Source organism: Dermacentor silvarum, chromosome 6, assembly GCF_013339745.2.
Source record: "Dermacentor silvarum isolate Dsil-2018 chromosome 6, BIME_Dsil_1.4, whole genome shotgun sequence".
Lineage (NCBI taxonomy): Eukaryota > Metazoa > Arthropoda > Arachnida > Ixodida > Ixodidae > Dermacentor > Dermacentor silvarum.
The window spans coordinates 73,924,549-73,996,637 of NC_051159.1; the positions used below are offsets into that span (position 1 = coordinate 73,924,549).

The 72,089-nt window shown below is 46.7% G+C and overlaps 2 protein-coding genes across 3 annotated transcripts in view; both read right to left on the minus strand.

Annotated features, from left to right (window-relative positions):
- Positions 1–255: 255 nt before the first annotated feature.
- Positions 256–30,329, minus strand: LOC119455591 (CRISP/Allergen/PR-1-like). 2 transcript variants are annotated; one of them, XM_049668890.1, is made up of 7 exons: positions 30,142–30,329; positions 23,602–23,800; positions 22,582–22,666; positions 16,455–16,609; positions 10,224–10,318; positions 4,598–4,719; positions 256–349 (listed from the first exon to the last, which is right to left on the minus strand). In XM_049668890.1, the coding sequence occupies exons 1-7, from the start codon at positions 30,252–30,254 to the stop codon at positions 339–341; spliced, it is 780 nt and encodes a 259-aa protein (XP_049524847.1). In that variant the 5' UTR covers positions 30,255–30,329; the 3' UTR covers positions 256–338. The 2 variants fall into 2 exon arrangements, with proteins under 2 accessions (XP_049524847.1, XP_049524848.1); XM_049668891.1 differs by lacking the exon at positions 30,142–30,329 and adding an exon at positions 26,857–27,015.
- Positions 30,330–69,343: 39,014 nt separating this feature from the next.
- The window catches only part of LOC125946315 (uncharacterized), a 17,036-nt gene continuing 14,290 nt past the window's right edge, over positions 69,344–72,089 (minus strand). The window contains exons 2-4 of the mRNA XM_049669041.1: positions 70,706–70,942; positions 69,496–69,723; positions 69,344–69,352 (exon numbers count right to left, since the gene is read on the minus strand). Coding sequence (XP_049524998.1) covers positions 69,344–69,352; positions 69,496–69,723; positions 70,706–70,942 — 474 coding nt within the window. The remainder of the gene's footprint in view (positions 69,353–69,495; positions 69,724–70,705; positions 70,943–72,089) is intronic.

Genomic DNA, 72,089 nt, shown 5'->3' on the forward strand with positions numbered 1-72,089 from the left:
CTGCAATAGCTTTCGCCCACCTATCTATCTTTTTCATCCATTTCCCTAATCATTGGGAGTAACCTGGTATTCCAACATCTCCAGCTCTCAATAAAAACTTTCTCTCCATCGGGTGGCCCGCTTAGCCTGTAAAAGGTAAAAAAAAAAAAAAAAAAAAAAACAACGTTAAGCTTTCGCTTTTTGCATTAGGCTGTCCAATGCCTGACTATGCCCTGAATTGTAAACCTCATTATGAGGCTTACTCTCATATGTCCCTTATCTTATCACAGCAAATGTGTTTTATTATTCAGTTTCAATTCCTTTAATCAAAGGCAGCATGCACCAGCTTCGCCATCCTCCTACTTGGGAGCTGAAAGAAAGAGAGAGAGAGAAAAAAAAGGTAAAAAGGTACGAAATATCACATCATTTCTCCAGCACATTCAAGAATTATACACTTAAGTCCTAGATTTTTTCAAACTTGCATGGAGGATACTTGCGCTCAGCACGATAAGCATAGTCGCTAAAGCGTTACGCTGATCAGATCGAGGTCGCGGATTCTATCTCAGCCGCGGCGGCCGCAGTTCAATAAGGACGGCATGAAAACAAAATGCTCGTTTTTTTATATTTAGGTGCCCGTTAAAGAACCACAGGTGGTCAAGACTCAAAAGTAATCCGGCTATCCCCCACCACTGCGTACCTCTCATAATCAGTTCGTGGTTACGGCTCGTAATACCTCAATTGTTTTATGCACTATATAACCAGTAACGCGAATACATTGCGATCTATACCTAATGATGTGTCTACATTTTCACTTGCTGTGGTGGCTGACTGCTTTCTTAGAGCCAAACAGTTACGGCGTCCAAGCAAGTATCCCCTCCTCAGCAATTTTCGTTTTCTGGCAATGCGCACTGATATGATTCGATTACGCTGATGTCTATGGGCTATGAATGTAGTAACAAGGGGACAAGAATAAACTGTAGCACATAAGAATAGCGCATAAGGCATTTGAATAAACTTATGGAATACCAACATGTCAAACTGTCACTCTCGTAAACCTTCACAGACTCGACTTCAAAAGTTCAAGACTACGCCGATAGGCTAGTTTGTTGCTTCACTATGCCTGCTTTAGACGCACGCTGCCAGATTACTTGAACGACGACGCAAGGGGAGCACGTGATTCACAAAATACAAGAACTTTTTGCGAAGTCTTGCAAAATTGCGGTATCTGCTTGTTCGCGGCGCTATCGGATCTAGGACAACATCGTTGAAACTTGGCGTGTGCGTAGCGTTCTAATTTGCCAAGAGATATAGTGCTATCACGATAGCATAGCACTGTCGAACGTCTTAGTTCGTGACGCACCTGTGATTTTATCAGTTTCTTTACAGTTGCCTATAGATATTTTATTTTTTACCAGAAAAGCTGCACTGACAGCATTCCAAAACGGTAAGAAACAACTTCTAAAAATTGTATAAAATAAAAACGTGTGCTTCTTAAAACCTGTAGAGTGCGCTTGCAAGGTTTACATTCTGCTTATTGATGACTGAATACACATTTATGGTAGAGTGAAACAAGAAGCGAAGAAAACAAAGCTGAAATTTGGCGCCTCTGCCCAGAAGCTTTCAATTGAAGTGCGTATGTGTAGCAGCGAGCAGTCTGTTTTCAAGAATGTCGACTTGTAATTTTTAGCGCAGCATTATGCACTCGATCAGTTGCAAAATTTAGGTTTCATTAGTGATACGGAGACTTCAGATATTCCTTCCATCGGCACTGGCTTAACGGCATGTCAGTGACCGGGAACGTATATGAAACAGCCACTCAACACATCAGAAGAGAAACGTGTGGAATTCCCCATGCAAGACAACCTACCACAGCGGTCACCGAGATTACACTATCGTGGATTTACGCTTATCCAGTTCCTGCTGTGAGCCACCACGGCAAGAATTTCCGTTAGAAACATGAGATGGGGCAAAAAAAAGTTGTTTCGCCATATTTACACTATCCACGAAAGCAGTCTTGCTCATTTTTTTTTACTGGTATAAGAAACATCCTATAGCCTGCTATACCATTCGAGCACAGTTCCCCGCTACAGCATCTGCGTCAATTTTGCGGCACTCTGACGTCATGTCGCAACATTTGCATGTACTTCATCATCCCAATCAGCTTCCTATTAAGTGCTATAGATTTAGTGAAATATTGTGCCTAATCCAACGAAATCAGGTGAGAACCGAATTTGACGATGTGCCGCAAATCACATAAAACCGGCATTTTTATAACAAGCGCAAGTAATTAAAGATAATGTAGTAGCAAATGCTAGTTTCTTCTATCATGGTTCGGGAAAAAGTAGCGGAACTCAGCTTCTTATATTGTTTTCCATTTGACCCAAGGTCCTGTAAGATTGTAATTTTTTTTCCATTCGGAGTATTTGCCGCTAGGCGTTTATAATACAAAAAGGAAGAAAAAGGGGCACCAATAAACGCATCGAACCCTGAGTGATACAGGCACTGCGGCAATGAGGTTGCGCATTTGTTGTCCGTTATCCAACGGGTATAGTCCTTGGGACATTAGCTTGAGTAATTTGCTTGTCTATGCTACAGTTCGTAATGCGAAGTAAAGCTGTCGGTTGATTTTGTTCGCGTACAATAACAGCAAAAGAAAACAATCATTGTCGCGGCCTGGCCATTCCCCGATCGCAGCCTACAACGTCTATACAGCAGGGAGTCCTGTAAATAGCACTACTGCGCTGCTTGCAGAACTGTGACCTCTTCTATGTGCTCGCAACCTTGCATGCAAAGCACTCTTGAGCGGCAACACGTTTTCCTCACTACGGAGCATTCAACGGGAGACCACACTGTAATGAGCGCACTGTTTGCTTTGTCGTCGGCGGGCTTGCTTGTCTCGCCCCTACAACACACCTACGCGCAGATAATCTGCCAGACAGCAGTGCAAGAGTCGCGGCGAAGATAGGAAATCCCGGTGACGTTTGCCAGGGATGACTAGATCTTGCAGCACAGCTGGGACCTATTACTAAGTGCAGGACATGCGTCACAGTTATCATGAATGTGATATTGAAAATGTCCGCAATGTATTTTTTTCTGTCGCATCTCTTTCGCTAATATCAGAGGCGCCTTGCAACACATATTGGCGGAATAGTCCTCATCACTAGTTTGGGTTGTTTCTCTATAGCTCATTACAAGTTCGTACAAGATGTAAAGAGAAGCGTGCGATCGAACGAACAGGCTCATGTAGTGGAATACAGGTGGTGCACAAGGAAATTACAGAGCACATTCATTTCATTCATATTTGCTTTTCTCTTACGAGCTATAGTTCAGGTCGTCCTAAGCACACACTACTTGTTGGTCGACCTGGCAGTCATCTCGACACCGTTATTCTTACTATCATTAACGAGGAAAGTATCACATAACACACAAAAAGAAGCAAATAAATGCAATTTCTTCAGTCATGTGTTGACTTATAAAGCTAGCAACTATCACCGAGGTGTGTCAGTGTCGGGGTCTGTGCTTCTTTCCTTTCGTTGTTCCTCGTTTTAGTCGCGTTGTGCATTAAATTTCTTAAGCCTATCAACTGAACAACATCTTGCAGTTACATGTACAGTGCGCTCACACGTGCACTCAACCGCAAAAGTTGACGCACCACGGGATTACGCAAGAAACGTTTACGCACCACCAAAAACACAGAAAAAAAAGACACGAAATTTTCGAGCCGTTTTTGAGCATAGCCAGTAAAACCATGCAAAACTGTTATTCGCATATATTATGCGTGAAGGCTGTAAATACGGATACCAGGCTCAGTTCCGAGGCTGCATCAGTTCTTTCCCCGGTACCGCGGTTCGTAAAAAATGTCGCAGTTTCGCCCGAAAGGCGAAGCATCGATTGCGATAGCAAATTAGTAGAGAGCTATTCGGGGTAGGCATAGTAGTTTTATTGGCTGCATAAACTTGGACACATTGGCTTACTAACTTAATTAACAATCGTGGTGTCACCGCGCACAAGCAAACATGAATAGATCACACTGAATGACAGCAGCCAACGACTGTCAAAACGCTGGCAGCAAGCGCAGGTTCGCGCGGTCTATCGCTTCAACGGAAACTGATCGGCGAATGCATAGCGCATAGAAGGGTCAGAGCCGTGTGGAGATAAGAGACGGTGCGGACGACCGGGGATGCCGGCAAAGGAGAAGTTGTTGGCGAAGGAGAAGCTGCCCCCCTTCTTCCCGCTTTGCTGCTTTCGCGTGGGAGATTGAGTGGCAAGATACGCCTCTGGTGCCGGAGCACAGCGCCGCCCCGCCTCCCTCCCATAGCCACACGGTCTTTTGCGCGATGGTCACCTTTGCTTTCCGCCGAGCGTTCGCCCTCCGTGATAGCGCGGGGGGGGGGGGGGGTTCGCCCTCCGTGATAGCGCGCGTCCCCCGCGCGCTTTCGCTCGCGCTTACGGCGCGCGGCGACGATTTTATCGCCCTTGGAATCTATACGGAACCTCACGGCGACGGCGGCGACGGCGGCGACGACGGCGACGCCGACGGCAGAAATCCGGTTGAAGTGTCCATATAATTGCTATCGCAATAAAAAAAAGTTTGATTGTACATACGGTGGCCACTCACCGCATAGGCCCTCGTAGGCAGGTTGTGTCTTGTGCGGGCAGAGGTGCGAGCAACAGGTGTCCTTGGGACAACGGCTGCACGGCGCACCGCTCATGTACACGTGGCCTCCCATCTCGTTACCCCTGCGTCGTCGCGCGGCCAAGAAGGTTTTCAAATAAGGTTAATTACTCAAGCGTACGCTTCCTTTAGGACAGTCCTGGCACTACAAGTTCCAGGGAACAAACACGTTAGTTCTCGTTCACCCTAACCGGCTGCTCACTCCATAGAACGGTTAGGACGCTAAGGACACATTCAGCTTGGCCGACGCGCTGCGCAGTCTTCGCTGTTGTGACCTATGCGTCCTATGTGACATAGGACGCATATCCTATGCGTCATCGTGACATATGTTTTAGTATTTCTATTTGATTCTGTTTCTTAATATTCTGTTTCTTTTTTTTTGTATAGTTGGCTGTATTTATTAGCCCCTCCCTTCTGTAATGCTTCATTGTAAGCCCTGAGGGTACTATAAATAAATATAAAAAATTATGGGGTTTTACGTCCCAAAACCACGATCGGATTATGAGGCACGCCGTAGTGGGGGACTCCGGAAATTTCGACCACCTGGGGTTCTTTAACGTGCACCTAAATGTAAGCGCACGGGTGTTTTCGCATTTCGCCCCCATCGACATGCGGCGAATAACGTTAATGGGTTATATACTTCACCACCAGTGGCGTAGCCAGAAATTTTGTTCGGGGGGGGGGGGCTCAGGTTGCAGCGCGGCCTCCTAGGACCTTATAGAATTTGTCGAGGGTCAAATACATGAATAACAACTGCATTGCCAATGCCATTGTATATTAGATGCTGCAAGCGAATTATTGAACGCTATACGCACTGTCAAGTAAAAGATGTATTTTTTCATAAAAGAATATATTCGTATGTCCCAAAAATTGTGGCAGAAATAACTGATACATATGCTGCTGCGTTTTTTTTTTGTCTATTTAATAAGTAAACAAAATATCACACGAACTTTAGAACTATACCAGTTCGAAGCCAGCAAAGCAGGGCATGCAGCTGATATGAAAAACGTAAAGGCCATGAAATGAATAAGTTCAGGACAAATATTTTGATGAATCTTTGTCATTCAAGAACCTTGTTTACATTTTTGCACATATGCAACGGCCAGGAAAAAAACCTCAATGACGCTGTCCCTCGTTGCAATAGATTGCGTAGGAGCAGCTGTTACCGGTCATGTATTGTAATTACACCGTGATTATACTCGCAACAGTGAGTACACATAAAAAGCAGGTGTTCTGCAAAATATACATTAGCAATGCGAAGATAGAATAGAATATACACATACGAAGACACAACTCGTTAAAGGGCAAAAATGAGCCGCTGGAAACAAAGTTCACTGCTTGTATACACAAAACCTCGCAACAAGATAATTAAATATACGTCTAAGTCTCCAATAAAACTACGTAAACGTCACTGTATATAATGCGTCAAACAAGAAAAATAAACATTTTGCACAGTCACAGATAGTAAACTTTGCGCATGGAAAGACCGATGATCTAGGCTGGAACAAAACTATGATCGCAGAAATCGTGATATGTACTCGGGCCATGCGGTGGTCGCGACAGCGCCATATGGGTAGAATAAAAGAGGACTAATGCAAAAATCAGTACGAAAATGTGTAATTTAACTGCCTGCACAGCGGCAACAATTATTCTGCACCCAAAATTAAAGGAAGGTATTGCTTCGTTTCAAAAAAGAAATAGCAGCAGGTAGCTACAAAAGAAAGAAAGGGACAAACGGAAACCACAGATGATGCGGCAAGTTGAACTACCCAATATCCGAGTGTGTTTTTGGCAAACGCCGCGTGGGCCGGGCTTTCAATGAGCGAGGTCGGTCAAAATTGGTTATTGATGTCCTCGTAATTTTCGTATTTGCATGATAATTTTGATCATGATGCTAACTGCTAGAATAAACGGCTAAAATTTCTGCGGTTTTAAAAGCTAATGAATAGTCATACGTTTTCACAATTACGAGCTTATTTACCTGAAGGAACAGAGCTTTTTAGCTGCATTGATTTTTTGCTGCTTCGCTATCTACAGGACAAACTTCTCTCGGCCGGGAAGTTGAGCGAAGCAGTCAATGACTTCGGACACGTTGATGCCGACGTCTCTGTGGGTGTATAGAAGCACCAGCCTAACCATGCGTTCCATAGACATTGTAGAGCGCAAGTAGTTTTTTAGTAAACTCTTGTTAAAAAATATTCTCTCTGCGCTGGCAGTGATCACTGGAAGGGTGACTAGAATCTGCAGCAGTTTGTACACATTTGCATAGAACCTGCAGTCGCAATGAGAGAGGGCATCTATTCCGGTGCTAAAACCTAAAACACTCCCTCGATGTCGTTGGCATCCTTGTTTAGGTACCTTGCACAAACAGTAGGCTATTCGATTCCAGCGATGTCCGTCGTTTTGTGAGGAAGTATGGAGAAGCAGCCTGCTTTTGCAACTAGGCTTCCTTTGTTAATTTCAGCACAAATTTCTATAATTTGGTTTTGTGCATCTGGGCTTAAATACGAGGCATTACTGGGGCAACTTTCCAAATGGTTCCTCAGATATGTATCTCCAGAATCAGCGCGCATGCGAAGAAGCGCTCTGAAAATACCTGTATTTTCAGCGGGGGCTATGCTTAAATCCATAGGGCCACTGTCCCTGTGGTCACGGAGAGGCAGACCCTGTCGCCCGCAAAAAGAGTTTCCTCAAGAATAGGCTATTTACTTTCTTCTGTTTTCTCATATTTTACTTTGCCTGCCCTGGTCCAGCTGATCGATCACATTGAGCCCGCTTCCTGAAAATGTTTGGAGAAAATTATCAGCTGCCAGCTCACAGTCACTGTGATATTTAGTATTTTCGTGTGTGGGGAAGATTGCGAGCGCGTGCTTTCATTTCTGGAACGGCTAGGACGCGAGGGCTCTAGTGCACGCATGTTGGCCCAAGTTTATAAGATCATTAGCCCCATAAAGTCCTAGAATTGAAAATCTTTTAAAGCACGCCTTTGGAAATGTCAGTGCACCTTTCGCGTCAAAAGTTTATAAGAACTTTATACCTATAAAGTTTCGTAATTGAAATCCATGCGCACCATAGATTCCGCGGCCGCTGCGAGATGCCGCAACGCGCCCGCTCGCTATCGAAAAGCCCTTGAAAAATTGTGCTCGCATGGGGCTTCTTGCGTTACGCGACTCCAGGTGCAAGGGCGTTGCCACGAAATCCAGCCGTAGTTCGCAATGTTCGTGCGGAAATGTCTTTTCTATCGTGAAAAAGACATTGTAGACAGAATCCAGAATGATTCCCGGCGTCGGTGGTAGTTTTGGTCGGCGGTGCATGCCGGCACGAAAACATTTCAGGGGGGGGGGGGGGGGGGCTGAAGCCCCCCCCCCCCCCCTTCCCTGGCTACGCCACTGTTCACCACAGCACAGGTAGTGGTCATGCAGTTTGGGGCGAGCAGTTAACTCTCACAAACGTGACCCACACACATTAGCGTTTCATACTGCATAAACTTTGCACTAATTTGCAACCTTTGCAAACGTCCATGTTCCTAGGTTCAATGAAACAAGGGCATATAGTTGCCGGTCATTCCTCACGTAAAGAAGCTCATTGAACAAATGAACGTTGGACGCGTCTTATAAGCCTGCCAAACCGATATAATGCCTCAAACAACCCTGTCTGGTGCATGTACTTGAGTGCTGTATAGACGTCAGACTCTGGAGTTTTGCAAGACGCGTAGCACCACCTGCCGGTGCGAAGAGGTGATAATTGAGTAGTGCAAAGTCCGACTCCCTCGCTAAGTTGTCTAAGCAGCTAGCGAGTGCGAAACAACGATTTAACTTAATTTTGGTTCATATTGCTTATGTTTCGTGCATTTAACACCCAGAATGAGAGCTATGAATTTCTCCGCTAGTCGGACGCGCCGCCGAACTGCCATAAAATTCTTGTTGACGATGGCGAGCACGACGGCAACCGCGACAGCTCCGCGCGCTATGAAGAAACGCCGCAATCGACGTCACTGTTGCATTGTAAATTGCCATGAACGTGAAGGACTGAATAACAACGTTCAGTTTTACCGATTTCCATGCCGGTCGTATGAAGGAGAAAGGCGAGAGCGCTGGATACGGGCCGTTCGCGTGTTGGGTAAGCGAATTACTCGCATTCTCCACAACACAGCCGCTCACATGAGAAAGTGTGATAATGTTGGTCTGATGTAATTGTGTTGCGTAGCCCTGACGAGGGACTATGGCAACCAAGCGAAAACTAAAGAATCTGCAGCCGTCACTTCGTTGGCAACAGAATAAACAAAGTTGTGAACCATCCTGCGTATGTGCCATCGATATTTCTACCTGTTTACACACGTCCGCCTCCCGCTTGACTCAGCAAGTGGAACGGACAGATTTGGCAGGTCAGTTTAACCAAACCTTTTGGTTCATTTATGATTCCAAAATCGTGTTCTAGGGCATTGTGGTATCGCGAGCTCATTTCTAGTTTCGGCTTTTCCGATACAAGCACGTTTCGCAATGCACTGAGCCCTCTTGACTGCATTTTTTGTTTGTTTTAATCTGAGCAATAAAGTTGCTGTGGGAGCACTGGATGAGTAATTGCGAAGTAACGCACGTGTGTAGAAAAAAAATTTCGCGTTTATTTACATTCATTTGTGCGCGTGTGTTGTTTTAAGCGTCTGCTAAAAATGCAAGGGTACTGAGCGGTGCTGTAGCTCCCGCGAGACAGGAATATGCTTCGCGCAGGCACTGTAAGAAGCTTACTTTCGTTATGTTCGCAGGCTGTTTGCTGCCTTGGGAAAATGAAATCTCCATTTGCAGTAAATACAAACGGAAGACAACCGTGAAGAAAACATTCGAAGATGCGCGATAACACCCTCGAACGCCCAGGAAGCGAGAGCTGAAGCGAGAACGCAACTGAAAAGGCGAAGGTCGCCAGGGCCGTTCGCCCCTGATAAAGCGAGCTTTGTACCACTGACCGTAAGCTACATAGTTAACTGACTTCATCATATATATACTTCATCGCTTTGACATTATGTACGTACCCAAATTTAACACATTTAGGCGCTATAGAACGGACATCGGAGTGCTTGCCTCGAACTCGACGTCGTACGATGCTCGCTGTACTTGCGAGTTGCAGCGCGCCGAAATAACACCTGAAACTTCTTTTACATTGTACACGTACTTCGCTCTGCTCCCTTTCCGAAGCGTGGATGGGCGGAAGAAGCTTTCTAGTTCCTTGATTTTTAGGAAACCGTGCCTTTACAAAGCCGAAAGACGGGGCTCTATTGTGGCCTATGCAGCTTCGCTTGCGGACAGCTCTCTTTGCACTACTCAGTTTGCGCCAAGGCTGCGATGGGGGCGCTGGTGGCGGGTTTTTCCGCAGCACCGCCTGGGCAGAGTCTGAAGTCTATGTTTAGGAGACGAATGAGTGCAACCATTAACCTGCCATAGCAAATTCGCGCTTCCTAGATACTGTGTTAATACGTAGTGTGCTAATCACGTCATTAATCACGACCTCACGGTTACAGCTCCTTACAGTGCATTCATTGTGCTCTCAGTCGAATAAAAAGAAGAACCCGACGTACGCTGGCATGTAGTTGCAGAGATACATGCTGTTGCCGGTCTTGTAGGTGCAGTCCTTCCAGGCGCAACCGACCTTGTTTGATTTGCTCCACAGAATCTGCACATTACACACACCACAGTTCGATTGTGCACGCGAAATCCGACATGCTGCATTACGGGCGCTCCTGGGCGAAAACAAATCGAATGTTTGTATCACAAAATAAAGGCCATTTCATTCACTCTGACATTTATTGTCAGGTTTAGTGGCTAAACCAACCGTATACGCACAGGCACACACAGACAAAAGCTCGCACGAAAAGAAGATGGGCCAGCACCCCAGAAACCCTGCAGGTATAATGGGGTTATCAAAATGTGTCACTACGCGCATGCTTTCTTTCGAAGCTTTTCAGATATGCGAGTCACCTATATAATCAATTTCTTGTGTATTACTACCCTGCGCAATTCATTGCTTCATTGAAAACTCTAGATTTCTTGAATGGGGGTCTTTGGCTAGATTTGACCTTTGAGCCATTACAAGCACACATCACCATCATCTGGTACATAATAACCTTATTGTAGGAAGGGTTTGAGAGAGCGAGACGAATCAGATAAATCAACGAGGAATAAGAGAAACTCTTACTTATATATTTCAATTTTTAAAGAATATCATCAATGCCTTCCACAGCTGCATTGTTCATTGTTTTATTGTATCGAGTACTTATTACAGCCAAGCTGTTTATGGCTAGGCTTCCGTGCATTTTTGTTGCGCGTGTCCAAAAATAGGGGCCCATCTTGGTGAGAGCGCAGAAAGGGTCCAAGCGCAATGGCACATACACCTATGGACTATGGGTAGTGGGCTCCGGGACCTGTAATGCGCCCTTGAACTACCCTTCTCACACCTTTGACCCAAACTGGTCCCAGGAACAAGGGTAAAAACAGTTACTACGATCGAATATTAGCCCAAAAGGCCGACCCGCGTCTGCTATGTCTACGTGCACACCGCCTTTTTGTTTTTTCGGCGTTCCAACCGCTTTCCAGCCGCTCTCCTGGGGCGGTGGCACCATCGCGCGTGTATATATGCTATGGTTCTTCGTAGGCGCGTTGGATGCTCCTCGGGAGTCCGGTCTATACGTAGCCTCCCCATTGTGTGTCACCTCTGGTCGTGTGCTAAACAGCTTCACTGGTCATCCACCTTCCCATAGTGTAATGGGTCACGTTCTTACGCCAAATCGCATATTGTTTTTTTTTAACACGAAAGTGTTTTATGCCGGGGTCCACCAAGACTTCACTGACGTATTTCCGTCACGGAAATACGTCATAGAACATAATACAAAGAAAGAAACCAGAAGAAAAAGTTCCACAAACATGCAAAATTTGGAAATCGAACCCACGACCTCTCGGTCCGCGACAATAGATCGCCGAGCGTTTAACCCATTGCGCCACAAACGCATTTGCAGAGAGCTACACAGACGCGCCTTATATATCGAACACTCCTCCGTGTACCCGCGCTCTTGCTCGGGGCGGTGCCGCCGCCTACGAGCCGAAAAGAGAAGTACTGCATTATGACACTAACGCGCACCGACAGTGAACGCTTCGGTGGTCTCAGCACTACGACGCCTCGATGCCAGCATTCGAAGGGACGCTGGCATCAAGAAGCACTACCAACGCCACATAGGTGGCGTTCACCGTACTCAGCACAGCGGAGCGTGGCCTCCGCAATTAGCTCTGAAAATGTTTCTGAAGTTGATCGCGGAGGCTGCAATTACGACGCGCTGTACGCGCTGATTTGACTCGGTGACGATTCAGTTACGTGCTTTGTCTTGCGCGTTGTATTAGTGTGTCAGTTACGTGCTTCGTCTTTCGCGTTGTGCTAGCGTGTGCAGCGTAGTGCAGCTTCCATATGCACGACGGTTGCTCATGGTCATCGACGTTGGTAGTCGTGATGGAGGAGACGTGCCACCAGGCGTCAGCGTGGGTGCATCAACGCCTAAGGGCGCTTTAGCCACAAAACACCAATAGACATTATATATCAATGTGCAATAAACATTACACTACTTCTGTGAAGACACGTTTCACTTTCGTGTTCTATACCGATTCCTATATAAGAGGGATCAACCACATTTTTCATAGTTCTGAGTCTAAAATGCGACGCACTATTCTTCAGTCATGAACGCAGGCAGGGCCTAACGTCGCTCCATCTTCCGCGGCTCCGTCTGCTAATTATAAAATGGAGTAAACTACCAATAATACTTCAGAAAAGGCCTGGCATAGACATGCTTAACGCGACAGATGATGCGCAGGCCGCTGCTCGAGCCAGCCGCATTTGCATCAATGACACGCACTCATGCGCGCTTGTGTCTCAAGGCCAAACGCTGCACCGAAGCGTTAGCCTATGTAGCCGGGACGACCGTCTATCTCAAGGCCCGTAGCGGAAGGGCGGGAGGCGTGCCCGGTGAAAGCAGGAAGTCGCCCGAATAGCGGACAACGAGAACGCACGCGCACGCTCGAATAGATCAAAGCCAGACCAAACGTGTGTGTTTGCGCTTAGCTTGAGGGTAAACTCACGAGCAAGAGTTTGTAAAGCATAGCGTAAGCAAAACGTTTATTTTCATCCAACACAGCTCCGCCGTGCGGACTTGCCTCAATACACTGCATTGGTAGAACACGCCCAGGTAGGCTCTACTGCACTTTATTTCGACCGGAATACCCACGCTGTCCAGGCACCAGTGGTCCCCGAACTTTTGCTCGAGACTACAAAAACGGTGTTGGAACCAGAGAATGGTACCTGGTGCTCCTTGTCGCCCGAGAATATCGAGAACGTGTTAGTATATAGGAACACTATAGTCGATAAGCAAGTCTAAACTCTATTGCAGAGCTCCAAGGACGCTTACACAACCCACTAGAGTGTATTGCGCGCACATAGTACATCGCTGCTAGCATGTATACCGACAACGTCAAGAGGAAGCAATGTCATAATGTTGTGTGCGTTCATGATCAACTAAGCGGAAGTTGCGTGCCAATAAGTTAGGCAGCATACTTGACAATTGGGTAGACAGCGATTTTGCATGTCACGCCGAATTAATTACGCGTTAGCAACCGCACGGAATCCGTTGAGGGCTTATTTTTGATGTGGGCGTCACCTGGAATAAGCGTTTACACTTGACGCCGCTCGATGACCGCACGGTTAAGTCAAACTAAAATGCCTACATATGGTCATCGATTAAGTGTTTTGCATACGACAACAGTGTGGACGTCGCACGAGTTCAAATGGAGCTGCATGCAGACGCCCGGTGACGGCCGCGTCGAAAGTACGCGCAAAGTGCGCTCTGTATATGGTTGCAGCCAATAAAGTTACTTGCGTTTTTATTGCATAGGAACCTTAAAAACATATTGTTGGCTTATCGCGACATCGTTTAAAAGCTAATTTTGGAGCAGGATCGCTGTTTGCGGTCCGGTATCTTTCGATAAAACACTTGGCACATCGTTGTTAGCTTGGTTTGTCCGAATTTTCAGTTGATCACAAGGGGCGAAAACAGTTAGAAAGAAGCCAGATTAGCCAGTTAAAACACTCATTAGCGGGCGATGGGTGACAAAGACTTTCAGCATTTCTCTAAATGGTGAAGCGGCAGCCAATTAAGGGGACAGTAAAAATCAAAAGAGAAAAATACATTGTGATTTATTAATCAATTGAGCTTCTACAATACCGAAAAAAGCCACTCTCACCGTGAGAGAAGACAAGTGACCAAGCCGCACTGAAGTGACGGCATGGACATTAACGCCATCTAATCGGGCCTAGTTAGTTGCTTTCGGTTAAAATGCTCTATAATGTATTCTAAAGGAGCCAAAGAGTGATGTTAGCAAGCTTTCCGGATATTTACTGTTACTGCTCTATTACGACGGAAGTATGATAAAATGCACTGAAATCCGTCATCTCACGCTGATGTACTTACACTGGGGTTTCGCAGCAAAAAGAAAAAAAAAAGAATAGAAAGAAAAAAATGTGGTTGATCCCTCTTATATAGGAATCGGTATAGAACACGAAAGTGAAACGTGTCTTCACAGAAGTAGTGTAATGTTTATTGCACATTGATATATAATGTCTATTGGTGTTTTGTGGCTAAAGCGCCCTTAGGCGTTGATGCACCCACGCTGACGCCTGGTGGCACGTCTCCTCCATCACGACTACCAACGTCGATGACCATGAGCAACCGTCGTGCATATGGAAGCTGCACTACGCTGCACACGCTAGCACAACGCGAAAGACGAAGCACGTAACTGACACACTAATACAACGCGCAAGACAAAGCACGTAACTGAATCGTCACCGAGTCAAATCAGCGCGTACAGCGCGTCGTAATTGCAGCCTCCGCGATCAACTTCAGAAACATTTTCAGAGCTAATTGCGGAGGCCACGCTCCGCTGTGCTGAGTACGGTGAACGCCACCTATGTGGCGTTGGTAGTGCTTCTTGATGCCAGCGTCCCTTCGAATGCTGGCATCGAGGCGTCGTAGTGCTGAGACCACCGAAGCGTTCACTGTCGGTGCGCGTTAGTGTCATAATGCAGTACTTCTATTTTCTGCTCGTAAGCGGCGGCACCGCCCCGAGCAAGAGCGCGGGTACACGGAGGAGTGTTCGATATATAAGGCGCATCTGTGTAGCTCTCTGCAAATGCGTTTGTGGCGCAATGGGTTAAACGCTCGGCGATCTATCGTCGCGGACCGAGAGGTCGTGGGTTCAATTTACAAATTTTGCATGTTTGTGGAACTTTTTCTTCTGGTTTCTTTCTTTGTATTATGTTCTATGACGTATTTCTGTGACGGAAATACGTCATAGAACATAATACAAAGACCATAACATAATACAAGAACATAATACACTGACGTATTTCCGTGACGGAAATACGTCAGTGAAGTCTTGGTGGACCCCGGCATAAAACACTTTCGTGTTAAAAAAGTTATTTCAAAACTCTATTTCGTTAATTCTTCGCTGAGAGGTTTATCACTACAACAATCAACTGAAAAGGTGAAGGACAAACAATTTTTTAACACGAAAGTGTTTTATGCCGGGGTCCACCAAGACTTCACTGACGTATTTCCGTCACGGAAATACGTCAGTGTATTATGTTCTTGTATTATGTTATGGTCTTTGTATTATGTTCTATGACGTATTTCCGTCACAGAAATACGTCATAGAACATAATACAAAGAAAGAAACCAGAAGAAAAAGTTCCACAAACATGCAAAATTTGTAAATTGAACCCACGACCTCTCGGTCCGCGACGATAGATCGCCGAGCGTTTAACCCATTGCGCCACAAACGCATTTGCAGAGAGCTACACAGACGCGCCTTATATATCTAACACTCCTCCGTGTACCCGCGCTCTTGCTCGGGGCGGTGCCGCCGCCTACGAGCAGAAAAGAGAAGTACTGCATTATGACACTAACGCGCACCGACAGTGAACGCTTCGGTGGTCTCAGCACTACGACGCCTCGATGCCAGCATTCGAAGGGACGCTGGCATCAAGAAGCACTACCAACGCCACCTAGGTGGCGTTCACCGTACTCAGCACAGCGGAGCGTGGCCTCCGCAATTAGCTCTGAAAATGTTTCTGAAGTTGATCGCGGAGGCTGCAATTACGACGCTCTGTACGCGCTGATTTGACTCGGTGACGATTCAGTTACGTGCTTTGTCTTGCGCGTTGTATTAGTGTGTCAGTTACGTGCTTCGTCTTTCGCGTTGTGCTAGCGTGTGCAGCGTAGTGCAGCTTCCATATGCACGACGGTTGCTCATGGTCATCGACGTTGGTAGTCGTGATGGAGGAGACGTGCCACCAGGCGTCAGCGTGGGTGCATCAACGCCTAAGGGCGCTTTAGCCACAAAACACCAATAGACATTATATATCAATGTGCAATAAACATTACACTACTTCTGTGAAGACACGTTTCACTTTCGTGTTCTATACCGATTCCTATATAAGAGGGATCAACCACATGTTTTTTTTTATCGGTCTAAACATATAGTGTTTCTGTTTAGTGTCCATTTAAGCCTCCACACAAAGGTGTTTGAACATGCCCATAGTTTGAAGCGTAGTTTCGGAAGAGGCACGTTTCACGAACTCTGGTAGAATTAAAACGACTTAGGCAATAAACGTGTCGGTGGGAGAACTCGTGCCACATTTTACCTTGAGTGAAGTTTGTGGGGAACACCACATCAGCCGCACCACACCACTCTTAAGCGACAGGTGGCACAGTTACCTGGCTGAGCACAGAGACCTTGATGCGCACGGGGCTTCCCGGCTCGCTGGGCGCCACGAAGTCGATGGGTGCCTCGCCCCAAAAGTTCACCGCGCGGGTCCAATTGGCGGGACCAGCCATGGCGTACAAGTTCTGTCCCGGCCGGTTGTCGAGACCTGAAAGTGTGCGGACGGGCATGCCACCAGCGCTACTTCATTCCTGCGGCGTAATTCACCGACAAAATGGCTGAGTTTACTTGGGTGGACCGATCTCGCAACAAATTCCGGCAAAGAAAGAGCAAGCAACAATCAGAAAACGGTATGCCTTTTATATCATCTTTCGAAGGCGTTGTCACAAGCGGATAAAAACATTAACAATTACCAAAATTAAGGAATAAACGCTACGTGAACTTTTGCTGGACATCTGATGCAAGGAACAAGCATCTGCAGTTTCTCAGACTAACGGGGCGGACATGACTACAAGTGAAGAGTATTCACATGAAGTGGCGACGCTAACGGAGCGTTCAATTTCCGTAGCGTACTATGGTTCACGAGGTTGAGAGCACCGCAGCGGCAGTTTAAGAGTGTTAAGAGGGAGAAGTACAATAAAGTGCATTGAAATTGATTTCTTTACTATTGTCATTAGCGATAACGGCAATGAGCATGATAAATCGCACTTTGTGAGCATAAAACTTATAGGATTCCCCAGACCTCTGACTGAACGACATAACGCGAAGGTCGAAAGGCGGGCTTCTTCTGAATGAAAACCGAAGGGATGACAGTTTAGGCGCGCGCATTTGCTAACGAGCAAACGTGATCGCCAATGACGGCTCGAAAAATGATCTTGAGGGATTATCCAAACCTCGACAACAACTCCATTTGGGCGAGTTGGTTCGTCTTGAAGGTATAGACCACAATCTGTAGCGCCATTTGGTGGCAGCCAGCGTTGGAAAGAGCTGTGGTAACTGGCGAACCAGTTAGAAGGATACCACTCAGCCCGGTATAATTACCGTCAGAAACTCGCAGCTCCTGCGTGGGCCGTGCCGAAAGAAGGTGGCTGGGTTCGAGATTACACGCGCTTGCTTTAAACACAGGTTCGAGAGTAAAAGATTCTGCTCCATATTGAACGCAACGCGATTAGTCGAGGACAACTAGATACGCAACAGTACTGTCGGCGACTTCCAATTAGGAAAACCACCAGCCATTTAGCCATGTCGAAAAACAGGCATGCGCACAGGTAACATATAGGTATTTGTTTATTTATTTATTTTTATTTATTTTCGTACTCTCAATCGCCCGAAGGCTTTACAGAGAGGAGGGACAAGAACAAATGTAAGTATTAATGGCGGACTTGAAATTCTTGAAGTATTAATGGCGGACTTGAAATTCTTGGAGTCAGAGATGGCGGTGATGGAGGCAGGGAGTTGGTTCCAGTCTTCCGAGGTTCTTGGTATAAGTGCGTCAGAATAGATTTTAACACGAAAGTGTTTTATGCCGGGGTCCACCAAGACTTCACTGACGTATTTCCGTCACGGAAATACGTCATAGAACATAATACAAAGAAAGAAACCAGAAGAAAAAGTTCCACAAACATGCAAAATTTGGAAATCGAACCCACGACCTCTCGGTCCGCGACGATAGATCGCCGAGCGTTTAACCCATTGCGCCACAAACGCATTTGCAGAGAGCTACACAGACGCGCCTTATATATCTAACACTCCTCCATGTACCCGCGCTCTTGCTCGGGGCGGTGCCGCCGCCTACGAGCAGAAAAGAGAAGTACTGCATTATGACACTAACGCGCACCGACAGTGAACGCTTCGGTGGTCTCAGCACTACGACGCCTCGATGCCAGCATTCGAAGGGACGCTGGCATCAAGAAGCACTACCAACGCCACATAGGTGGCGTTCACCGTACTCAGCACAGCGGAGCGTGGCCTCCGCAATTAGCTCTGAAAATGTTTCTGAAGTTGATCGCGGAGGCTGCAATTACGACGCGCTGTACGCGCTGATTTGACTCGGTGACGATTCAGTTACGTGCTTTGTCTTGCGCGTTGTATTAGTGTGTCAGTTACGTGCTTCGTCTTTCGCGTTGTGCTAGCGTGTGCAGCGTAGTGCAGCTTCCATATGCACGACGGTTGCTCATGGTCATCGACGTTGGTAGTCGTGATGGAGGAGACGTGCCACCAGGCGTCAGCGTGGGTGCATCAACGCCTAAGGGCGCTTTAGCCACAAAACACCAATAGACATTATATATCAATGTGCAATAAACATTACACTACTTCTGTGAAGACACGTTTCACTTTCGTGTTCTATACCGATTCCTATATAAGAGGGATCAACCACATGTTTTTTTGTGTGACAAAGGGGTACACCAACTTTCTGGGAATGATCAATGCGAGATGACACGTATGATGGCCGATGTAGTAATTCTTCCTTAAGTGTGAGGTCGAAGTAAAATATTTTATGGAAGAGGCACAGTCGAGAACACTGTCGGCGCAGAGCGAGGTCTGGTAGGTCAAGAGTTAGTTTCATTGCGGAGAGGCTAGAATAACGACTATAGTTAGAAATTATAAACTGGGCGCTGCGATTCTGGATAAGCTCTAAAAAAATGTGGTTGATCCCTCTTATATAGGAATCGGTATAGAACACGAAAGTGAAACGTGTCTTCACAGAAGTAGTGTAATGTTTATTGCACATTGATATATAATGTCTATTGGTGTTTTGTGGCTAAAGCGCCCTTAGGCGTTGATGCACCCACGCTGACGCCTGGTGGCACGTCTCCTCCATCACGACTACCAACGTCGATGACCATGAGCAACCGTCGTGCATATGGAAGCTGCACTACGCTGCACACGCTAGCACAACGCGAAAGACGAAGCACGTAACTGACACACTAATACAACGCGCAAGACAAAGCACGTAACTGAATCGTCACCGAGTCAAATCAGCGCGTACAGCGCGTCGTAATTGCAGCCTCCGCGATCAACTTCAGAAACATTTTCAGAGCTAATTGCGGAGGCCACGCTCCGCTGTGCTGAGTACGGTGAACGCCACCTAGGTGGCGTTGGTAGTGCTTCTTGATGCCAGCGTCCCTTCGAATGCTGGCATCGAGGCGTCGTAGTGCTGAGACCACCGAAGCGTTCACTGTCGGTGCGCGTTAGTGTCATAATGCAGTACTTCTCTTTTCTGCTCGTAGGCGGCGGCACCGCCCCGAGCAAGAGCGCGGGTACACGGAGGAGTGTTAGATATATAAGGCGCGTCTGTGTAGCTCTCTGCAAATGCGTTTGTGGCGCAATGGGTTAAACGCTCGGCGATCTGTCGTCGCGGACCGAGAGGTCGTGGGTTCGATTTCCAAATTTTGCATGTTTGTGGAACTTTTTCTTCTGGTTTCTTTCTTTGTATTATGTTCTATGACGTATTTCCGTGACGGAAATACGTCAGTGAAGTCTTGGTGGACCCCGGCATAAAACACTTTCGTGTTAAAAAGTTTGTTAGTGTTACCTGGCCAGGATCCCAAATTGAGCAGGCATACTCAAGTTTGGGTCTGACCAAGGTCTTGTAAAGTGTGAGTTTTACTGTAGTATTGGCGCGTGAGAAGTTGCGACGCAAAAAAACCTAGCATGCGGTTAGCGTTGTTGATAATATAGTTCACATGCAAAGTCCATGATAGATTCTGGGCTATAATGACGCCGAGATATTTGTAAGAAGTCACGGCGGTTAGGGGTGTGTTATTAAGAGTGTAATCAGCGGGATTAGTTGAGTAAGGCACTCGAGACACGCGCATGCTTTTACACTTGTTAATATTAAGTTTCATTAGCCAATCAGAACACCAGCGGGAAATACTATCAAGGTCAGTCTGTAATGCAAGTACGGTCACAGGAGTTAGAAATTATGCGATATATTACACAATCATCAGCAAACAGTTTTATAGTAGAAGAAACTTGGGTAGGAAGATCATTGATGTATATGAGAAAGAGTAGTGGTCCTAGAACCGACCCCTGAGGTACCCCCGATGTTACTGAGGCGAAAGAAGAATCATGACCGTTAGCCGAAACATATTGAAAGCGGTTAGAAAGAAAACATTTAATCCAACCTAGGACATAGGCATCGAGGTTCAAACTGTCAAGTTTAAGAAAGAGTAGCTGATGTGAGACGGAATCAAATGCCTTAGCGAAACCTAGAAAAATACAGTCACCCGCCGTGGTTGCTCAGTGGCTATGGTGTTGGGCTGCTGAGCACGAGGTCGCGGGATCGAATCCCGGCCACGGCGGCCGCATTTCGATGGGGGCGAAATGCGAAAACACCCGTGTACTTAGATTTAGGTGCACGTTAAAGAAACCCAGGTGGTCTAAATTTCCAGAGTCCCCCACTACGGCGTGCCTCATGATCAGAACTGGTTTTGGCACGTAAAACCTCATAATTTAATTTAATTTAAGAAAAATACAGTCGACAATGAAAGCATTATCAACAGCGCGAAATAAGTCGTTTGTAAATAACAGAAGTTGCGTTTCACAGGAAAGATATTTTCTAAAACCATGCTGACAAGTAGAAAACAATGAGTTAGATTCAAGAAAACATACCACATGTGAATAGATGACGTGTTCCATGAGCTTGCAAGGTATACTGGTCAATGATATCGGTCTGTAGTTCAGTGGAGAGTGAGAAACACCTGATTTGTGCAAAGGAACCACCCTCCCCACCTTCCAAGCACTTGGTATGGTGCAAAATTGCAATGACTGTGAGAAAATCTCGCAAAGAATCAATGATGAATACACTGATGTACATTTCAAAAACTTCGAATTAATACCGTCAAGGCCAGCACTGCTAGAGAACTTTAGGGTTTCAATTAAACGAGAAATACCAATTGAATCAAACACAATAGGATACATAGGGGGAAAACCCGAGTCGGGATAATCAGGATATACAACAGGATTATTATGCGAAAAAAAGGAAATAAATGCATCATTTAATAGATCACAACAGTCCTTGTTATCTACAGGAACGCCACCAGTATCACAAAGCTCAATCAAGGTTTCATTTTCGCTATTGACTGCGCACCAAAATTTTCGAGGATTGTGACGTAGAAGTGTCGGCAGTGTGCTACAATAAAAATCATCCTTGGCGCGTGCTATAGCCTGTTTGAGTAAGGCACAGGTACAGGTGTTTACTCAGAAATTATTCTTTTTTTTTCGTATAGGCAAAATGACGCCGTGCTCGCACACTTATCTATATGGCTCTTCCTATACAACACCCTTCTACAACTTCTATATCTTCTTGTTGGAATCCGGTGCTACTACTGAACAGCTGAGCGCATGCACATTTATTACAGTGAACGGCTAAATGGCTACTGCGCCCATTTCTTACATTGCTGAGGTGCTGTCGTGCTCTGTCATTAAAACATTGCCAAGTGTGTCCAATGTGTACATCCTTCCACAGCTTAAAGTATTTGATAAATGATGTCGTAGCTGCTCGTGGTGAATTCAGCTTCGTGATTAGTAGAACATTACGGGCGCTTGCGATCTTTCATTACCCTGCGAAGTTATGAAAATTTGCAAGCAATCGAAAACACAAAGTTGACTTGATGTAGCAGCACGAAAAAAAAAAAAAACGAAAAAAAACCTACATACCTATGCACGTTATACCGAACGTTCACAGGATTTGCCATAATCTTAAGAAAGTCAGTCCGACTCTGTTCGCAACGATGAAGAGCCGCCTAGAGATTTGAGCCAGCGTAAGGCTAAGGAAGCTTAACGTTCGACTGCTCCCCGAGCAATCGGAGGAGCCACGTGACCAGAATTCTGTAGAATCTTGGTCGCGCTCCTATCTACAAGGTGATCGCATCTCCGGGCACTCTGAGCTGGAGCTAGGCTTTCTGAAAGAACCAAGCTAACGTCTTCCGAGCTCTCAATTTCTAGCAGCCGGATTTACAAGCTAGCTAGAGCGCTCGAAAGCGGCCAGTTGAATGTATACCATTAGCGTTGCGCTGTATATAGTGTCTTGTCTCTTGAGCTGAAAGCAAAGAGGAAATAGAGCCTCAAGCAAAATTTGAACGTCAAGGTTCTCCTCGGATTTTCGCGCACTGGTGGAAACTAAAAAATTAAAATAAAAAGGGGGGATGCAAACAGGCAAGTTTTGAGTCAGCTCACCGATGTTGCAGCCTATACAGCCAGGCTCAAACACGCAGTTCGATAAGTGGGTCTGGGCGAGCTCCTCCAACTGTAGACTGTAGCTCTGCATGCAACACAGGATATATATGCTTACGGCGTGTCCACAATGCGGATGAGGACAAATGCAGGCATAACATGAACATGGTTCAGGTATAACAGCTAGTAAGAATTTCAAGAAAAGTTATGACCACTGATTAAGCACAACTTAACACACACGTAGGAAGACACCACGGTCCTACCTCTATTGCAGGAACCTATATTCTTCTCATTCGTTTCGAATTGGTGTTTTTTAGATATACCTTTTTTTCCTTCCTTCTACTTTGCCTTGTTTTTGCCCGCTGTAACTACCCTCATACAACACGTAAATTTGGGTAGGCACATAATTACATATTGCTATACGAAGCAGTTGATCAAATGTACAAGGACTTGAGTTCATTTACTATTTACGAAAAGACTTCGTCTATGTCAGTTCAAGCAATATAGACACTTCATAGGAATTGTCTAGAAGTTGTATGCAGCAATACAGGAACATGTATGTAGGCTTTATTAGGCTGGCTAAATACGAGTATACAGAAGTATACGAGTAAATGCAGAAGCACCGGTTAACAAATTATGACCATGTTTACGTTGGCTATATAAGAAGCTTCATACAGGTGGGACCACTCTACAAAACTGTTAGCAGCCACTAGCAATGACACGCATGTGGAAGACATAAAACTTCCAGCGCTTGTGCGTGCCCATCTTATTCGTGATTCGTCTGTGCTGCGCCGCAGTAACTTCAATAAAGCAAGCGCCATGCGCAGTGACGCTCCCTTGGCCTTTGGCTGAGCTTTTCCTTGTTGGTCCATTCTTGATCGAAGCAGAGCACAAAGCATTGGCGGTAGCGTAACTAATCGCTCGTTACCATAGCAGGGCTCTTCCTGTATAGGTAAAGACCAAGAGTGGAGCTCTGCTGCAACAACAATGGCTAGTTGACGAGCACGTATAAGAAATGCTCACCATCTGCAGCATGTCGGACGCGGCCGGCCATTTCTTCTCTTTGCCCATGGCCACCGAATTTCGTATCTGGTTGTGCAGCCGGACGATGGTTGCGCGCTCCTCATCGCTCAGCGCTGCGCACCGGATGCTGCAGAACAGCAGAAGCATGGCGGCTTGCGCGAGCAGTACAAAGCGGAGCGGCACGATCGTTGAGCGGCGCCTGCGACATACAATAAAACGCCCGCATACGCGACAGAATCTGTAAGGATAAGGTGACACGCACACGCACGCACGCACGCACGCACGCACACGCACACACACACACACACACACACACACACACACACACACACACACACACACACACACACCACACACACACACACACACACACACACAACACACACACACCACACACACACCACACACACACACACACACACACACACACACACACACACACACACACACACACACACACACACACACACACACACACACACACACACACACACACCACACACACACACACACACACACACACACACACACACACACACACACACACACACACACACACACACACACACACACACCACACACACACACACACACACACACACACACCACACACACACACACCACACACACACACACACACACACACACACACACACACACACACACACACACACACACACACACACACCACACACACACACACACACACACACACACACACACACACACACACACACACACACACACACACACACACACACACACACACACACACACACACACACACACACACACACACACACACACACACACACACACACACACACACACACACACACACACACACACACACACACACACACACACACACACACACACACACACACACACACACACACACACACACACACACACACACACACACACACACCAAACGTACCTTGTCTCGCAGCTCGCTCTTTGAATGCATCGGATGGATCGCGGCAGCAATAACGCTACTAGGTGATTGCTGCGGCGAGGAGTTGCTTGACAAACACACATTCATTCTCGCACGACAGAAATTCACAGGAAGATGGAGACTTGGAGTAATGTCGAAACGTTGGCTCCAGCGACATTCCCTTTTCTACCACTATTAATTATACTCATTCTTTTGCATTTGAGTACAGACACCGAGAGCCCCTAGTTCCGCATTTTCGTCCAGGATACGCGACGGAGTGCTATGGAAGCACAGCGACCACTTGAGACGACGTGCGGTGCTGTCATCCACTTTCTTGAGTCGACGTGGAGCGTCAAGTGGCGGAACTTTCTGGAATGTGGGGGTCACTGTTCCACTCTTACACTCTACCGAGTGGGGGACAGCACCAAGCCTCGACTGAAAAAGACGTTGCGCTTCTGTAAGCTCTTTGGTGACTCTTACATAAATTTATGGACTTGAGTGGCACATCTTCGCTTTACCACAATAAAGTAGTCGACGAGAGTATCTAGTTAGGAAATGTTCGTTCAGGAGTCACCATGGAATGTCAATGGAAGCGTTTGGTCATTGCTTCAATCGAGCAGCAGCGCTGTCAGCAGCGCTCGTCTTTGGTAAGCAGTAAAGTGTCAAGGGGAAGGACGTTCCAGAATACGAGGCAATGCAAGGCGAAACTTTCGGACTGACAAAGAAAGTTTGACCGAAGCTAAGGACACAGCACAACTGGCAATGTCAAAAATAAAATGATAGGCGTAGCTTTAAGAGATTACAAAGCGGTAGTGTGAATCCGAAACCAAACCTGGGCGCACGATATTTGAGTTCCGAATCAGAGGAAGAATAAGGTAGGGTCGCAAGAGACATGCAATGCGTAGAACAGGTAACCGATTGTACCTCAGATAACAATGGGTGCGAGGTAATACGAACCATAGTTGGAAGTAACCGATAATAAAACCAAATCATGAGGTTAGGAAATTTGCAGCCATAAGGAGCTTTGACTGATGCGGAATAGGGGGAACTTGATATCTCAGGAGATACCTTTGTACTGCATTGGATTTGAAGAAATTGTGATTGGGAATAAGCTCAAATTAAAGAAGGAGTTGTCCGCTTATTTTGGCATTAACTGAACGAGGCTGGATTGGGCTGAACAAGTGTTGGGTAATGCTGTGAAAACCTGGCTGACGTTATTCGACTTAGCCACTTTGCAAGCTACTCTTGTAGATTTGGTTGAGTAAGTTTTACGGGTAACTAGATTACTAGAATTGCTATTTCCATGGCAATCACGTAAAGTACGTGAATTTTTCGAACGTTTTGCATGGACCTGTTGAGAAATCTCTCCAGTTCCTTGTAAAATCTTTTGCGGTTATGTTGTGCTGTGTGAAGCTTAATCTTTACTGATAATTCAATTTAACAAGAATTTTCAGCGCAGAAACAAATTGCATCGCTTTCTAATAGACGTGTCGCCAAATTGAGATAGGGGTTTCTTAAGTGACAACCAAAATGCTTATATTCATTTACTCTAGGCATTATTTTGTCTAGATTGAAGCTCTGACGTTTAGGCATTAGGTGACAGTGTCGTATACGACGGGCCGTGTCGAGACCACAAATTTAACTTCCTCCACACAGATAAAAAAATGAGAGACTGTCGCTTGCTCATGCATTCTGCTAGCGGCATACCTGTTTCGTTTGGTTCTTATAATCAGCTACGTATCTCCCTCTAACTGAGAGCACGCGACATACATAGGGTCCCAGAAGTCATTGTTGCGAGCAGAAAATAATAGTTCATTGGTGCGATACGAAAAGAAAAAGCAAGGATGTTGCAGTGCCCAATTCCGCAGAAAGAGAAAAAAACAAAAGGCTGCTCCAGGAAGTGGCCGTCTATTTAACGAAAAATTTCTCCGCAGAATAACTCACATGATAAACCAAAATGCCCTGGAAAATTCGATGCTGTATGAAAAGCAGGGCGTAGTATCCGCATTATATATTAACATAACACCAATTTACAAGGCGAGTCTAGATTACAGTTGCGCATGATTACAGTTCCCAAAAGTGTGACCCCCCCAATTTGTAAGCACCATAAATTTCAAACCATTTCACTTGCATTTCTTGACCCGAACGCCGTATGGTCTAACGTGCAGAATCACTGACTTTGTTCTGCACAGTAACCAAACGTTGTTTGACTGCACTATGAACGCGAAGCGGGCACACGATCCTCAAGCAGCTCCATTAACTCCTCCCCCCTATCTGTGTGGTGGATGCGCAAAATTAGACACAGGTACTTGGCTTACATGGTTTGAAAGCTGGAAGCAAGCAGGCTGCCTGAGCTAAGCATCGTGCTTCGGGATCTCAACGACGTCGGTGGTTTCCGGGTCGAAGATCGGAGGAAGTGGTGTGGGCACAGCTTTCGTGAGCGCCTCCAGCTTTGCACAGGGCCAGAATTTGTCACTTGAATAAACAACGGTATGCTGGAGCGCTGATCATTGCGGTGGGAGCGCTTCGGGCTGCGCGTCACCGCTACGTTCTTGTGAGAAGGAGACGAAGAAGAAGAAGAAAAGGATGATGATTATGAGCCTTAAACGTGGCATGTACCCACAATAGGAGAAAGAGGTCACAAATCAGGTAGTTGTATAGAAAACGAAGCTCGCCAATCGCCGAAGCACGTGAAATACGGCGCGAAAGAATAGAGGAAGGAATGAAATAGATTAGGAGGCAGTGTCATGTGACGATCTTGAAGCCTCGTCATAAAAAAATATAAAGGAAAGGCCCAAGTGACAGGCAGGAGGTCATTTCTAACCAACGATCGCACGCTAGATGTGGGGGTGGGTAGAGTTGAGAGGCAGGTGGCAAGGACCGGTCATGACGAAGGTGTCACTAAAAGATATACCATGAACCAAACAGTAACTTGAAAGGTCCGGCAACCAAAATGGGCCTATTTGCCCAGAGTAAGCGCGCAGGTGGGCACCAAAAGAAAGGACAGCCGACGTCAGAGGAGGCTGGTTTGCAGAGGCCAGCTGCTTGACGTCCTGCTTTCTCCTATAGGCCGGTAGTTTGTAGCGATGGCTTTCCGATGCTAATGCCTCTTCTAGCTTTTCGCGCTTGGTCAGTGGTCAGAGAGACGGTCCGCTCCCGTCATCAACGGGATCAGCCGGCCGTGAGCGGTGGATGATAAGCCTAGTATAGAATAAAGCATAACGCATCGCTACAAAATACCGGTTTTAGTCTTTCCGCCCTTCAAGCCACGAAAACTTTAGCAGCTGCAGCTTCAAGCACGGTCGCAAGTGACGCTGCGGTCATGATTCGCTTGGCGCCAAGCGAAGGTCCCAAGGGAGCTGCCCATAGTAATTCGTTGCTTGTCGCGTTCGGTGTGCGAGGTTTCTAATGTTTACACCTTTTAATGCGGCAATTTAACTAATGGTAATAAATAACACGCTTACGGGTTTTTTTCGTCTTCAAGTTCTTGCCACTATAACTACAATTCACGACATATGTCGCGGGAAGGGAGCAGCAACAACAGTCAGTCGTGACCTGCGCGTTTTGGTGTGCGGCTTTCTTTCGATCATGATGGCGCCTGGTGCTTCGGCATAGCGCTTTAGGAAGGCGCCCCCGTGCTTCTTGCGGTGCGCCGAGAGTTCTATGCAAGATTGCCCGAGCTAGGCGCACCCAAGCTCGAGACTGCAGAACGGTAGTCAGTGAGCAAAGATGGCGAAAAGCACGCGATAATAGCAGGTAATTAAATGGCCGGAAAATGCCATGTATGCGTCAACCCGAGCGCATCCGGCATGCACCACTTCCCCATTGTAAACAAGGGCTTTTCCGACGTTGTAATGCTCAGCATCTTCAACGCAGCACGACTGCGTGACTTTCGCATTATACGCAGACTTTATGAAAGCTGCTTTCCGCATCTTGCCAACTGTGGGTGGTTCCTTTAAAAAACTTCTGGCATTTCACCATGCTGAAGGAAAGTTCTAAATCATATATAAACCGGTTAAGCGACAAAGAAGAAACCTCGCCTATTTTATTAATTTGATTTCCCGTATTCGAGGCATTATTGTCCATTCTCAGTGTTTACATTGTTGCGTTAATGCAAACATTGGTTAACGTTATCCACAAACTAAGATTTTCACGACCACGGCATACCACGCGAACAAAGATACAGGCGGAAAATGTGGCACTTTTTCAACGAAAGGTGGTGCGTGGTATACCAATAGCCTTAGGGTGTAGTGCGCCCCGACACAAGACAAATACAGTGACACAGATATACACGGCCCACGTCACTGTTAGTATAGCGTATTAACAAGCACAGAGTGCAACCATAGTAATACGCGAGGCCTTGAGATGGTGCAAAAAAAAAGAAACACTCGCATTAACAACTTGTTGCCTGCTTACTAAATTACGGTATTGACTGATCGGCAGTCAATAAGCCAAGTGTATCGATAGTGCTGCTGTAGCAGTATAGACTGTTTGCCTCTGAGCCGCACATACACCCTACGCCGTCGACGGCCAAGAAGAGTCCGCCGAACACCCCACAATACTCGCAACGTCAGGCGAGAGAGCTATACCGAGCGAGGCAAAAGTTGCATAAGGTGCTGAGAAGCTGCTGTAGGCCGCTATAGCACGACAAAAAAGAGCTCTTTCTGTCAGCATTATAGTGCATCCTTGGCTTCGACAGCGCTGCATCGTTTTAGTAATATTGATTTCATTCAGCTGCAAAACTGATATGCATAAACAGCAAAGAAAGAAACTGTAAAAGGGCCGAAGCTCTGGACCCTTAGTTGTTCGCCATCGAGTGCCGAGATTTTGAGCAATTTTTTTTTTTTTTTCATTGCAAGAACGGGAAGTCACTGCAGGGACTCGGACTTTTGACGCTTCTGCGATATGTGGATTCGATTAATCGTAGAAGCTTTCGTAAAAGGTAAATTTATGCTTTTTTGCTTGTCATTATTTTTCGGTTAGGCATCCGTTCACAATCCGATTCGAACAAGCTTGAATAGTAATGTTCCTCTCTCCTGCTTAGCTGAAAGTGAACCGTATTACCGTAAGTATACAATATCCGAAACGATAAAGAATTTTGGTTCGGAACCTGCTCTGTGTAGGTCTCCTCCACTGAAGTTTTTTAACGATTTAAGAAAACATGCGCAATGCATTGTGTGCATGTGGCTCAAGCATTTTCGGCTACACGTCATGATGAAACTGGGAAAATTAATGAAACAGTAGAGATTATTTCATACTTGTGCAGAGGTTTATGCCACTAATTTGCACACGCATATCAGAATTGATTCACCTGGCCTTCTCGCACAAGCAGTCTCCATTGCACTAAGTACCATCATCGGTCGGTTAAAGAGCTGATAGTTCTTGCGCAGATAATAGTTCCGTTTGAACACGCGTATGTATAGAAATAATTTTGTACCTTTAGTGCCTGTTGTTCATTTCATTTCTTTGTTATTTGACAATCACTCTCTATCCAATAGCAGTCAACCTGAGACTATGTCAAGTATACATACACATACATCACATAAAATATATGTGTTTTTCGCTTGAGGGACGCCTACAACGTAGTGAAGAGCTGTTCGTACCTGGTGATGTCTGCTTGTTCCATAGCGCTCGCGGTGAACTTCGTCATTCCTTTTTGGCTCCTGTACTGTCCACAAATAAAACGAAATGGCTCGCTCTCGTAGAGTACAACCATACTTTCAAATTCGTTTGACGTGTTTCCTTACATTTGCTGTGGCAGGAGAACCTCCTGTTCTCTGGATGATGAAATAAAGAAGCTTCATTTTGTGATTCTGCTTCTTTTGTTTCTTCATATAGCATTCACGGCCAGGTGTTTATATTTGAGTGTCTTCATTCACCGTCCAAAACACTAGCCCACACCTGCTTATATCTGACCGCATGAGTCATACACTACTAGAGAATCTACAAGGGTCCAAGTCCACTTCACAAAAAAAAAGAGAAAGAAAAGAAAAAAAAATGGTTTGATTCAATCTTTTTATTGTTCTGAAAAAGTAGCGATCAAGGTGTCGCTTACTTAATTATAATATAAAGGGGAAACACAATACTGCTATGTGATTGATATCTGATGTTTATTTCATTTCATCTGCATTTGGAATAAATAGGACAATAGGATTTGCGTCTGACAACAGTAGGGCGTATGACAGCTGTCTTTTTTTGCGCATACTTTTTGCGCATACATTTTTTTTTGTGTTTGATTGCTGTCAAATTGAGACGGCCGAGGGTCCACGTTTGTAGCAGACGACACGCTCTACGGGTGCAGCGCTGCCGGTTCTGCGGCGCCGTCGCCGCCGGTCTCCGCCGCTCAGCGCATGCGCACATGGAAGCAAGCTGTTGAGTGTTTTCCACGCGCCTCGACAGATGGCGCTACGCGATGTATAATTTGCATTGCACGGTTTGTCCCGAGCGAATGCGTTGCGCGGCGGCGGAGTCGGCGCTCCTGTTTATCTTACTCCGCGGGCTAGACTAAGCACTACCAAGTCACCCGCAGCATTTTGCGTAATTATTTAATTACTGATCAATTATCGATTAGATATTGATTGGCTATTGATTGGCTATCGCAAGGTATTGGCCACCTATGTGGGCTAGGCTAAGCACTACCAAGTCATCCCCATCATTTTTCGGAATTCATTGATTATTAACAGATTTTCGATTAGCTATTGATTGGCTATCGATTGGCTATCGCAAGGTATTGGCTACGTATTTGGCCTAGGTTAAGCACTACCAAGTCATCCCCAGCATTTTCCGGAATTTATTGATTATTGATCGATTATCGATTAGCTATTGATTGGCTATAGATTGGCTATCGATGAATGACTAAGCTTAAGTAGTCGCAACCATGCTTGGCTATAGACTTAGCCAGGCTCAGGTTCGCTAGTTCACAGGGGTATGTGCCATTGCCCAAATTTGGTATCGTTTTCGTATTGTTGGGACAGCTTGCAAGGGCGTGGACACGTATGCTCCACGGGCACAATACAAATAAGGCGCGCCGCAATAAACTGGGCTGCACACGGCTCGGAGCTCTCCTGGCCTAGCCTTATCTACATTCCACGTTTGCATACACCATATGGCCACCGGGCAAGCACGTTAAGAACGTGAACGTAAAACAGAGAACAAAAAAATCGGGAAAAAAGTGTGTCGGAGTTAATGAAATTAGATTCTTGGGGTTTTCTAGCCAAAACCACGATATGATTATGAGGCACGCCGTAGTGGGGGAACTCCGGATTAATTTTGACCACTTGGGGCTCGTTAACGCGCACCCAATGCACAGTACACGTCCGTTAATGCATTTCGCTCCCATCGAAATGCGGCCGCCGCAGCCGGGATTCGATCCCGCGCCCTCGGGCTTTGCAGCGCAACTCCAAAGCCACTATACACGCCACCACGGCGAATTTACGTCAGAGTTCTTGACACGCGTTTGATTGTTGACAAGCACGGTTGTAGTTAGTACTATGGAAGCTCGGCATTGTGGATTACTGATGCTCTATATATCTCGTGTGTGGTTTTCGGTGACAGAAAATCGTGCTAGCACATCTGGCTTCTATTCGAGGCTGTACAATTCAATCACGCCTTCTGCACGAGTGTACGTATTTGGTCTTTTTATTTTCATTTGAAACTTGTTAGGCAAGGTTGTACAATAATTGCGATAGACGAATCTAAACTGAACAGAGATGCCATAGACAACTCTGACCGCAATAAAAGAAAATATTCTAATTCATTCAGGGATTAAGATAGGATGGGGCGGTCGAAATTCGAAGGGACGGAATGTCGTGACAGCGAGACGATGTCGTGTTCGCATCCTAGGGCAAATTGCAGGCGGGCCTTTCGAGTCGGCAGCCGTACGCGTCGGTGAAGGTAGCGAGCCTTCGCAATGCAGCTGTCTCGCAGCTGCCTTGGATGCCGAGGCCCCGCTTCCGGCAATCCTGCGTCAGATAGACAGCGTCTCGCAAAGACCGCCCTGCACTGGCGCTTCAAGAAATAAACATTAAAATTTATTAGAGGAGTATTGATTTACTTAGGCCTGGAAAATGGGCGGTATTCACTCAGACTGGCTTACATAAGAACAATTTTTTTTTTTTGCCAGCACTCTGAGGCACGAATCAAACTCTTTATCGAATAATCTTGTGCCCCGAAAAAGAAAAACAAGTAGCACTCAGAAAACAACGTTAGCGGTGAGCACGATCGCCGAAATCCGATCTCCAGGTCGATTACGTCGGCCGCCTATGCATGACTCACCGTACATTGCCACGTAATCGCTTGCGCTCGCTTTCCACCTTGTACACCAACATTTGGGTCACGCACAGAATGTGATGAGACAGGATTCTTTCCCTATAGAATTGGTGACAGCATTCGGTAAACTTCCGACAAATACTGACAACACTCCGGAAGGTCCGTCACATATTAGGCGCGCCTTGCGCCGAGCGATAACACGGTAACAGTGGTTAACTGGCGGAAAACGTTGACTGGAAAATAATACACAATGTGCCCTTTTAGTATATTATAAGCTGGATGCTCCGGCGCATCCGTGTGAACGTTTTTGTTGGAATAAACGTGTCATTGTTAAAGGCGATCATCCATGCCTTGTAATCTTCGCGTTTATTTTTCTTTGTTGCTTTAGCTTTGTGGTGTAACGATTTGGTAAATCTTCTGCCAAGATTTAAGTTGCACTTCTTAATTAATGTTTTACCGCGGACTTTCTTTCCTAAATTATGCGATAAAACACTTTGCTGCTCCACATAAATTTTTGTCAGACTTTTGGGGGAAATTAGTGGAATGCCAATGCGTTCAGCCGCGTGCAGATATATCGGTGCATTTTTATAATCACAATACTTACAAAGCGGTTGAGTCTTGACAAACAGTTGACAAATTCCCCAACCATACAATGCTGCAGAAATCAAACCTAAATGTTATGGAATAAAGTTTGATGATTATTGTGGTTTATTGGCGCAAGGGCCAGATGTGGCCAAAGAGCGCCAAGACGATGGTAATGGCTTGTTAGTGATATATGAATAGTCAATTATATGAACATTAGATGTGGCATGGCTATAAAGGGGCCTAAAAACAATCGCTGTAAAGTGCGTAAAATCTATACGTAATAAGATTATGGCAATGACTAATTATGTGTATACTATGAACATGAACAAAGCATTGCGAAGGAATGATACGACTTACAAAATATTAAAGATGCAAGAATTGGCCAGAAGCACAAGTGCCTAAACAGAGCCCTTGAAAATCAAGGGCATGGAGGCATGTGCTGTAAAAAAAACTATCACAGCAACATCCTCTGGAGAGAGGATGCGCTACGAACTTATTGGACTAATAACATGTAGCACAACATCATTCAAGAATGCGAGGACTGCTTTGGTGTTAAAAAGCGGTTCTTTGTCAAGAAACATAGCGGGATGTACAGGGACACCATAGCGATATGCTAGAGGAAAGTGTTTCTTTCTATTTCGGCTTCCCGACTCTCCAGGAGGATGTGGAGGACGGTGAGCCTCTCGCCACATATACCCCAGGTTGGAGGTTCATTACCATTCAATAGAAAATTGTGGGTGCCGTACGTGTGTCCTATCCTGAGACGACAGAATAGGATATCAGTTCGCCGGGTTTTCGTTACGGAGGGCCAGTAACCTAACTGTGGCTTAATCAAATGAAGCTTATTACTTGTTTCTGCGTCCCACAAGCGTTGCCAGTGGCTTCGCAGTTTCTTTCGCAAGAAAGGTTTCAAATCTGTTGCAGGAACAGCGGCTGTAGGGTTAAAAGCGGGTGATGTGACTGATGTGGCCATTTGGTCGGCAAGAACATTGCCCTCGATGCCTCTATGCCCAGGCACCCAGCATATAATGACATGCTGGTTAGTTGCGTATGCTCTACAAAGAACAGAATAGAGCTCAATGAGAACAAGGTTTTTCTGTTTACATGGTGACTTCAAGACTTTTACGACGCTTTGGGAGTCTGTAAATATAATAGTTTTCGGGAAGTTTTGATTTCTTAATATGCGTTACAGCTGACAATATTGCTTAGGCCTCAGCCGTAACGATACTTGTTTCTGGGTGGAGTATGCCGGATTCCAAGAAGGACGGACCGACGGCTGCATAAGATACTCTGGCATGTGATTTAGAAGCGTCTGTGTAAAATTTTGTGCACGACTACTTGGACTGTAATTCTCGGAAATGCAGTCGGATTTCGACCTCTGAAGCGTGCTTTGTAACCTCTACAAATGATATATCACATGCTACTACCTGCCACTCCCAAGGTGGTAACAGCTTGGCTGAAGGCATTAAGCGATGTTCGAGAAGTGGGATATCTATTTCTTCGCTAAGCTCCCTGACATGCAGTGAGAAATGCTGTCTTACAGAGGGACGATTACGAAAAAGTGTAGCACACGTCATATCGTTAACGGTATTAAAACACGGATGCTGATGATTAGAGTGTACTTTAAGGAAATATGTGAGGCTGGTGTATGTTCTCTGCAGATGGAGTGACCACTCATTTTATTCGACATATAAACTTTCAATGGGGCTTGTTCTGAAAGCGCCAATGGCCAGGCGGATACCTAGATGGTGGACGGGATCCAGCATCTTCAGCGCTCTAGGGGCGGCAGAGTGATATACCGCGCTACCATAGTCCAATCGTGATGAAATGAGACTCTTGTAAAGATTCATTACGCACTTCCTGTCGCTACCCCAGGATGTGTGAGATAAAATGTTCAGTAAGTTCATTGTTTTAGACATTTCACCTTGAGATATTTTATATGCGGAATGAAAGTAAGTTTATAATCAAGTATGATGCTTAGGAATCTGTGCTCTTTGTTCACAGGTATTTGTTGTCCATACATTTCGATAGTGGTATCTGCAACAAGCCCTTTCTTTCTGGTGAAAAGAACACAAGAACTTTTGTGGGGGTTCACTTTGAATCCGTTTTCGTCTGCCCACTTGGACACTTTGTTCAAGCCCTGTTGTACTTGTCTCTCACACACTGTGAGGTTGCAGGATTTGAAACCTATTTGTATGTCGTCTACGTAGATGGAATAAAAAATAGCTGGTGGTAATGAAGCACGAAGCGTGTTCATCTTCACGATAAACAGTGTGCAGCTAAGCACACCTCCTTGGGGTACACCAGTTTCCTGTATGAATTGACGTGACAGTACGTTGCCGATTTTCGCACGAAAGGTACGTTTAGACAAATAGCTTTCTATTATGCTTAGCATATTTCCACGGATGCCCACTCCCGACAAGTCTCGCAAAATTCCGTAACGCCAAGTTGTGTCGTACGCCTTTTCCATATCAAGGAATATCGACAAGAAAAACTGTTTGTGTACATATGCGTCACGGATATGTCCTTCATTGCGCACAAGATGCAGTTGTAGACCGCCCTTCTGTGAAGCCACACTGATAGGAATCAAGCATATTGTTCAGTTCAAGGAAATGTATAAGTCGGCGATTAATCATTTTGTTCAAAAAGCTTACACAGGCAACTTGTGAGAGCTATCGGGCGGTAACTTGCAGCCGACAAAGGGTCTTTACCCAGCTTCAAAACTAGAATAACAATAGCTGGCTTCCATGAGGATGGGATGAGGAGGAAAGGCCCTGAGGAGGAAAGGCCCAGAAGTGTCATCTGTGTATCAGTGTGTAAGTATTTAATCATGTCATACATTATTCTGTCAGCTCCCGGTGCAGAGCTGCTGCATATACGCTCAAGGCAGCTCTCAGCTCGGCAATATTAAATGGACAGTTGTATGGTTCATTCGGTCGGCATTTACGATCCAGTGACTTAAGTTCACCTACTTGTTTATATTTTAGGAATGCTTCTGAGTAATGCATGGAGCTTGACACACGCTCTAAGTGCTAACCCAGAGCGTTGGCCTGGTCTTCCAAGGTATTCCCTTTGTCGTCAACTAAAGGCAATGGGTGGATTTTCTGCCCCTTTAGCTTTGTTAGGCCATTCCATACTTTGGACTCTTGGGTGTAGGATGTTATGCCACAGAGGAACCTCTCCCAGCTAGCCCTCCTTGCCTGTCGCTGCGTACGCCTTCCCTGGGATTTTGCCAGTTCGAATTCCATAAGGTTTTCCGCAGTCGGGGAGCGACGCAGTGCGCCCCACGCTTTGTTCTGTTTCTTTCGAGCCAGCCTGCACTCCTCATTCTACCAAGGCACCCGTCTTTTACATGAGAGGCCTTTTGTTTGTGGAATGAATTTTTCAGCTGCGTCGAGTATAAAACCGGTAAAATACGCTACTGCGTCATCAATACTAAAATGGTTGATAAATCTTGTGTTAAGTAGGTGGACTCTTTAAAACCTTTCCAGTTAGCTGATGTTATTTTCCAACGGGGGGCGTGGGGTGGACTGTCATGCTCCTCTATCAAGGTCAACGTCACAGGGAAGTGGTAGCTGCCAAATGCATTCTTAACGACATTCCATTCTATATAGGGATGGAGGGTAGCAGAGCCAATCGCTAAATCTATACAAGAAAATGAAATATGGTGGATGTTATAATAGGTGGGCTCTTTTTTGTTAAAGATAGACGCACCAGAGGTTACCAAAAAGTCCTCTATAAGCCGACCCCTGGCGTCACACCGGGAGTCTCCCCACAAAGTGCTGTGAGCATTAAAATCACCGGCAATAATGTATGGTTCCGGGAGCTGGTCATTTAACGCGTAAAATTCCGTTTTGCCGAGTTTATAGTGTGGCGGTACGTAAATACAACAGATTGTTACTAACTTGCCGAAAGGTATCGCTCGCACGGACACCGCCTCTATTGGTGTCTGAAGAGAGAGATTCTGGCATGCAACAGATTTGTCTGCAATTATTGCTACACCTCCGGACGAGGCAACAGCATCATCACGGTCTTTACGGAAGATAGCATATTGTCTGAGGAAGTTTGTTTGTGTAGGTTTTAGATGTATTTCCTGCACACACCACTTATGGCTTATATTTATGGAGGAGTTCTGTGATATCATCGAGATTATACAGAGAAGTCCTCTCACATTCTATTGTAGGATTTGTGTGTTCATTTTGATAGATTTTTATGCTGTGTGTTCAAGAATATAAGTTAGCTCACGGGCCCTTTCCAGGCGCCGTGATACGAGATTTTTCTTTTTTGGAGCGGTCGACGGAATCGCGCCGCTCCTTAGGCGCTGGCTACGCCCTCACGCTCGGTGTTGTGTCCATGTCCTCTTGCGAGGCGCTGGACACGGGCTCTTGCGGGCGCTGTGTTTGCTTTGAAAGCCTCGCCTCAAAAGACGAGGCCTTGGTGCCCACCAGCCCGGAGGTTGATGGGCACTTCTTAGATGGCGGAGCAGCACTAGCTGCACCCGCCGAGGGGGCGGATGGCGTCACCGCCGGCTCACTACGCGTGTGCCAGACAGCCGCCGGGGGCCGTGGTGACGCTGCCCCCTGACGCGCCACTTCGGCAAAGCTGGTTTTCAGGCAGGTACGATACTCGTCTACGTGCCTCCTTGAAAGTTATGTTTTCCTTTACCTTAATTGTCACTATTTCTTTTTCTTTTTTCCAGGATGGGCACGACCGCGAGTATGCGGCGTGCTCCTCATCACAGTTAACACAATGTAGGATTACTTTCACAAGACTCAGATGAGTGTTCATGAGCACTGCATTTCGCACAAGTTTGGCGGCCTCGGCAGTTCGGCGAGCTATGGCCGAACCGCTGGCATTTGAAACATCGAAGAGGATTTGGCACGTATGGCCTAACACGAAGCTTGATGTACCCGGCCTCGATGGACTCGGGCAGAACACTTGAGTTGAAAGTAAGTATCAGGTGCTTGGTTTGGATTTCCTTGCCGTCGCGCCTCATCTTAATCCGTTTAACATTGATTACATTCTGGTCACTGAAATCCTCCAGGAGTTCAGCCTCACTCAGCTGCAACAGATAATCATCTGAGACAACGCCACCGGTGGTATTCATAGTACGGTGCGGAGTTACTGTTACTTGGGCATCTCCAAATGGCACTAGATTAGGCAGTTTCTCGTATTGTTTCACATCACAGAGTTACAAAAGGTGATCCTCGCTTGCCATCCTGGATGCTTTATAGCCTGGCCCAAAATATCAGTCTTTGACACAAGGAAAGGTGAGATTGTTCGTACTGATTTGTTTGTTTTTTTTTCTGAGTGGATCACATGAAATCGGGGTAAGTTCTGTGTTTGGCGTCCAAAAAGCTGGAAAACATCTACGGTGCGCCCCCGTTTCAGACGGCGATCAGGGAGTGGGGGGGAAAGAACTTGCCATAAGTATAGGTGAATGTTCGGCAGCAGCACCAGCCACCCACCATGGAGCCCAACGAGGGCACGCTGCAATACCTGGAAAAGATTGGTCCTGCAAACGCCAGCTGTACGCCACTACTATAACCAAATATGGAATATCCAAGGTTGGCTACCCACACAAGGTTAACCGTACCTGCCTGGGAAAACGGAAGTAATAGGAAGTGAAACGAAGACAGGATAGATTGAAAGTGAGAGAGAAAGACGAAGATTTAAGAGGAGGACAGGAAAAGGCAACTGCCGATTTCCCCTGGGTGGGTCAGCCCAGGGGTGCCGTCTATGTAAAGCAGATGCCGAAGAGGTGTGTTGCCTCCGCCAGGGGGCCTTAAAGGTCCGAACACCCGGCTCAACCCCCAGGATTCCCCTTTCCGCAGACACGGCTAAGCCACGCACCGCTGCACGCAGGAGGGTCCAACCCTCATGTGCTCGGGTCCGTGGTGTCGCAACACACCAAACGCCTGCTTACGCAGACGCCCCTGCGGGAGGAATAAAGTTTAGTTACTCACATGATTATGAGCCATTTTCGCAAAGTACCGGGTATTCAGTGGGGCGAATGATGGGTCGTCGAAAACGGCTTTCCTTATTCATGCTACATCTCAAAGCAATATTTAAAGACGTGTTTGAAACACCTGATCAGCAACGCTGGAGACGAAAACAAATAATTGAGTTCGCGGAGCCGTCAAAATATTCAGATAGATTTCAAAGTTAATGTGCCGTAATTTATTCTTGAATAGCAGGGCAAGTCACGAAGACTTCGTGGAGAACTGAAACTTCGGCTTGTTAGTATTGACGCATTATGGTTTCTTATGTACCAAGCAAGAACAGGAAAAATGAGGACTGAAAGTGGCGTTCCACTTGGAAATGAAATACTATTAAAAGCCAACCTAACAGATTGTAAAAAAAAAAAACACCCGCACCGAAGCTACGCATGTGCAGATAATCAGATAAATATCGACAAAGTGCGAACCGCCATGTCTCTATCTTAATTGGATATAATGGAAATGAAGAACACGTGGCGCAGTGATATCAATATTTAATAAAGTGTTTCAGTTGCGAGAGTAGCGCTGTTGTCTGTGCTTCTCTTTCGGCTTCCTGGTTGTAAAATGTATGCCCCGTGACAAAGATTTCATGATCGCTAGGTTTCGCTGTCGAAGCCACTGAAAGAGCACAGTTACCTACGTCAAGCAGTCACAGGGATCACGAAAACAAAAACTCGAGACGAATAAAAATGAAGTTGAAGCTCATATGACAGGGGGTCGAACTCTTGAACAGCACGTTACCGATATACTTGAAAACTACATAATCAGTGACCTTTGAGAATACTAACCTATCGGGACGATCGATTGAAGATACCAGGAAGGTTTTAGAATAATTTAGTCACATAACGAGCATAGGAACAGATTCAAATTCAAGAGACGTAAATTCAAGAGACGGAAATAGAGCGCGCTATGGTCTAGAGAGCAAACGTCGGCAGCCGATACTGAAGTGAAGATTAACAAGAAGCAGTGGAATTGGGTAGATTAGGTGATGCGTAGAGTAGATAAGCGGTGGCCTATTAGAGTTCTAGAATGGGTGCCAAGTCGAGGCAAACGTAGTCAAGGGTGGTACCGTATTACTGAGTTACTGTGGTATACTAAGATTACAGACAGGATAGAAAGCAAGCGAGGCGATACACGACTGACATGGCTGACAAGATTACACATAGCTGAAATGGCTGATGGTCAGTCAAGTGTAGTCTTGTCTCCATTTTGTACTGTTCGCACCCTTAGCTCTTTTATTACTACGAGAAAGTTATAATTTTTAATATGTCTATGAAAGGCGCCTTTTCTCACCACAAAAAACGCTTTAGCGCCTAATGCAACAATGTAAATTGTAGAAAAATAAGTTCTGTTTAGGACGACATAAGCTGCAGCCTTCGTCCTGCAGTGGACATAAAATATAGGCTGATGAAGATGATGATGATGATGATGAAGCTGAAAAAAAAGTACTAAATCAATAGAGAAATATCCAAAGTTGACAATTCTGTGGCTTTACGAAAAAAAAATGTGGTTGATCCCTCTTATATAGGAATCGGTATAGAACACGAAAGTGAAACGTGTCTTCACAGAAGTAGTGTAATGTTTATTGCACATTGATATATAATGTCTATTGGTGTTTTGTGGCTAAAGCGCCCTTAGGCGTTGATGCACCCACGCTGACGCCTGGTGGCACGTCTCCTCCATCACGACTACCAACGTCGATGACCATGAGCAACCGTCGTGCATATGGAAGCTGCACTACGCTGCACACGCTAGCACAACGCGAAAGACGAAGCACGTAACTGACACACTAATACAACGCGCAAGACAAAGCACGTAACTGAATCGTCACCGAGTCAAATCAGCGCGTACAGCGCGTCGTAATTGCAGCCTCCGCGATCAACTTCAGAAACATTTTCAGAGCTAATTGCGGAGGCCACGCTCCGCTGTGCTGAGTACGGTGAACGCCACCTAGGTGGCGTTGGTAGTGCTTCTTGATGCCAGCGTCCCTTCGAATGCTGGCATCGAGGCGTCGTAGTACTGAGACCACCGAAGCGTTCACTGTCGGTGCGCGTTAAGGCCGGAATACATGGAGCGAATAACCGGCGTCCGAGCGAAGAACTTCGTCGGGCGGCGAACGTCCGACGGCCGGCGTCAAGAAATTTGCCGTCCGCAGCCGATCTGCCTGTCCAAACATTTTCGTCGGGCGAACGCCGCCGCCGGAAGCGTCTAGCGCGCAGCGGTGGACGACAGCCAATCAGGAGGCACTAGTTCCGGTCGCAATGCATGCTGGTGTTTCGCGCGCGCGCACCTTTTCGCGTCGTCTGCAATCGCGTTGGTGTTGCCGTGTCTGCATGTCTCTGCACCGATTGAGTAGTTCCTAGTATGATCTCTCAGGAATCGCGTTGTATTTGTACATCCCATATCCGCTGATCTGCGAGGAAACAGACAAGCAGTGCAAGCTCTCTACAACAACCTTCAACAGAAATCTTCTGATCTCAGAGGCCACATGCTGTCGTCATGCCTATCTCCCGACTTCCCCGATAGATGGCGTTGGCATCGGATATTTCTTTCGCTAGGCTTAGACGCGTTCGAAACGAGAAGCGATCTCGAAAACTACTCAAGGTTATCCATAATACTCTGTCGTCGAAGCGGCCTGAGACTAAGCGAAAGCCGTTTACGCAGTCATTTGCTTCCAACTAAGTGAATTCTACAAGGACAACGCCAAATTCAGTTCGAAGCGGGCGGCCGGGACCGCCGCCAACACGGCGGCCAACGCGCGGCGGCGTTCGCCGCATGTATTGCAACACAGCAAACATCCTGCGTCGTGTCGCCGCGTCGTTACTTGACGCGTGAAGTTCGTCGAGAAAGTTCGCTCCATGTATCCCGGGCTTTAGTGTCATAATGCAGTACTTCTCTTTTCTGCTCATAGGCGGCGGCACCGCCCCGAGCAAGAGCGCGGGTACACGGAGGAGTGTTAGATATATAACGCGCGTCTGTGTAGCTCTCTGCGAATGCGTTTGTGGCGCAATGGGTTAAACGCTCGGCGATCTATCGTCGCGGACCTAGAGGTCGTGGGTTCGATTCCCAAATTTTGCATGTTTGTGGAACTTTTTCTTCTGGTTTCTTTCTTTGTATTATGTTCTATGACGTATTTCCGTGACGGAAATACGTCAGTGAAGTCTTGGTGGACCCCGGAATAAAACACTTTCGTGTTAAAAGAATAACCATAAAACATGTATATATATAACAAGAAATTAAAGTAATTGAGCATTAATTTCCGCAGATAATCATTCCAAGAACGCTCCCCCCCATAAAAAAAAAGTGGTTGATCCCTCTTATATAGGAATCGGTATAGAACACGAAAGTGAAACGTGTCTTCACAGAAGTAGTGTAATGTTTATTGCACATTGATATATAATGTCTATTGGTGTTTTGTGGCTAAAGCGCCCTTAGGCGTTGATGCACCCACGCTGACGCCTGGTGGCACGTCTCCTCCATCACGACTACCAACGTCGATGACCATGAGCAACCGTCGTGCATATGGAAGCTGCACTACGCTGCACACGCTAGCACAACGCGAAAGACGAAGCACGTAACTGACACACTAATACAACGCGCAAGACAAAGCACGTAACTGAATCGTCACCGAGTCAAATCAGCGCGTACAGCGCGTCGTAATTGCAGCCTCCGCGATCAACTTCAGAAACATTTTCAGAGCTAATTGCGGAGGCCACGCTCCGCTGTGCTGAGTACGGTGAACGCCACCTAGTAGTGCTTCTGCGAGAACGCGTTGGTAGTGCTTCTTGATGCCAGCGTCCCTTCGAATGCTGGCATCGAGGCGTCGTAGTGCTGAGACCACCGAAGCGTTCACTGTCGGTGCGCGTTAGTGTCATAATGCAGTACTTCTCTTTTCTGCTCGTAGGCGGCGGCACCGCCCCGAGCAAGAGCGCGGGTACACGGAGGAGTGTTAGAAATATAAGGCACGTCTGTGTAGCTCTCTGCAAATGTGTTTGTGGCGCAATGGGTTAAACGCTCGGCGATCTATCGTCGCGGACCGAGAGGTCGTGGGTTCGATTTCCAAATTTTGCATGTTTGTGGAACTTTTTCTTCTGGTTTCTTTCTTTGTATTATGTTCGTGTATGTTCGTGTGACGTATTTCCGTGACGGAAATACGTCAGTGAAGTCTTGGTGGACCCCGGCATAAAACACTTTCGTGTTAAAATAAGTGGCACGCAACTGTTCTGTGGGTATAAAAGCAAAAAAATCAGCCTTTCTGGTTCCCGTGCCATGCAGTGAAGCAGTTCCGCGACTGCGTGAGCCAAAGGTAGACTCGGCATTTCTGGCAGCAAGCGTTAGCTTTTGACTTTGCGCTTAAGATAGCACAGCGTGCTGTTCCGCCTCTCGTGCATCTTTCTCGCAAAGTGCTTACGTTCCGGCAGTAATGTTAGAGGAAAGTCTCTGCGATCTTCGTAGTCGAGCTTCACCTGCTGTATCTTCTCTGGGTGCGCCGCCGGATGAACTGAGCAACCATGCTACAGGACAGTATCCGTGTTCATGTCCCAACTCCGTTGTTCTGATTGCACTATTTTTGCTGCCTGAGGTTCCATTGTTACATATTTGCGTTTTTATAATGTATCGCGTACTTCAAGCTTCGTCGAATCCGTCCAAAAGTCCTGGTGATAACATTACCCCTCCACTTTCTGTATGGCGTTCTCCGGAATTAACGCTATAGCGTATAAAGGGCCCCGTGTAGCAGAAAAACCGGTGCCGGTGTCGGCGGAGTTGTGCGAGAGCGAACATTTCTGTATATATTTAGGTATATGTATATGCCACGCCTTGCTGCATGACATGCGGTATATGCGGATTATATTGCCACACCATTATATTTATAATGTCACTCATACCTTGCCTTACATTCTTGACAAAGTTATTGCTCGGAATTTTGAGAACGACCGCGCACAAACTAATGTCGTGAAACAAAACACCGACAGCGCATGTCTTTTATGTTAAATCTTCTCACACTACCATATTAAAAGTGCGAAACAATAACAGAAACCTGAAAAGGATGTAATTTTATTGGCGCGGCTGTGCACGACCCCCGAGATTGGCCCATGCAAGAGGTCGCGTTTCTACCAGAGAGCTCGCCTTCGTGCATAGCGTCGGTCGCCAGTGTTTGTAGGTAAACATAACGGTTACATAAACTGCAGTTGCCGGAAAGCGTGAGAAGCAGTCTTTCTGGGGTTTTACGTGCCAAAACCAGTTCTGATTATGTGGCACGCCGTAGTGGAGGGCTCCGGACTAATTTTGACCACCTGGGGTTCTTTAACGTGCACTACAACGCAAGCACACGGCATTTTTGCATTTAGCCTCCATCGAAATGCGGACGCCGCGGCCTGGGATTCGATCCCGCGACCTCGTGCTCAGCAGCACAACGCCTTGGCTGACTGAGCCACCCCGGCGGGTAGCAGTCAGGGATTTTTGCGTGCTATAGTGTTCCATTCTCAAAGGCGAAGCTTAAGCATCCCTACAAGTTTTTGAATAAATAATGCACAGAAAAGGGCCCATTTTGAGACGAAGTTGACATTTCAAGTTTAGGAAATCGACTACCTAAGTAAGGACCATATGACTATGCTGCCCAATGACGTCCTTCGGGCAGCACCAGGTCGCCTTTCACCGCAACACCGGAAAGTAATCTTTCTTACGTAGCTGAAACAGGCGTTACCTTCAAACAAGCGAAGGTGAAGAACTGTCTCTGCGGCGTAAGGTGTAAGTGCATGGGCAACCACAATGCTGCGCTGGCATTGCGCTGGAGCTCGACGGTGTAGACGTGTCTGGCGCACTGGTACGCCAGCAGGTTCTCGAAAACGTCCGCCGCCTTCGACGCCTCCGGTGGGACGCATTGGGCGTCCGGCCGTGCCGTGGGCAACAGCATCCTACGGGAAAAACGTGAAATGAATGGTGAGAGCGTTGATGTGCCTCACTCCTTGTACATTGGTTACTGCGGGTGCACCCACTTCATGCAAGTAGCGTTTTGCTGCCGGTGAACATAGCGGCGGTGGCGCCGCTGAACTAGAATGGAATACACAAACGCGGTCTTAGTAAAACGGACTGGTGGGTCCAATGTTCACAACGGTACGACGGGACACCTTAGGTTCCACTGCAAGAGCTGTGCACGTGAACCTCGTTTCAAGGAATGCAAAATTGTTAGTTGAAATGCTATGCAGACCACGCGAGAAGTAATCGAGGCAACTGAAATCGCGCCTTTGGGAGCAGAGTGCGTGAGTGCGTGCTCCACCTATTGAACTTTCTCAGAAAAACTTTTGACATCTGCATCACGCAAATATGACATATGGCGAGCGCGTTGCTTTTCTCGTTTCAACTCCTAGACAACATGGTTTTTGGTTCAGTGTTCGTTTTCGGTGTTTATTCGGAAGGAGGGGGGGGGGGGGGTCTGCACAACTGTAGTTTCGTTCCTTCATCCCCCTTATTTTCGTGCTACACTTCGCATGCTGGGCTAGTTAGTACATGTTCATAGCTGAAAACTAGCAGAAAATTAAGACAGCAAAGGAGAGGCATATAGAAAGATCCTCAGAGCACTTGTTCTCGGTTCACCTCCAAGCACCTGTCCCGTAACCTCATCTGTCGTGCCCTGTCTTCGTGCTCCGTCTTAAGCTACGAACACAAGATATCTACACAGTGGCCCTCTCATAGCTGCTCAGCACAGCTGTGGCGTTCAAATGTGGAACACAAGTTCGCGGGTTCATTTTCCGGCCACGAGTGCCACATTCCAATGGAATCGGCATGCAAAAAAGGCTAGCGTACATATACTCGAATTTCTAACATTAGGTAATGTGGCATTTGCAATGGAAGCTACACCTGGTGTTGGCCCATATAACGAGAGCTATAAGGTTAATGTACACGCATTTGTGCCTCGTGTGTCTCGATCCTTGCGCTAGACAGACGTATGTTAATCTTTGAGCACATAATCAAGCAATGTCTGTAGCACCAGAGCTCGCCTCTACCTTACAGTCCAGCTAGTGTACCCTAACGTTGAAAGCAAGAACCTCACACGGATAAAATTAGCTTCTATTGAATGCCTTTGATGACGTCCTTGACGTCCCAGTTTGAGGCTTCGGAACTTAACATTCATGATTACAGAAAAAAGTTGATTATATAGACAATGCCATTTGAGGAATGAGAATAAAATGGCACATACTGTGTACGAATGTGAACAAAATGCAATATACCCGTTGAACTTTATTCGGAGTGGGTTGTAATAAAATTCCAGGACCCATTAGTGTTACAGCTTTCAAGCCACTCGCGCCATTTTGTAGTCTCGGCGTACGGACAACCCACGAAGACGAGTGCGCATGACAGTCATGACATGATAAAAACGGCTGAAAGTCTGGCGCGAGACAGCTGTTCTTTTTCAGAGCCGTACAAATATATATATATATATATATATATATATATATATATGTGTGCGTGTGCGTGTGCGTGCGTGCGTGCGTGCGTGCGTGCGTGCGTGCGTGCGTGCGTGTGTGTGTGTTGTGTGTGTGGTGTGTGTGTGATATATAGATGTGTGTGTGTGTTTGTGTGTGTGTGTGTGTGTGTGTGTGTGTGTGTGTGTGTGTGTGTGTGTTTGTTGTGTGTGTGTGTGTGTGTGTGTGTGTGTGCGTGCGTGCGTGCGTGCGTGCGTGCGTGCGTGCGTGCGTGCAGGTGGGTTTTGTTTAAATTTATGTGAAACACACAGACTAACAGTACTGTAATAAATCCGGTACCTTTGAGCGAAGCGTCTCGCGATCATGTGACCAGTGTTGCCGAATACGAACGAGGGCGGGGCTTCGCTACTGTACAATATGTAGGAAGTGGCCGCCGGCAGTATAACCAGCCCGTCTCGAGACACTATGACGTCCACTACTGACGGGTCGAAGTGGACGTCGGATGTGTTCATCTGCTGTTTCCTCGTCTTGGCGGCTAGCACCCAATCCGCCAAGAAGTTGTTAGTCCCTGTATGGAAGAAAGAAGATATGTACGTGCATTGCAATGTTACCATGAGAGGGGCGCACAAGTGATGTTACCAGTTGTGCTCGCCATTAAACTGATCTCGGTTTGCTCTGTTTTGAACGTGTTGGCATTCGAACCTCGCCTAGATAACGTGTTTTCTCATCGCTACCAACGGCGTCGGCTTAACAAATTGTACTGTCAGTTATGAGCGTCATAAATGTGCAGACGTTGATTGTGTTGACGAATATAGGTGCTTTATTACGAGCTGCGGGCGGATCGCAAGGGCCGTCGGCCTCAGATCAGACCGCCAGCGAGCTAGGCATATACTGTTTCCCAGCGATCGCCAGCTCGTCTGGCATGCTCGTTCACTACCGTAGGTGTCGATAAGTGGCAGAAGTGCGCGCTACTGCATGGACGCTTAGAATGGACCCCTTTGAAGAGCAACCAGATTTGCTCGCTTCATTTCGAGGCGCACCGAGCTTAGAGCAGTCCAATTATCGTCCACCAAGACTACGTAGCCCCAACCCTGAAGTTGTGCCGACTTTTACCCCGCCTTGTGTCCTACTCCGGAATATGCTTCATTCCCAAAGCGCCCTCGACGAATGGTTCGTACTACTTGTAGCGGTGAGTATACGCATACTCATATAGCTGTCGCTGGCCGCACTTTCTGAGTCGCTGCTTTGTAGTGGATCGAATCAAAAGTGGTTGGCCACGTCTAATACGGTGGCGACTCTCACCTGGGGGAAATAGTCGCAGCTGCACGACAAAAACGAGGACTACGATGACGGCGACGACATCGTAAAGCACGTGCAGGCGTAGCAGACGAACTAGCGACACGAAGCTCGCGCACCGCGCAGCGCTCGGGCTTGCACACGTCACAGTTTTGTGCGATCACGTGCCCACTGTATTTAGAATCCCTCTTTTCCCATCTCATTGCTCTCTGAAACTGAAGCTTGGACTGGTCGCTACTAACAAGACTCCAAAGAATTACTTGTCGCACTCAGAAGCAAATGAGGTTTCGCGCCGTGATTACAGGACCATTAGCTACTTATTACAGCAGAAAAAAACTAGATCAAATTTTTTTGTCAGTATACTCCTTTATACCGTAATTAGCTGCTTACCAAACACTGCATAGAAGTATGCTGCGTAAGGTCAGTGTATACGTGAAATAATAGCATACTTTAAAAATATGCTGCAATAAAATATTTCGCTTCCTTCGGGATAGTCTTGGAAAGTTGCGTGCCTTTAAAAAAAGGAAAAGAGGAATATGGTGGTCTCGAAATTAACAAATATAAGAAAAAATGTGTGATCCAGTATTTTACTCGAGTGAGGCTATTTCTGGACGAACTATCACAGTTCTTACAGTTTATTTGATAGTTCTATTCTCCCCTGGCCCCGCGTTCGTCTAATCACCCAGCATTAAATTGCACTATTTATTCAGGCGAAATGCAATCGCAGCAACGAAAACACGTTAGAAGAAAGCACAGTAGGGGATCTAGCACGCCTGAAAGAGCTATAATAAATTGGGGTGAGAGCGAGTGGTATTGCGAACTACCAGATGATTAAGCGCAAGACAATGAATGATCCCGCGGAAAGAGTTCCGTAATAATTTGGGTCAACGAACGCGTTCACATCGCGTGATTTCAATATGCTTCAGCTTGTGCATACCGCGCTTGAATATGCAGGCAGATGAAATGGTTAACGGAGCAAGTAAACTTCCACAAGTGAGGGACAACAGAGGGCGCACCGTGCGCTACTTATCATTGATATGTGTGCGACTTAACGAAACATGAATATTAACAATATATTTCAGATGTATTCGTCAGTTATCGTTCGACAATCCCCCAAAAAGCAACTATTCTCGTGAGAAAAGGTTTCGTAAGCCAGAAAAAACGCCACAACGAAATACGTGTGGCGACGCAGAGGCGTCGACTGCGGGGGGGGGGGGGGGGGGGGGGGGGGCGCCACCTCCCCCTCAAAGTGTCATTACCAAAGTTATGTTACCCGCGTCATTTGAGGTTTCTTTTTAGCTGCCTCTACCTTCTCAGTTCAAGTTTATTGCGGCTAAAAGCTTACTGCATCATTGTTAGCGCGGACGTGCACGGCGGTTAATTCATACTTTCGAGTTTATTCTGCATTGTCTGCAAATTGACAGACAATCGGAGGACAAGCTCACTAGAAGCACCAGCGGCAGCGACCTCATCCGCATTTTTGACTTCCACGTTTTTTTTTTTTTTCATTTCCACTGTGAACACCATGCAATGACACAATATATTTAAATAAATGAACAAGACAAATATTACTATATTTCTTAAAGAGAAAGAGGTAGCAAACTAACAATTATTTTTAATGGTATGGAAAGCCTATGCCTAGATAACGAATATATTGCTGTATGTTCACCTAGCTACAAATGACTTTGCATGTTTTTTGACCCTGAAAAAAAAAAACCCTGCATACTTCAGTGACCCCTTTGGCAGAGTCTTATCAACGGCGTGTGAAATTCACGTGCATCATATGTGTCAGTATTGCTTCTCTTTCCAGTAAGCAATGCTAATGACTAAAGAAAAAAAAAACTCTTCTAGTAATTTAGGCCCGTTTTCACAAACGGTACTTACCCTTAACTTACGACTTAAGTAGCCGGTCGATTCCTAACGTGTTTCGTAGACAAATCTTGTACTTAAGGTAAACATTAATCGACACTTGAGTGCCGGAAAATAAAGTACAGTCATAGCCAACCTTAAGTGCGACTTTCGCTACTCTCGCCTAACAAGCAAAATGGCCGACTGCTACGGCAGCCTCGCCGATTTTGCCGATTTCGCCGGAGGTTTGCACGACATTGCGGAAGATGAGGCATACCGATACGCGCCGCCACACGGCCACGGCTTAGGGATCGATAGAATCCCATGGAAGTGTACAGCGACGCGGAATTCTCGTGGCGGTACCGCTTTTCCAAGCAACCGGTTGTTGGAAATGCTGCCACAGCGAACGCGGTTAACCAGTGCCACCGCTGCTCCAGCTGCTGATCGCGCTGCGAGTCTATACGGCGCCGAAATCTTTTAGGTTGCCACCGGGGACCTCGTTAATATTTAATTAATTATTCACAAATATTTAATGAATTATATCAAATAACTAATTAAACAATTACTTCGCCTTGGCGCTCGTTGGTCACATCTGGCCCTTGCGCCAATGAACCACATTAATCAATCAATCAATGTTTAATTCATTTAATTATTTTAATTAATGCGTGAAACGAGCTCCAGGGGCACGGCGCGTTCTTCGGAAAAGGTTGTTTTCTTTTTTTTTTCCTTCGTCCGCGCAGGTTGAAAACACACAATACACACACACTCTCTACGCACAATCGGGACGGCGACACACAACCGCAGTGGCTGCGAGAACCAATGTGAACTTGTGGCAAGACGAGTTTGAGTAAAGCGCTAAAACCAAATAGTTCTTTGTATTTTACTCAGAAGAATGCGTGTGCAAGCACTGCAACATTTATATCCGCAGTTATCAGCTGCAAAAAAATTTTTTTTACGATTGAACCGATCGTACACGTAAATTACTTACGTACCCCCGACACCAGACGACATACTTGACCCGAAAAGTGTTACTTTCGAAAGTGATACTTAAGTGTCGTTTTTGAAGTGCTCTCCTAAGACTTTCTTAACCTTTGTACATTTCCCGCACTTATTGACGCTCTACTTAAGTTCCGTTTGTGAATACTGGCCCTAGAACCTCAGCACTTGCATGCAGAGGTCATAAATATATGTAATTAACTCAGTAATCGAAATGACATCAAGCCGGATTCACTCGAAATCAAAAACAATTGCAGTCATGCGCCGCAGTGCTTGTACTCGGATTCTTAGTAAAAAAATAGAAAAATTAAATAGAAAAAGAACAGGCTGCAATTTTGCCGGAAACCCGAAGCAGTATTAATAATAGCGAAGTATAAGACAATTCTTGCAAGTGAATAATTCTAAATTATTCGGAGCTGTAGGGAGCGGCGGTTCCATTTGTGTGGCCAAGTGTATGCAACGTGTCTGATTCGACTTTCCGATGAAGCGCTCGTGGGTACTGGGAACCGTTGAGCCTATAGCTCCTTGAATCATAATGTACACATTCGTGTACGCTACTTGTTTTTGCCAGTTCTGTTCATTGGCGACAGAAAAAGAACACGATTTTAAGCTGCGATTAAATTTAAGCCTGCGCTTAGTCACTAGTACTCCACTTTACGTCAGTGTTCGTGGTAATCCTACATGAGACCGCTCTACTGAAAGCACCCCCATGTTTTAAGGGATGCTCAATATATACTGTGTTCTGACAACAATAACGGAGTATTTTTTTTCCAACTAGTGACTGCAGCCAATGATTAACTCGTGCATGGAGTTTGGGCCAGTTATTCAGTCTTCTAAAAAATGCCACGTGACTCACTGTATAATAAATCAAAACTTAATTACTCGGTAATATTACGAGGGCTTCTTAGAATGTGTACACATAATAATGCCGTATTGCATTTCTTTGAATCGGTCGTGCAGAGTCTTGGAATGACATTTTGTAGGTTTGACACATTTATTGATAGTTCGTTAAAATCGTGATTGAAGGGGATAGGCAGACTCGGCTTCCATGATTGCCTTATTTCCACGCGTGTGCAATATCATCTCTTCGCATTCGGAGCCACGTACATACACTCTATACAAAAAATGGCCGTTGGTATTCACCTATTACATGCTTCGGATATGCGTCGTATTTCTTGTTCAGCTTCTCCATGGTGTCTTCGCTGGGAGGAAAGCCGATGACTACGGTGGCGCTTGTCGAGGATGTCAGGCCAGGGCGGCGAAGCCAGCGCGAAGCGTTTGTCGCAAAGCAGTCCACGAGGTCGTCGGTAAATTTCTTCAAGAAATTTGTTGTCTCGACACTGTGGAATAATCAAAAAAAAAAAAAAAAGGAAGGCCGGGAAGCGGCCACAGGGATGCAACGTTCAATGCTTGAATTATCTTGTGGTGTGGTATTAGAAGTTTGCGAATAGTAGTGTTTGAGGACGTTCCGAATAGGAACCGAAAAGTGCGGAAGCTAATAGAACCGACCATTGACTACATTTACAATATGTTTCAAATTGTGAACAGCCGTTTTCAGCATTAATGTAAAAAGATGCCCGGCAGAAAAGTTCTGCGGAAGCCCGCAAGGTGGCGGAAGGTTCGCGAAAGGAATAGCTGTCACCCACCCGAATGTGGGAAGAAGGTACAAAGAAAACCCTTACAAATTACTCAGAAGGAAAGCTTAGCAGTACGTCCGGGTCAGGAGATCGAAACCTGGACCAACACCTGTTTCCGCTCTACCATCTGAGTTAATCGAGAGGCTAGCAATCCGTAACAGTGAGGGCGAAAGAATCGACGAATCGAAGCACAGGAACACTGAATGTGGCAAATACCCTTTCATGTATAGGATTGACGTATTTCATAGATTGTATATTTTATCATTTCAATAGTAATGTTTACATGTTCTTACAATGTCAACGCAAGCACGCTTCTGTCCTCATATTGCACATTATGTGAAGAGTTGTATAATTAAAGAAAAGTCGCAGTTTCGCCCGATAGGCGAAGCATCAATTGCGATAGCAATTAGTAGAGGGATATACGGCGTAGGGATAGTAGTTTTATCGGCAGCATAAACTTGGACACATTCGCTTACTAACTGAATCAACAAGTGTGCTGTCAGCCCGCACAAGCAAACATGAATGTATCACACTCGATGACCGCAGACAACCACTATCAAAACGCTGGCGTGCACAAGCGTGGCCGCCGCAGCGAGCGAAGGTTCGTGCGGTCTGTCGCTTGAACGGAAACAGCAGCAAAAGCACAGTGCATACAAAGGTCAGAGCCATGTGGAGATCGCTTTCAAGATACGGTGCGCGCGACAGCCCACAAAGGCGCTGTTGTTGGTAGAGTAGAAGCTGCCCCCCAAACGCGTACCAGTTCTGATTATGAGGCACGCCGTAGTGGGGGACTTCGGAAATTTGGACCACCTGGGGTTCTTTAACGTGCACCTAAATCTAAGTACACGGGTGTTTTCGCATTTCGCCCCCATCGAAATGCGGCCGCCATGGCCGGGATTCGATCCCGCGACCGTGTTCTCAGCAGCCCAACACCATAGCCACTGAGCAACCACGGCGGGTGTTTCTCTCTCTCTTCACAGTAAGATATTGCCAAAAGTGACTACAGATACATGTATCAGCAGATTTTGTTAGTGTACTTATTATGAGTTTTTAAGCCTACCCAAAGAACGTCATTACAAATCTTAGTTGGTATTTCAGCAATGTGTCATCTTCAGTGTTGTCAAAATAAGCGCCAGCTGAATTCCCAGAAAGTATCAGTCAACCTGCTCAGCTGGAAACCATTGTACATTACCAGCATTGGCTGCTAATTGCTAATGAACTGGCAAAAAACATCTGAAGGATGAAAATATGTTTGGTGCATTCGATGTATCGTAGCTTTAGGAAACCGCATTGTCCATATCATAGTTAACGCCAGGGACCATGACAAGTGGCCAAGCAATATGTTGCTGTCTGTATTCCCAGATACGGCAGCTCGATCCAAATGTGGACATATTGCCAACAGGAAATTCCTTCTTGTATCAAAATTCCAGTGCCCCTTCAGGAGCCAGATGAGGTAAGCAATAGCGCACAGTTGTCGACCATTCTACGTCCATCATGGCACAAATCTATAGGCGTGCTCCCTATGAGCTGTGCAGTTTCATAGGTAGCACGGCTACCTATGAAACAGCACAAATAAGGCGAGGAGAGGGGGGGGGGGGCAGTGAAAAACTTACGTGTGAGGGAATGCGGCTGCTGCCATAGGTACGGCCATGATGTGTTTGACCATACCGATGCAGCTCAGCGGGCCATGGGACTGTTGCTGGGAAATCCAGGGGTCCACGTGGTGGGCTAGGTCGCCCAGGACGCTCCAACTGGTCCATAGATACAAGTGTTGCGAAGTGATCTTGCCGAAGACATTGCCCAAGGAAGACGGAACCCGCTGGTCGAGATCTACTGCGGAGTCGCGAGGGTAAGGGGTCTTAGTGGCTACTGCTTCGCCGAACGCTTGCGAACTCAGTCCACGGATGACCACAAGGTTTGCCTTGGTCGTCATCACGGCGGGCCCCTGCGGTTAAAAAAAAGAACAGAACAGAAGCCAATCGTTACATTGAAATGAGTTCGCGGCTCAAACAAGATAATAAACGAAAATAATAAATTAGATTGTTGCCGAAGTCAGCGTGGGGAAGAACCTGCAATTCAGTTCCCTATTTATTGAATCCAGCGTCTTCGTTGTAAAACACACCTTACGACGGAACGCGTTCTCCGATGAAGGGTATTGGGAGAAAAAATTGGGCTTGACTCCACGCACCCCTTGTGCCCCATTCGACACATTGCAAACCACTGTCTGACTACGTTGCAAACCACTGCCTGGATAGAATCACCATAACAAGTTAAATCCTATGGTAAACACTGTGTTTCAGAAAATGCCCTCGAAAATTTTCAAATATAGGGATGACAGGATAATTAAGCGATCTTCTCAGGATTGCCTTTACAAAGAGGCGTACATTTTGAAATATTTTGAGAGTTAGACAAGTAGATGTGCAAATTATCTACAAGAATTGCACAGCAACCTTGGTTCTCCACAAGAAAAGTAAAAAGTTACCTATCAAGAACGGGGTCAGGCAAGGAGATGCAATCTCTCCAATGCTATTCACTGCATGCTTAGAAGAAGTATAGAGAAATCTTGGAGTGAGAATGGGAAAGCTTAGGAGTGAGAATCAAGGGCGAATATCTCAGCGAACTTCGGTTTGCAGATGACATTGTCCTATTCAGCAACAATGGGGACGAATTACAGCTAATGATTGAGGATCTTAACCGAAAAAGTCGAAGAGTGAGGTTGAAGATTAATATGCAGAAGACAAAGATAATGTTCAATGGCCTGACAAGGGAACAAGAATTCAGGATCGCCTGTCAGCCTCTAGAGTTTGTAAAGGAGTACGTTTATCTAGGTCAATTACGCACAGGGGACCCTGATCATGAGAAAGAAATTTATAGAAGAATTGGGCTGGAGTGCCTACGGCAGGCATTATCAAATCCGGACAGGGAGATTACCACTGTCATAGAAAAGAAAAGCATACAATCATTGCATTCTACCGGTGCTAAAATATGGGGCAGAAACTTGTAGGTTAACAAAAAAGCAAGAGAAAAAGTTAACGACCATATAAAGAGCGATGGAACGAAAAATGTTAGGCCTAACGTTAAGAGACAGGAAGAGAGCGGTGTGGATCAGAGAACAAACGGGGATAGCCGATATTCTAGTTGACATTGAGAGGAAAATGTCACAGTTTAGCCCTAAGGGCGAAGCAATGAATGCGATAGCAACACAGCAATGTCATACGAAGTAAGGTGAGCGGCTTTGGTAGCAATATGAATTGTAGTAAACATGAGCTGATTAAGTAAGCAGGTGTGCTGCGGCGTAAGTAGACCGACATGAAGAGAGACTCGATGACCACGAGAAGGCGCGTGTGAAACGGTGGTGTTGATGAGAAGCGCTTCCCGTGGGCAGCGCGCGTGCGAAGGGACACACCTGTAGCGCTGCTACATGTGTAGCGTGCGTTGGAAAATGTGGCCCGACTATTACTAACTGAATGAACAAGCGTGGTGTGAGCGCGCACAAACAAACATGAATAGATCACACTGAATGACTGCAGGCAACGACTGTCAAAACGCTGGCAGCAAGCCCATACGCTGCAGCGGGCGAAGGTACGTGCGGTCTATCGCTTCAACAGAAACTGAGCGGCGAATGCACAGTGCATAAAGGTCAGAGCCGTGTGGAGATAAGAGACGGTACGGCGAGCGACGAGCGCGGTTGTTGGCAGAGGAGAAGTGCGCCCCCCCCCCCCCCCCCCGCTCCCTCCAGCGCTGGCTTCCCGCTTCCTTGCTTGCGCGTGGGAGAGATAAGAGACCGTGCGGTCGAGCGATGAACGCGGTTGTTGGCAGAGTAAAGTGCCCCCCCCCCCCCTCCCACCCCTGCTCCCTTCGGCGCTGACTTCCCGCTTCGTTGCTTGCGCGTGGGAGATTGAGTGCGTTCGCTCTCCGTGAGAGCGCGCGTCCCCGCACGCTTCCGCTCGGGCATACGGCGCGCGGTGAAGATTTTATCTATACGGAACCTCACGGCGACGGCGACAGCGACGGCGACGGCAGAAATCCGGTTGAAGTGTCCATATAATTGCTATCGCAATAAAAAGTGGAGCTGGGCAGGCCGTGTAATGCGTAGGATGGATAACCGGTGGACCATTAGGGTTACAGAATGGATACGATTCAACATCGCAGGGAGATCGCCTTCGTCCTGCAGCGGACATAAATATAGGCTGATGATGATGATGTGCAAATTAGACTAGTTTTTTAACAAAACTAGACTGACGAGTTATCCCAATAAACACTTAAAACCCCTTATGCGAGGATTCCCGCTAGGAGGCCGTGGAGAGCAGACGTGCTTCACATGGGCTCCCGCTTCTCGTGCCTCTCAACCAGGATCACGGCCAGTGAGCAACCTAATTTTGCTAACTGCTTAACCGGCAAGACGAGAGGAATCGTCGGACACTAACGACCACCAAGTGAGTGCCCTGTTTCCTGATTTCTGCAACAGCCGCACAACCGCCTGGCTAAGCCCAACGCCGAACGAGCTGCCGCAACCCCGCCCTGGAACGCGCCATTGCCCCTGTGGCGCGCGGCTCGTGCTCGCGCCACTCGAACGTATCTGTGAGCGCAGCACGGGCACCCGCCCACGCGGCGACTAAGCTCTCGAGATGAGCCAAACAGCAGCAGATGCAATCGAAATACCAAGAGAACAGCTGGAAGATACAAACATAATGCAGATGGACCAGACTGAAGTAAACGACGCAGAAACTACCTGAAATTATGACTCAAACAGCGGAAGAACAATTGAACGCGAGAGCATCTGGATCACGAGGGGCAGAATAGGCAAGAATGACGCAGAGAATAAAACAACACAAGAAAGCAGCCCAACCAAGGAACAAACGAGCAGAATGCCACCACCACCGCAACAGCGAAAGCCCAAGATGCCGCCTCTACCAGTCGACGACTACAAGGTCGTATACCGCCCACAAGCAGGCCTTGACCTTGCAAAGTGGAACAATGTCGCCATCAGGCATGCCATCGGAAGAACCAGCGGTTTCTCGCTGCAAGACTTCGGCGAAAAAGCGCGTGTTTAAGTGCAGAGAATCGAGAACCTGATTATTGCAAGCACGGCCAGCTGGGAAGATTCCAAGAAACTCGAAATTATCAGCAGAATATATCTTGACGGCACTTTCTTCGCTGTAAAATGCAACACGAGAACCCCGGACGATGTATCCAGAGGTGTAATAAGCGGACTCTGGCCCGGCACGAGTGACGAGGAACTCAAGGCAAGTCTTCGCGCGCCAGCAGGGTACACGGTCCTCCACGCCCGTATGCTCGGGCAATCGTCCACGGCCGTGATTTTTTTCCAAGGATCGCACGTTCGTTGTTACGTCCGCTTCAGACTCTCGACTTTCGATGCCGACCCTACCGCAAGTCGGTGCTATACTGCAGGACCTGAGGCAACACGGGACACAGCCAGGATGTTTGTCCAACACCACTGCCAGCCTTCTGCTATAAATGTGGCAAAACAGAGCAACTATCTGACCACGAGTGCAAACTAACTTGTAAGTTATGTGGAGAAGGCCATGAAACCACAAGCAAAGATTGCAAGAAAAGACTAAAACCCTACTAAGCGCCATTCAACACACGACGGCAACGCATGGACAGGCTCAAAGCGAGAGACGTCGTCACTGGAGCTCAGGCGGCGAAGAATTTTAGGTATTAGTAAGCCTAACCACCAGCTTGATCAGTAGTGCTGGTAGCACCGTCAAACGAAGTAGATCTACATCTACACTTCAATCGCCCTCCCGAGCACGCTCACGTTCGCACTTGTCCAAACGCGTGAGCTACTCGGATGTGGTAAGCGGATCGAGTGGATCGAGAACCACGAACAGCTCAAAAATGTCGTCGGCCGAAACCGCAGCCTTCCAGGCACTGGAAAATAGGGTACAAATTCAAAGCAGTCAACTACAATGCCAACAGGCCCTCATCGACAAGCTGATCCAAAGCCAACAGAAACAGCAAGTCAGCATAAACAGGGTTCTAGAGAATTGCGAGTAGCAAAGGGACCTATTTGACAAGCTGCATCAGAAATGTACGAAAGTCCAAGTAAACAATGGACAGCCGCGACCATCCCTTCCTAGCGCAGATGTGGAATCCGTAGTTGACGCAAGATTCCAAGTCCTCCAAGAAACTCTCATAAAAAGCACCCTACGCCACAATTGAGAAAATCGTTCAGGAAGCAATAGCAAATTTCGTCGCTAGTTTGGCAAACAATATTACTACGCTAGATGCCAAGGTCGATGGACTTGCAGCGCAGCAAAACAATTTCATAGCCCACGTGAAGAAGACCTACGTAACCAAACAGAACCTCAACACCTCACTAAATGGCATTCAGCGCGACAGAAAGCGGGCGCGAGCAAACGGCCGACGTACATCACACTCAGTTTCCCCTACCCGCGAGCGCCGGGAGGGAACAGAACTAGCCCAAGATAGCGTTTCCTAATCATACGACGACAAATGCGCTCTCGACTCTCCGCATATGATAGTGGAACTGTCGTTCCTACCGACCACGGCATGCTACCTTACAAGAATTTATCAAACAAGACCCACCCGACCTCATAGCACTCATATCATAGACCTCATACACAAAATTACTGGCTACAGGGGTACAACGCCCACGTACAAACAAAACGCGCAGCAATCCTCACCAAGAAGAATCTCACCATACAGGAATTGGAACCAGTCACACACCTTAATAGAAGTCATAACGGCTAGGAAATCGCACAAGAGCCTCTTCGTAGCGAGTGTGTACAGCCTTCCCAGAGACCTCCTTTCAGACTTCGACCACCTCGTCCGAGAAATTAAGAAACGCACCGATGGTCATCAACTCGTGATAGTGGGGGACTTCAACTCCCCACACACGGCATGAGGGTACCAGACCACCACGAAGAAAGCAGCCCGAGTACACGACACTGCACAACAGCACAGACTCACCATGTGGAACGACCCACTCCAAACCACGAGGATAGGCAATAGTGTCTCCAGAGACACAAACCCAGGCCTCACATTCACGCTAAACGTGCCCTCGGCAGAATGGAGCTGACTCCCAGAAGCCCTGGGCAGCGGCCACCACATCCTCCAACTGACCGTGGCCCACACTCGCAAGCCCGCCAGGATTGGAGTGGCCCGGGTAACGGAGTGGAAGTCATTCAGAGACCAGCTAAATGTCGAGACCACCATCGAAAACATGGATGACTGGCTGAAGAAAGTCCTCGACACGGCGGATCGCCACACCAAGAAAATACAGCTGAATGAAGTCACGCCAGCTGTCGATACGCACCTCCTCCACCTCTGGGAAGCCAGAAGAGCTTCTTTTCTTTTTTTTTATTTCAGACATTACCCACAGAGCCTTTGTTGGCATTATTGCGGGGGGCACAAACATTCATAAAACAAATCCGCAAGTCTTGCGGCCAACCAAATCTGGCGGTAACAAATTCCATCCGGAAATCGTTTTGGGGAGAAAAGAATTTTTGAACAGATTGGTCCTGGGGATGTATGGCCGAACTTTAAGTTTGTGATCCAAACGGGACGACTGATAATACGCCGGTTGTAGATAATCTGAAGCATTGATTCCTGTTTGCTTGTTATAAATTGAATAAAAGAATTTAAGTCTAAGATTACGTCTTCGCTCTTTTAAAGATTGCCATTTAAGGTCTCTTTTCATTTCTCTAGAACTTTCATATCGATCATACTTCCTCAGAACAAATCTGGCTGCAATAGACTGAATACGCTCAAGTGCATCCATATGTACCTTGTGAAACGGGTCCCACACAGGACAGGCATATTCCAGTATAGGTCTGGCATAGGCGTGGCATGCGGTCTGTTTAACTTCTTAAGTCGTATGTTTAAGGTTTCGTTGTAGAAAGCCAAGGGCTTTTCCTGCCCAGCTAACAACACTGTTGATTTGTTCAGACCAAGTCCCTTCTTCAGAAAACGTAACGCCCAAATACTTGTAGTTGTTCTCCTTCCTAATTACTTGATTATTTAAGACGTACTGATTCGTTAATCCATTGACCCTTTTAGTAAAGCTGACGTGAACCCACTTATTGCTGTTTAGTACCATGTCATTATTTTTACACCATGCCTCTACGTGATTAGGATGTTCCTGAAGCTGTGTGGAATCCGTTTGGTCAATCAAATTAGTATACAAGATACAGCCTTGGATAATAAGAGACAGAAGCTAAACAAGAAATTAAATTGTCCTCCTCACTGAGCAAGCGCAGGCATACGCGGAGAAATTAGGAACGCAGAACTGGCACGCATTCTGCGACAAACTCCAGTGAACATTGAGCACAAAGACGACGTGGCACCCCCTGCGCGCCCTTCTCGACAATGGTCCTACAAAGACGCAGCAGCGACAACACCTATGTAGGCTCGTGCACAACCACGTCGGACCGGAAGAGAACCTCCTTCGAGAAATTCAGAAGAAGCTGTGCGGCGAACCACCCGGTAATACGCCGGCACAAGGCAAAGCTTACGGTGGGAAACCAAACCCCGAACTTTACCAACCCTTTACGCAGGTTGCACTCTCTGCAGTACTATCGTCGCTCACAAGAAACACCAGCCCAGGCAAAGATCGTATCATCAGCAAGCATCTCCGGAACCTTCCGCAGCAGGTCACCACAGCCTTACTCAATGCATGCATGCTGTATGCATGTATGCAATACATGCATGCATGCATGCATGTATTTCAATGCATGCTGGGAGAAAGGAGAGCTACCAACTGCTTGGAAGCACTCGGAGATCACCATGATCCCCATACCAAACAAACACCTCAGCATCGAGAACTTACACCAAATTTCCCTTACCTCATGCGTAGGGAAACTTTTCGAGCACATGATACACAACCGGCTAACCCCATACCTCGAAGACAACGGATATTTTCCAAACACTATGTTAGGATTCAGGCAGAACCTGTCAACGCAAGACGTCTTCCTTCTACTCAAGGAAGACCTAATCGACCAACTATCCTCTGCAACCTTGAAGACCTGGGCTGCGGGTCGCGGACATACCACTATGTCAAGAATTTCCTCATGGACCGCAAGGCCACAGTAGGAATAAACAACCTCCGCAGCAACAGCTTCCGACTACAGAACAAAGGCACGCCGCAAGGGTCGGTCATATCGCCATTGCTCTTCAACGTTGCCATGATCAAACTACCCAGCCTCCTCGACGCTATACCAGACCTACGACACGCTTTTTATGCAGATGATATCACGTTATGGACAAGGGTCTCGAACACCGAAACGCAAGAAACAAAATCACAGGAAGCAGTAAATACTATCGAGAGCTACTTGCAAAAACGCGGTCTCCGCTGTGCTCCCGAAAAGTCGGAACACATCGTCCTCAAATCACGAACGAGAGGCAGACACCCAGCTACGATGAACCTAATCCCAGCGTTACCTTCAATGGAACGCCCATCCCAAAAGTGGAAACCCTACGAGTTTAGGGCTACACATCCACAAAGACGGTTCCGGAGTGGCCAACTTCCCGCGACTACAGCGAACGATGTCACAGCTCACGCATCTCGTCAGGAGAGTTGGAAGCCGTAGAAGTGGCGTAGAACAAGACACGCTACGCTTGCTGCAAGCACTCCTAACCAGTCGAATAACCTGCGGCACGCCCTACCTCGCGCTGAGGAATGCAGAGGTAGAAAAACTTAACATTATGCTATGCAAAGCCATTAAAATCTCCCTGGGGCTCCCATTCATGACTTCGACCACGAGGCTTCTCAAGATGGGCGTACACGGCACCTGGCAAGAACTAGCTGACGCTCACAAAGCCAGTCAATTAGAACGACTGAAGCACACTCACTGGAAAATCAGTGCTCCAACGGCTAAGCTACGGCGACACCTTCATAACCGCCACGGACAGAAATGAAAGAATTCCGTCGAACATTCATGAATCCTTGTGCATAGCACCAATCTCGCGCAACATGCACCCCACGTACCATAAGGAAAGAAGACAAGCCCGAGTGGATACCCTACGGCGAAGACACAGGCAAGATCCGGACACCAGATACACCGACGCAGCCAAATACCCACAAAGAAACGCTTACGCCCTGAGTGTAGTACATTCCCAGGGCCGAGAGCTAGCGTCTGTCACAGTCCGGGCACAAAACCCTGAGACTGCAAAAGAGGTGGCGATCGCCCGAGCGACTACAGCGTGTATGGACGCAGCTGTCGTCTTTTCCGACTCTCAAGCAGCTGTCAGAAATTTCGTTAAGGGTCGCGTGTCGACAGAAGCCCTAAAGATGTTGAAGCGCCGAAGCACTCCGATCCCGTACAGCTGCGTGACATGGGTTCCTGGGCACGAGGGGCTGGAGGGGAACGAAGCGGCACACGCCGCGGCCCGGGATCATGCCTGCCTGGCCAACCCTTCCTACTCTCAAGACGCCCAGCCAGCGTCAGCAGGGCCAGATACCATACCCATCACATACTCAGCGATCCTTCAACACCACAGGCTGGAACGAAGGGTGTACCCACCACCTCACCCAAGATTAAACAAAGAAGCAAGCACCACACTCAGAAGACTGCAAAGTAACACTTACAACCACGGCATTGAATCTACCCGACGCTACAAGGATATCGCTGTCCAATTTGCGGCTACCGGACACCTTGGCGCACCTGATCCGCGAGCGCCCATGGCACCTAAACACAGACGCATCGCCCTCACCAAAAGACTGCAACGCCAGACAAGAAAGCAAAGACCTCATCGAAACGCGGGAGGAGAAGCTCGTCTCCGAGGACCTGGAACAAAAACGACGCCTCGTCGCCAGGGCCAAGGAAGCAGTGAATGCCAGAGGGTTCCTGGAATGAGGAGTACCTCCCACCTAGAGTATCGAAATTAAATGTTTATTCCTCCTCCTCCTCCGTTATGCGAGGAGCTCATTACCTTTTCCCGAAATCTAAAGTGGGCTCTGCCTATTTTTACCACGTAATGCATTCCGACCTATTTCACAGTTAAACGCGAAATTTAAGTGCCTAAGAGCGGAAAGTTCTGCCCTGGCCTTAAGAGACGCCCATCTGTGTACCCCTCAACATAGGCCGAGCATGAAGTGAGCGAGATTGCGGCTTGATATATGCATTTTCAAGCATTATTTAAAAGTAGTTATACAACAATGTCAATGCAGAAACTGCCCGATATGTTTGTAAAATCTCTATTGAAAATTTAGACTGACCGATAGAGAAAGGTTCACGAATCATATCACCGCCACTGAAATAACTGAGATGTTACTTTGTGTTAGAAAATAAAAAGGTACACTACGGCGTTGTTTGACAATTTATACATGCAATCTACCTGGATATATTTTTTTTATATTTCAGGACGTCAGCTGTACAATACGGGTGTCACTGCCCCTTTGAATAGTATCTTCGTTCCATGTCAGTTTCGTTAACACTCATCCTGTTAAATATTTAAAATCAATATCCTTGAATCAATCTTTAGATATATACATGCACGCTTATGTGAGCGTATCTGGATCTTTCTCAGTGTTTCAATATTTAGAGTCCATGTTAAGGGCACCTGTTACAATTAAGTCAGGCTATGAACCTCACGTTCAAGAAAAGAGCCCCAGTGATAGGTCTTTTCCAGTGCTTTAAGCGCCTCACCATTATGTACCCTTGGGGTGACCCTGTGGTAGCCAAGGCTAGGGCTGTCTTGACTTCTAAATGCAGATCCACTGCTTGCTGAAGGAGTTTCTCCGTGACCTGTGAGACGCCGCCTATAGTTGCCAACGTGGATAAGTACGTGGTCAAGTTAGCGGTTCCCAACTGGCGGATCAATTGCGCCTGGTTAGGCAGTGTGGATGTGTCCAGAAGAACCGCGAGGCAGCCGGGAGTGCCTGCACGCGTTGGCGCCATTGGAAGTTATAGCGCCATGACTGTGCCCTCCTGTGCTCTTTTCGCGTCCTCGCCTTCTTTGTACTTTACTATGTTCTAGATGCCACATCAACAAACCTAAATCGTAAAGCGCGTGATGCGCGCGATGTTTTGAGCGTACCGTTCTGTTCACGTGCCGGCGAGCGACGAGACTGGCTGTGTAGTTTACAATTAGCAGCATTTCGCATTGAGTTACGCTGCCATTGGTTTGTACAACCGGTCTCGCTTGGTTTCATGTGTTGAGGCTATATATATATTACTTTATTTTGGTGTTTACTACTGGAAAAACCGCTTGCGCTCGCTGACAGTGCACGCTGTGTCTTATCTCGACGAGAGTGCGTCCCGTGGTTCGCTTAACCATGCAAGAAACTGGAGCAAAAAATGCAGTCGAGTCTCTAGAACCATAGGTGCTACTGCTTTTTTGTTTAATGACTGCCACACGCAGTAATTTACAGGACCTAAGAAATTTCCTGTGGTGAAGCGGCACACATAATTGAAGGAAAGCTCATAGAGTGGTATAAACTGTTGCAGTGCTCATTGCTGAGAGGACAAAAAAAAAATAGACTGACATAGTAGAGCCAGCGACTTGCGGCCTGATGTTCCTACAATGCAGATAAAAATTGTGGTCAAAGATCTTTCGTTACATAATACGTTGCTGCTAAACAAGTGAATAACAAACAAAAGAAACCATTGCGGCCGTATCGTTCTCTCTTTATGAGCGAAATTCCTGTGCATGAACGCGAAGGCACGCGATTGAGCGCTAGGAATGCACGCATAAGCAATTGACGCATAAGCATGTTTTTGCGTTCGACAGTCCAACGGCAGCTAGCGCAGGCACGCACCCGAACCGGTCAGACTCAGTCACAGCGGTAACGCTATATATAGCAGCTTATTTATTCTTTTATTAGTTTTATTAGTTGATTACACTATTGTTCAGAGGCCACAGTTTTGAGTCGATGTACATGAAACGAACAGACACACATTGACACAGTCTTCCGTTACAGCTTGACATCATGCGACTTGAAAGGTACATACTCGTGTAAGCGGCATCGCAGCCAGACTGCGTCTACGAATTCTCGCGAGCGGCGTACGCGTTTGGCAAACACGTGGCTTCCTTTTCGACGGAAAAGCATGCTAAAAAAAAACCTGCCAGGCACGAAATTTTTCAAAATACCCACCGCATCACAGCTCCGACGATAAGGTATACTGCGGCTCTTGCAGGGCCTCGCGTTTTGTACTACCCGAAACCGGTAAAGCAGTGTTGACCAAGGCGTTACTGAAGCGGCGCCAGGACATCGCATCACACCCATAGGGCACCACCTTATAGCAATAGCTCCAATATTATATTGCAAATAATTTTTTTTTCTCTGGTGTGAACATGCAGAAAGACGGACACTACGTTCTGAATTTCTAAACATATGCTGCACCCTTTCCTCCGCATCTTATAGCGAACAGCTGTCAATTCAGCATTTCGCGTGGACGTCACCGGCCTTGTCTCATTAGCAACCAGAGTTCTGCGATTCCAAGAGCGCATTGCAACTGGCATTGAATCCGGGGCTTTAGTTCGAAATGTGACACTTGAGACCACGGAACTCAAACACGCGGCCGGTGGAACTCTTAGGCGCGGCCAGCTTGTCCCCATTGAACAGTGCACCCCCACTCTACACTCGAACTGTGCTGCTGCCTGTTATATAGCGAACTTGGCCAACTGTCGTTGTTGGTTATCGTAGCGCGGTAAACGTAGCAGTTGTGGCGCCAGAATACGAACAACGGCAATAGAATAACAAGTACACAGAGACCTTTCAGAGCAATAATAACACGCTAACAAGATTAGGCCTGACTAAACATTACCATGACAATATTTCTGCTTGAAAGTAGGAGTGGGTGCGATACGACTTTTCCCCTCAACATATAACACAATAAGCGGGAGAGGCAAATGTCAAGGAAGACGTGCAGTAGACGCGCCCTCACCCACGCCAACATAGCAGGCAGTTTTGCAAACCATCGCTTTCTTGAATCGCGTTACAATAAGAAATGAGGCATCTAAAGCCGCAAAAATTTTAGTTGAGGCTAAGTCCAATTTCCGATCTTATTTCAATATTCCTGTGTCCAATAACTTGGGTTTGTAACATAATTTATTACGCTCCATCTTTTCGACATGCTAACTATGGTGGCTGAATAAAGTATGGAAGCACCCCTTTAAGCTACAAGATTAACACTTCCAAGAAAGAACGGAGAAGGATGTTACGCGCTAATATGTGATCGCAACAGAATTGCAGTCCGTCGTGTGGAACTGCCAGGTTTCATTGCCCGTTACTATACACTAAGCAGCGCACTGCAACGAGCAGCCGGAAGAGGGCGCCACAGGACGCGTGAGCGAAAATCCTGGTTTCGCCATCGTCTTGGTCAGAACATTATAAGTATTTGCGCGAGACCACTATAGGTATTATTACATAAACACGTCGTAGTAGGGTCGAGTTGGTTTGTCGGGATGAAATATGATCGTGTTACTAATGTAAACGCTCTAGGTGGGGTCGGGTTGAGTCAAACGGACTGCAATAGGCTGGTTGAATCTCTCGAGCCTCTTGGCAAAATGCATGGAAGCGCTGGTCTGGTCAGTCCGGGTCATCCCAACTTCTGACTCGACCAACTCACGTCGAGTTGATGTGAATGAAGCTCATAATTCAACGTAGGCACAGTGTCGACGCAGAAAGACAAAAATGCGAGTCGGCACGGGTACTCACTTGGCTCGACGTGGATCAGTCCCCCGAGCCGGTAGGTGAAAGACAGGTGCACTTGCAGTGTTAGTACGTCCTCGAGGCTCGCTGCCACGCTGGCAGGCACTGTTTCTACGGTGAGCTGCTCGGCTGTCATGAAGTCTGAGAGCACAGCGTGGACTGCCGTGGTTTGCGAAAACCGGTAAACGCAGCCGGCCACCAGGGACGCCGCCTTCTTCCGGGCGTCCGTCAGCGGCATATTGGTTGCTTTCGCCACTTCACTTATACCATAGTAGAGATACTTCGAGGTTGAGTCGGTGCAAATTGAGGTCGTGGTTATCAGCACACGAAACGCACTCAGAGCAGGCGTGAAAATTTGGGCACACGCTATTGCTTTTCACGCAATAGTGCACTTCTTGTTGGAGGACATAAATGCCCCCCCCCCCCCCCCCCCCCCAAAAAATTATTAAAAAATAAAGGACGCACATGAGAACACGGACACGTAAAGAGGTGAGCAGCCTTGTCTAGAACGCGGACAAGGCTGCTTCCCTCTGTACTGTCCATGCCGTCGGGATTGTTACCCTCCGCGTCCGTGTTTTCGTGTGCCTCCTTTTAGTGGCAGCCGCACTGAAAGTACCTACTAGGCCCTGTACACGTTCTTTTGAAGCGGTTTTTTGGCCCGCCAGCATTTATGAAGGGCACAATTTCGAAGTTGCATTTTTGCGATGCGAACCGCCAAATGACATCGATACATGCACTATATGTTTATTGTGTCGAGAGTGTGAAACACAAAGAAAAGATGAAAGTCTAAGTCATAATAACGACATGAGCGACAGTTGCCGCCAAAAGTTTACAAGACGCATGATAGCACGCTATTTATATACAGTCATGTCTGGTTAATATGGACGCCTCCGTTCTCCAGAAAATCGTCCATACTGTATTGTATTGCTACGTTCAAAATATACACAAGTTAGAAAGTCATCCGGGATTTACAGTTATCGTGCCTATGCTAACTTCTTTCACAGGAAATTTTGCAGTCACAATACCATGTGCCATGGGCTCTAAATGGCATACGTGCACAATCTGAACCATAAAAGCGAACTTTAAAGAAACACATGGTGGTTCCATATATATTATTGTAACGCGTCTCGTATTTACCCGCGTCAAACAAAAATGGACACCAATTTTTCGAGCGTCAACGATCAGCAAGAAATTATAGTAAACACGTGTTTTTTCTTTAAATCTTGAATACACGAATGGGACAAAATACACACCACAGATAACGAAATATGACTTCACAGGTGATTCGGTGTAACCTGTGCGCCTTTAAAGAGCCAGCGAGAACTACTATTTTACACTGAATCTAAGAAGACTAACGTGACGAATGAATGTAATAATGCGAGAGGAAAGCCTGGCTGTTACGCGTGAACCATCGAGTGACTAAGAGACACATTTGACGTCATGTGTCCAATGTACGTGGGAATTCCAAAGCACTAAATTCTGCATTCGTTGCGCTTCAAATAAAGTTTTCATAGCTTGCTGCTTTGCTTACTTTAGCTGAACTGACAGCCCACTTTCAGATAACGTCACATATATTCTGGGCTTAAGATCGTTGTTACGGTTAAGTGGGAAGCACCAAGAAGGGCGAATTAGATTTAGGGTAAAAGACTCAGGAAAATATGTCATGAATTCTGCAGGGAAAGTATCCAAAGAAATATTTATCCTCGAGAAAGAGGTTGTTTGGACAAGTAGTCGTTGGACATAACTGATTTTGACCCCCTTTGAACAGTTACGAGTCGAAAACGACGTAGAGAGCACCTGCGTATGCTTTCATTACCAGAATTCTCGCTAGCTCTCAAAATCACTTTTTTTTTTCTGCACACTTTGTTGAATATAGGCATGCAGTAAAAGTTTACCTCAGGCAATTATCTCTTAAGACGGTATATATTTAGCCGAACTACGTTTTTGAGTAACGTCGTTAAGCTATCCACAGACTCCCTGCGTGTAGCTATCGTCTCATACGTTTTATTAACTAATGCGCTCATAAATATTTCTGCCAATGAGCTGTTGGAAAGTTCACAGACAGATATAGACTTGCTCACAACTGGTTTTATATTGACAGTTCATAGCCTTTATAAAGCCTGTAAGAAAACAAGGCGATCACAAAATTCGCTGACAGCACATAGACTGGTCAAGTTTACTTTTACAAGTTGCGTATGCTGTAGACGCCAATCTATATAGAACGCGAGTGTAACTGGTATGACCAGATGATTAAGTCACCAACCTTTCGCGCGATGTCGATGTAGTTGTCTAGTAGGCTATCCCTTTCACTTTCGTAGCGTCCGCAAACGTGCTCCTGGAAATTGTCACATGGGTCAACCAGCGGGTTGAGCAGGTGGCGCAGTCCTCTCGCCAGCGACACGCACGACGGTGTGTAGCAGACAGTGTGGTTGAACCCCGCGAAGGACAAGTGCTGCTGCGGTTGAGTCGCAACCACGGGCGCTGTAGACATCTGCGGTAAGCCGCGTGTTGGCGGCAAAAGTGAAAATGAACTCTGCGCAGGTGAAATAAAATATGCACTCCCGCCTCTCTTGCTTGTTTCTCTCTTTCTGTTTTTGTGTTCGAACATCATTTATATATACTAAATTAAGAACTACAAATAATTTACCCTATGCTGTCCTTCGTCTCAATCTTTGTTTCTTATGACCTAACGAAAATCGGGTCCCTCGGTTTTCTTTTCCTCTCGTTTACTACATGGCGAGGCCTCGCGAATCCGACAGCCTTGATTCCTTCAGGTAGCCTGTGTGGCTTGGTTGACCAGTGGTCTTCACCCAAAGAGTTCACGTACTACGGGACGCCTGCAGGTAGGTAGGATGTTCTACATAAACTGCCATGGCTGTGAGTGGTGGCGCTGGCTAACACACTCCCAGGGTTAGTTCTAGTAGAAAGATTTCAATGCCCCAGAAAGTGGACGCGGGAACAGCGCCGTGGCCGCTCATCTGGAAAGAGCACCGCACCCGTAATGCGAAGACGTTAATGCCTGTTGTCTTTACAACCACTGCTATTTCCATTTATTTACCATTTACTTTAATTCAAATAAGCAATACAAATAATTACCCTATGCTGGCCTTCGTGTCAGTGTTTGTTGGCATCTTGTGATCCAACAGACAAAAAGTGGGTCCCTATATATATATATATATATATATATATATATATATATATATATATATCAGTGAAGCATTGGATCAGAAACGTCAAAAATATTATAGAAGCACGTAGGAAAAAAATGGACACATATATGAACGTCTCGGCCGTGGGGCCGGCCTTCGCTCGGAATTAAACATGAACGCAACCCTCTGCACCACCGGTGAGTGTGAACTGTGACTAGACGGGACCGTAAGCTATGTTTGGGCAAAATTGTCTACATTTATTAAACTCGCCTTCGTGCTTAGCGACTTAGGAGGTACGGCAGAGATCGGAAGTGTTCCGCTCACCTCTGGACTCCGGATCGTGTACCCTGGCCCTTGAGACAGCGGCTCTTCAGGCGGCGCCATCGGAGCCAGCGTTGGCGGAGGGTGGGGCCTCTCTTTGGCGCTGGCATCAGAGTACGCCAGCATGACGCTCGCGAAGCCCAGCACGCCCCCGAAGGCAACGCCGGTAAGCCAGAAGAAGACGAAGGTGGCGCGGTTGACATTCCACTGGTATGCCGACGGCTGGCTCGAGGCGAACACCTAAGGCAAACATCCATGGTTTCAACCTCCTGAGTGCGAAATTGATCAAAGAACTGGCCAGAAGAACACCAAGGAAACGGACTGCTTATCTGTAGGGAAACTAAATTACCATTGCAAGGAGGAGTTACATTGTTATATACTTATCACTCTGGGACATCACTATGATCGAGATACCATATTTTTTTTTTTGCGCCGAAGCATCCCACATTCATATTTGTGGCTTGTGCGTTCCGCCGGTGTGCCCGACGTGACATCGAGTTCATGAAATTCCGATTTCATTCAATACAATAGTGAATCAGCCTGGAGTCTTTGGGCGCCGTTTTCATCTCCCAACACCTGTTCACGTGAGTACACTGGTTGTTTCACTAATAGTGAGTGAAACTATAGCTTTAAAGGCGTGGAATTTGGTCTCAGAAGGATCGGAGCCGGGACTATTTCATTTGTTTCTCTCTTTTTTTGCCGATTGCGTCATTATTAAGCCAGTAGAGTAAAATGGCAGGAAAGACGAAACTACGGGTGCTTTATTCTGGTACAGCGCTGGCTAATTTCATTCGTTTTCATTTTGTGGAAAAGAACATTACATTGCGGGTGGTGAAGTGACGTATACGCTGGTACGAGACATGCGGATTAACCTTTCTCTAGTTGGCGGCACCACTATAGAAAGCGGCAACGCACCCGCCGTGGTGCCTCAGTCGCTGGTGGTTTGTAGCCGAGGACGAGGCCGAGGGTTCCATTTGCGGTCACAGCGGCCGATTTTCAATATGCGTTGAAAGTAATAACGTTACTATAGTTCGGTTTAGGTGAACGTTAGGCAACTCCAGATGGTCAAAACTATTCTGGAGCCGTCCAACATTCCAACAGGACTGATAACCATCAGACACCCGGAGCTTATACTAGACGCGTCTGCAGAGCGGGAATCACGGCGAGCCACGACTGCATCCGGGACGGATCGACATTCCGCATGGTGGAACTTCAATGAAGGTTCGCAAATGCCATCCCAACAAACTCGCTGAAGAGCCGAGTGTTGCGAGTGGGAAACGTTCAGGCACCAACAGCTGTGGCGGCCATTGCGAGGTGTACAAAATTCTGTTATTCGAGCCAAGGAAGTTGATGCGGGCCAAAGGCGTCAGGCATCCGCAGAACCACA

Bases quoted from the DNA above. Each gene is read 5' to 3' on its own strand.
- LOC119455591 (XM_049668890.1), bottom strand. From the start codon at position 30,254: ATGGTTGTACTCTACGAGAGCGAGCCATTTCGTTTTATTTGTGGACAG. The intron at 22,667-23,601 runs GTGAGCATTTCT...TGTTGCATGCAG, and splicing joins CGTCCGACATGCTGCAGATG to AGCTACAGTCTACAGTTGGA. The intron at 10,319-16,454 runs GTAACTGTGCCA...TGTAATGTGCAG, and splicing joins AGGTCTCTGTGCTCAGCCAG to ATTCTGTGGAGCAAATCAAA.